This window comes from Carlito syrichta, unplaced genomic scaffold (assembly GCF_000164805.1).
Source record: "Carlito syrichta isolate Samal-C Ts95f unplaced genomic scaffold, Tarsius_syrichta-2.0.1 Scaffold287640, whole genome shotgun sequence".
Classification (NCBI taxonomy): Eukaryota; Metazoa; Chordata; class Mammalia; order Primates; family Tarsiidae; genus Carlito; species Carlito syrichta.
The window spans coordinates 30,588-102,676 of record NW_007231736.1 but is presented as its reverse complement, the minus strand read 5'-3'; the positions used below and the strand labels follow the sequence as shown (position 1 = coordinate 102,676).

The following is a 72,089-nucleotide window of genomic DNA, read 5'->3' as shown; positions in this document are numbered from 1 at the left end:
AGAATGCTCAGATAATATGTATATAGTTCAAAAAATAAAAAGGGCAGGGAAGCAGGTATGGTGACTTATGCCAGCAATCCCAGCACCTTGGGACGTTAAGGAGGAGAATCACTTGGTTCAAGAGTTCGAGATCAGCCTAGGCAACAGAGCAAGACCTCATCTCTACAAAAATTTTAAAAATTAGCCAAGCGTGATGGTGCGCACATGTAGTCCCAGCTACTCAGGAGGCTGGGGAGGGAGGACTGCCTGAGACCACATGAGTTTGAGGCTGCAGTGAACCTGTGATATGCCACTGCACTCCATCCTGGGTGACAAAGCAAGACTGCATCTCTCAAATAAATGGATGAATAAATAAATAATGGGAGAACAAAGAGAAATGCATTGGCAAAAGCTGTTGAACTGTTTTGGCAATTATGCTGGTGGTTTGAATAACATCATTGTATTGAGACTTTTGTGTGTGAAAAGTAGAGTAAAGAAACGATTACGGAACATTCTATTCTATAATTTCCCATGTCCTTGAGGACCAGGTTTCTCTGTGTAAGAGAAAGGAGCCAAGATGTAATATGGGACAGGTTAAGCAAAGCAAAGCAAAACACTATATTGCTAAATTTGAAATGGAAGTATCAGTAAACCTTAAGACATTTTATCTTAAAAAAAAAAAAACACAAACAAACTGCATAACTACATGTATGTCCACTGTAGAGGCTGTCCACCGAAGAGGCTTAGAAACAATGACCAACTCAGTAGTAAGAATACTCAATTTTGGTCCTGAAATATCATTTCCCATTATAAGAAATCGGATGATTCCTGTTCTGAGTTAGAAATATATGCAATGCTCTGGGAATATTTTATTACGTCAGAGACTGAGACAGCTATCAAAGACTACAGTAAGGATCAAGTCCAAAGGAATCAGGAGCTAACTTGAGGAGGTCCCCACTGGCCAAAGGTGGGACAATTTGGGTTTCAAAAGAATAATTGCAATGACGTGAAAGCCATCAAATATGTTGAAATCCATGGCCATATAATATTTTTTAAAAATTTAATCTGTCACTTGAATGATGAGGATGAGAGCGACTCAATTCATTGCTTTGAAATGAATTTCATTCATTCCCTTGTAAATTAAGGGAATCAAGCATTTATCCAGCCTTTTCTGTATGAACTGTACCAATGGGCAACCATATATTAAGAAGTATCTCTTGTGAAAGTATTCAAATTAATAAATGGAAAAAAAAGACATTAGAGTAACACGTTTTGCAACCCCATTGGAATGAATGGATCTAGCCACTGAGAAACAAAAGCTGTTAACATCACAAAAACACAGAAAACTGCCTGCCTCCTGAAGAAAGAGCACATCATTCCCCCTGGTTTTGTCTAAGAGATGCACCCTAAACCTGATCAAACCTCTGAAATTCAACTGCCAATTTGTAGGAAGTATAGCGAACAGAGAAACATATCAACCTGTACCACAAGTATCCAAGTCCTCTAATAAGTGAAATTCTACAGGTTAAAGACATAAATTGTAGGAAAAGAAGGGGATTGAGGAGGGGCTTGTATAATAAAAGAAACTTAAAAGACATCAATTTTGAAATTTGTTTTTAAATTTTAGAGGGAGGGAAGACCAGGTCTTACTATGTTGTGCAGGCTGGACTTGTACTTAGGTAATCCTCCCGCTTGCAGTCTCTAGAATGGCTGGGACTACAGGCACGCACCCCGGCCCTAAGACAATTTTTTTTTTTTTTTTTTTAGTGGACAACACTAACTATAGCTTCTAGGCATGCCAACTTGGATCACGAAACTATCACGAAAGGAAAAAGTGATTAGAATGAAAAATGAAGACAGTGGTTACTTTTAAAAGGAGAGAGGAAGCCAGGCTCGGTGGCCCAGCCTGTAATCCCGCGCCTTTGGGAGGCTGAGGTGAGTGGATTGCCTGAGCCCGCGGGTTCGAGACCCGCCTGGGCAGCGAGACCTCATCTCTACAGTAAATCAAAAAATCAACCGGGCGTGGTAGCGCATGCATGTAATTCCAGCTATTCGGAAGGCTGAGGCGGAAGGATCGCCGGAGCCCAGCAGGTCGAGGCTGTGGTGGCCGGGAGCGGCCACTGCACTCCAGTCTGGGCGACAGAGTGAGACTCCAACTCAAAAAAAAAAAAAAAAAGGAGAGAGGGGTTGAGGATGGAACAGGGGCATGCAGAAGGGGTGGGACATACCAGTTGGGAGCAGACTCGCCATCCCAGAATAAGAAGGACCCGAGCATAGGGAAGTTTGACTGTTTGGCATATGGCTTGGTGCCTAGCACTCAGCACCCAGCACCCAGAATGATTGGCAAAGTTCTATTTCTTGCCCTGGCTTGCAGTTAGAAAGGTGTTTTACCTTATAGTAATGCACTAAGTGCACATTTGCTTTGTGTGGTTTTCTGTATGTGTATTTTATTTCAAAATAAAAAATTTTAATGTTAAAAAAAGAAAATTATAGGAACTTAGACAGGCAGGCACTGGGTGGTGGCATGCAAAGGGGCCGCATGTGCGAGGGGGCGGGGCATGCAGAAGCGGTAGGGCATACCCCCTGGGAGAAGACACGCCATCCCAGAATAAGAAGGACCCTGGCATAGGGAAGTTTGGCTGTTTGGCATGTGGCATGGTGCCTAGCACTCAGTACCCAGCACCCAGCACCCACAAGACTCCCAGGACTAACAGACCAAGTACTTCCAATTAAATCCCGATTTGACCGTTCAGCAGCTGTGTGACCTTAGCGAGGTAACCAACCTCTGCCACTGGTGCAGATCTTAAGCAGGAGTTGCCAGAGGGGATCCTGTGAAAAGGGGAGGTTTGGAGCCATTCCTGTGAGCAATGGGAGACAGTTGACCAGAGACCCATGAAAAAAACTGTACAAAGCATGGTAAAAGGGCACCAGAGTGGTGGGAAACTTAAAAAAATAATGCCACATTTAGGAGCTGGGAGTTTGGTACTTTTTCTTTTTGATTTATGTACATACCAGATAACCCCAAACCCAAGATGGGTCTGTGGTCAGTGAGAAGCAACAGTTGCCTGGGATGGTTCATTTTCCCCCCATTTTTACTTTAGATTTGAGGGTACACATGCGTGTTTGTTACATGGATGTGAAAGGACAGACCGAGAGCCAAAAGCCATTTTTTATCTTGTTCCTAAACCCGAGTACAATGATGAGAAAGTAGAAGCTATGTTTTGGAGAAATGCACACTTTAGGAAAAATTAACCTTGCCAACTATGTCTTTTCAGAGACACAGACTTCCAGGTATCAGAGGTATCTCATAGTGGCAATCAAGCTTGCCTAGAGTAAAGGGAATTTACAAGGCCTAAGACATCATGCATTGGTCAGGGATTGTAGAAGTCATGAAATGTGTAATTACAAAAGTTATGACCACTCAGAGGGGGAGCAGGTGGGGATTTGATCTTCTAGTAAAGGATCTGTCAAACTACCCACTGGGAATGCATAGGAGATAAGGGGAAGTACACCCTCCATTAGCTCTAGGGACTGTCGTTCCGGAAGATGCAGGAGCACTGGAATCCTTGTCACGCCTTTCTCAGGGGCTGTGGTAATGTGGGCGGACATTAGTGGGTCTCTGTGTCACAGGATCTCTAAGACATTCGCATGCGGTCAATTAGGAAGTCACGGCAGTCATGTCTACCTGATTGCAACATCTCCAGGGGAAAGGATTTAAGCCAGGACTCGGGGGGCTACAGGGCTACACTCATCCCTGTCTGTGGGGAGTGGACTTATCTTAAATAAATCTTTTCTTCTCTCACCTCTTTGTGTGTTGCAATTCTTTGCATTACTCGGATCTCTGGGTCGCCATTGGCACACACCTCCAGCACACGGCTCTGGCGGTGCTATGCCTCTCTCCCCTCTCTCGCCTCTCCATCCATCCACCCTCATCCTATCCATGCCCTAACAAGATGTATTTTATTTTATTTTTTATTTTTCATTTTTATTTTAAAGATGTGGGGTACAATTCAGTGTTAGGTATACAAATGTTCATTATGCAGGTTCCCTTGTTGATGAGGTGTGCCCCCACTTCCCCTGGCAATTTCCCACTACTGCCAATCCCCTCCTCTCCCCCCGCAGTTTCCCACTACTGCCAATCCCATTCTTATAGCATTATGATAATTGTTCAAGGTCCGCTAATGAGTGAGTACTCAGTTCTTTGTTTCTGTGATAGATCACTCAGTATTACAGACTCTTAAGTCCATGGGATGGTTCATTTTATGCAGCAACTTGGCAGGGGCACAGGGTGCCCTGATAGTTGGTCAAACACTATTTTGGGTGTTTCTGTGAGGGTGTTTTAATGTAAGATTAACATTTAAATCAGTAGCTTGGATAATCAGATTGCTTTCTGCAGTGTGGGTGGGCCTCATCCAATCAGTTGAAGACCTGAATAGAGCAAAAGACTGAGTCTAGTAAGAGAAAACTCTCCTGCCTGAGGTCTTCAAACTGGGACACGGGCTTTTCTGGGTCTACAGCAGCTTCCAGTCTTCAGACTCAAACAAAAACATCTGCTCTGCTGATTTTAGACTTGTGAGCCTCTGTCAATGTGAGTCATCAGTACCTTATAATATGAAGGGGAACCTCCAATAAAATCCAGAATGTATTTTAAAATATTATGTATTTATTCTTACATTTAAGCTTCAGTCACCTTCAAAGTACCCTCTGTTTGATGCAATACACCTGTCGAGACACTTTTGAACGTGTCCATTTGGATGCCTTTTAATGTTTCTGCTGTTTTTTGCTTCACCTCTTCCACTTTGGCAAAACGTTTCCCTTTGAGGACTATTTTCATGTGGGGAAACAAAAAAAGTTGCTCCTGATGAGATCGGGTGAATAGGGAGGGTGGGTCACAGGGAGCACCCCATTTCTGGTCAAAAACTGCTGAACACTCAGCGCAGTGTGGGCAGGTGCACTCGTAAATCACCCATCATGAAATAGGCAAACATGTTGAAAGAATCTCCGGAAAAAATTCACCGAAGCCAAACGCAGCCTCTCACAACAGCACTAACTGGCACATTGATACCGATGGATTCCTAGAACATTTACCTAGTGGGGGAAGCCTGTACCACAAGGGACCCACCCTCCAAAAGGTAATTCTTTATTTTGGGGGGATTGCCCCTTGTACATCCCCCTATATATTGGTTCTGTTTCTTTAGCGACACCAGACTAACACACTGCTTAAACTGCATAATTATTTTATTCTTTTTCAGACAGGGTGTCACTATATTGTCCAGGCTGGCCTCGAACTGCTGGGTTGAAACTCTTCGCCCTCCTCAGCCTTCCAAGTAGCTGGGACTAGAGGTCACACCAAGCCCAGCTCCTAACTGCATGATTTTATCATTTGTATCCCCCTCAGCCTCAGAAAGGATTTGAAATGGCTGCTTAGTGACATGAAGTTTCAGGCAAATTGGCTTTCTCTTAAGCGGCAATCCTTACAGGAAAAAAGCAGGTTCGCTAAAAAAGGAGTCTTGAAATGAAACAAGGAAAAAGGAGGAAAGAATAAACAGAAGAATTACCGTCGTGAAATGGTCAAAGGGGAACCAGGATGTTAAAAGAAGGATTCTGACTGAAAAAATGAGGAAGCAAAGAACAGGCGGATTACTAGGAAACAAAAAAGGCAAGAAAAATAAATGAATAAACAATGGTATCAAAAAAGAAAAAAAAAAGAATCCCTTTACAACTCTAATGTGGGGTTTAATGATTGTTCAGAGGCCGGTGGCACAGGGACAATGCCGTGTCCCACACCGTAGCTGAGAGTGAGTCCCTAGTCAGGAGGCACTGAAGCTACGTGTCTGGCTGGGAAGATAAGAGCCATCCAAAACAGTTATTTTAGAAAAGCAAGTCTGACACCAGGGCAAGCAGCCAATTAAAATCTGGAAAGCTGTGACTATGGAAAATTTTACATTTCCTTTCGACACAAGTACCTAATTACACAGGCGCCCATTCCAGAACGAACACTAACACTTCTCAAGCAATCAATTAATATATTCCAGTGTTCACGGCTCCCAGAGATGCATGTTTCCCCTGGAAGAACAGGAGGGGTCTGAGACAGCTACCCTAACAAATACCCAAAAGGACTTAGGAGACAGAGGTAGGAAAAAAGCTAGAGCAGCACCCATTTTATTCTTCTTCTTCTTATTTTGAGTCAGAGTCTCACTCTGTCACCCAAGGCTGGAGTGCAGTGGCACGAACACAGTCACCACTGCCTCAACCTGCTGGGCTCAACTGATCCTTCCACTGCAGCCTGGGGAGTAGCTGGGACTAACAGGCGTGTGCGCCATGCCTGGCTAATTTTTTCTTTTTTTAAATTGTAGAGAGTTGCCCGGGCTGATCTTGAACTCCTGGCCTCCCAAAGTGCTGGCATTACAGGCGTGAGCCACTGTATCCGGCCTAGGGTGGCAATAATTTACATAATAGACACACTTTTATTGAGTGGAGACCATGGCCTCTTGTCTCCCAGCAAAAGGTTACAACAGTTTGAAGCAAAAAGACAACCCTCCCCTTTGAGGGAAATGGAAGTGAGAAACACAGGCATATTGGAAAAATGAAAAGGAAACCACAGTGTCTCCCCTTACAACTCTAATGTGGGGTTTAATGATGTTCAGAGGCTGGTGACACGGGACAACTCTGTGTCTCACACTGTAGCCCCCCCAAAACATTGCCTCCCGTTGGCTATTATCCAAAGACTATTGTATGGCTGATTCAGAGCTGTGGAGTCAGCTAGTTACATGTCAAATCTCATTTAAAATGCCAACCAATTTTTTTTTTTTTTTTGAGTCAGGGTCTGTCACCCAGGCTGGAATGCAGTGGCATGATCACGGCTCACCACAGCCTTGACCTCCCGCTCAGGGATCCTTCCACCTCAGCCTCCCGAGTAGCTGGGACTACATGTGTACACCACCGTGCCTGGCTTATTTTTTAATTTTTTTGTAAAGATGAGGTTGTCCACTACAGATGAGGTTGTCTAGTCTGGTCTCAAATTCCTGGGCTCAAGTGATCCTCCTTGGCCTCCCAAAGTGCTGGGATTACAGATACGAGTCACCATGCCCTGCCACAGCCAATTGTGTAAACAGGCAATGATTATGTTTCTGAATAAATCCAGGCAGCTGTAAAATAATTTAGTAATAACACTTAAAAATAAATAAAGTTTAAAAATTACTAAATTCCACCTAAATTCTTCATGGACATGTGCAGGAGGGCATGACCTATGTTTGCAAAACACAAAGAGGGGGGGTGAGGGGGCAGTAACAACACAAAGGATGCCTGGTCCTAAACCAGGGGAGGTGAGGACCGTTTGGGGACTCAAACTTTACCGGCACCATAGGTGACTTATGTACCTAATCCTGTTTTGTACTCCACATCCTAGTAATACGTAGTTCCAGATTTAAAACTCTTAAACACACACACACACACACACACACACACACACACACAGACTGAGAAGGTGGGAGAACTTTGGGGTGCAGGGCCTGGCACACTTCCCAATATGGGATATACCTGCTGAATACACCTGCCGGACAGCCAGCGCCCACCATCTACCGCGCATGTGCCAAGCACAACGTCAGAGATTGGAGGTACAGACACAGGTGGAAGACCACTGCTGGGTAAACCTTGAAAAATGCAGATAAGCCCTAAAATGGGTTCCCATTAGGAAAAAAATCTAAGTTCGTCACCGTGGTCTGGAAGACCCTGCTGCACACCCACACCCCTCACTCAACTCGGCCACTGCCACCCTGACTTTGTCACTCAGCCTCTCCAAGCTGGTTCCTCCCTCTAGGTCTTTGCATGGCTGGCATCTTCTGGGGCACAACTAGCCACCCCCTCTCTAAAGCAGCTCCTCCTACCCCTTCCCAGACCAGGTCAGTGCTCATCGTCTCACGAGTTTGGGGAGGGGGGGAAGTCCCGTCTTATTTGCGATGTGTTTATTGCCTGGTCACCCACGAGCCGGTGAGCTGAGGACAGGATCTTTTCTCTTTCAACTGCTCCTACCCTAGCACCCAGGTATTCCGCAAGTACTAAATGTTTGCTAAGTGGATGGGGATTCTGCCCTCAGCAAATGGTTGTTGAGCAAATGAATGAGCACTTTTGCCTGGACAGGTTGTCAGTGACACATACTCTGAATGTACAGACAGAAATCATCAGATCAGCCAAGTCTCGGACAGTTTCTCCTCAGCCAGCTCTCTTCAGGGACTGCTGAGAAGACTTGACGACCATTAAAGTGATGAGGCAGCTGTCCTGCGACAGATTTGTAACTGAGCCCCGAAGTGGAGGCGGGCTTGCAAGCTGAGGTGGGTGCAAACGCTGAAAACACAAAACAAGGAAGACTGACCGAAAGAACAGCAAGAGCATTGGGTAGAGTGGGACCTTGAGTGCAAAATTTCTTCTCTCTCACAAAAGAGAACGCAAATTAATTGGTTAAAACTACATCGATGTACCCATATAAGTAAAGAATTAAAAGCATTTTTAAAAATGTGACATAATCCCTGGTGGGTTTTAAAAATTGAGACATAACGAACATACCATCAAATTCATCCCTTTAAGTACACAATTCAGCCAGGTGTGGTGGCTCACTCCTGTAATCCCAGCACTTTGGGAGGCCAAGGTGGGAGGATTACTCGAGCCCAGGGGTTTTGAGAACAGCCTGGGCAACAGAAAGAGACCCTGTCTCGACAAAAGAAAAAAATTCGGCCAGGTGTCGTGGTGTGTGCCGGTAGTCCCAGCTACTTGGGAGGCTGAGGCAGAAGGATTGCTTGAACCCAGGAGGTTGAGGCGGTAGTGAGCCATGCTGGTGTCACTGCTCTGCAGCCTGGGCAACACAGTGAGACCCTGACTCAAAAATAAAGAAATATACATATAACATTTTAAGAAGTACACAATTCAGTGGTGTTTAATATATTAACAATGTTGTGCGACCATCACCATTATCTAATTCCAGAACAAAGAAACCCTGTGTCCATTAGCAGTCACTACCAAATCCCTCTCCCACGCAATACTCATCTTTTTCCAATAGGGACTTGCCTATTCCTGACATTTCCTGCAAATGAAATCATCGGTGACCTTTTGTGTCTGGCTTCTTTCACTTAGCATCATGTCTTCAAGGTTCACCCTTGTTGTGACATGGATCGGGACTTCATTCCTTTTGATGGCTACATAATACTCCATTGTGTGGCTATCCCACAGTCGGTTTATTCCTTCATTCAGCAGTTGATGGGCACTTGGGTTGTCCCCATGCTTCGGCTATTACAAATAATGCTGCTAGGAACTTTCGTGTACCAGTCTTTGTGTGGGCAGGTCGTTTCAATTCTCTTGGGGACATACCTAGGAGTAAAATTGCTGGTCACGTGATCCTCGTGGGTTCGTAACAGGGAATTTGCCTTCTAAGCAGATGTAGTTAAAAGGGAACTGATTTCAGTTCACATATGACATGAGGCAAGACGCCCAAAAGCAACAAAAACCAAGCAGTATGAAAAAGGTTGACCCGATAAGAATAGCAGTTAGTATGTTGAACCCCCCGCCCCCACATCTTGCTAGGAAATCTGCACCCTAGCCGGGCTCGGTGGCTCAGCCTGTAATCCCAGCGCTTTGGGAGGCCTAGGTGAGCGGATTGCCTGAGCCCGTGGGTTCGAGACCTGCCTGGGCAATGTGGCGAGACCTCCTCTCTACAATAAATGAAAAAATTAGCCAGGTGTGGTAGCACGTGTCTGTAGTTCCTGCTACTTGGAAGGCTGAGGCGGAAGGATCGCGGAGCCCAGCAGGTCGAGGCTGCGGTGGCCATGAGTGTGCCACTGTACTCCAGCCTGGGCGACAGAGTGAGACTCCAACTCAAAAAAAAAAAAAAGAAAGGAAATCTGCACCCGAGGTTTCATCCTCATCTTCACAATAGTCTATAGTCAATATATATTATCATAATGATCCCTCTTCTTCAGAGGAAGACACGGTTCAGACCCCAGGACACTGGGCTGCCCAAGAGCCACTCTGAGAGAAGCCAGATGTGAAGTGGGCACCTGAGGCCAGCTCAGAGGGGGCAAGAGGGAAAGGTAGATCACTGGAGCATTCTCACAAACATCTCTGCTCTAAGATCCTCCTTCCAAGAGGCTCCCTCAAGTTAAAAAGCAAACCGTGAACAATATTCTGTTTTCAGGAAACACTGTGAGAAGCCAATTTAAGAGAGGGGGGGAAATCCAATTTGAACAAAGGGGCTTTATTCTGTGGGTGAGTGAGGAGCTCGTCGAGGGCTGAGGTGACCCGAAGGTGAGCAGAGACTGGGGGTAAGGTCTCTGGTTAGGGGCTGGCAGAATAGACGGGAGAAAGAAATATGGCCGGAGGACATGGCAAAGGAAGAGCCAGGAGTGGCGATGGGGGAGGGGAGACTCCCAGAATGCTCCACACTCCTGGATGCAGAATGCAGAGGTGAGCTCCATCTGCCCTGGCCAGCAGGCAGAGGGCCGCTGGGCTGGAGAGAGGTGAGGGCCATGTCACACGTCTGTTGGAAAACAAGCCACTGACAGAGGGCTCCCCCTTTTCTGTACAGTCTGCCTCTTTCTGAGGACTGGGAGCTGCTAGGGTTTGTTTCTTTTTTTTTGCTAGACTTCTTAGGTGAGGCCATCACTGCTCCAACATGTGATGAACCTCTTCGATTCCTCAGCATCAACAGAGGTAGATAAAGTCTTTCAACAGCGTGGGCTGAGCATCTCGCTGATGTCTTCTCCGAGAGCCTGGTGAATGCCCTGCACGCAGGGGATGCTCAGTGAGCACTGACTGACAAGAAATTATGTTCCCATTAGAACCACACAGCTGTGTTTTCAATTCTGCTGATTCAATATTTCCCACCAGAAGCAGCTTTCGGTCTCTCAATATTGCAACCGGTTTACCCTCATGCGCATAAAGGCACAAAGTGTGTGTAGTTGACTTTTGTGATCAAAGAGAGTGCTGTCTGCAGCAATCTGAGGTGCATCAACCAGGATTCAGAGAGAGAGCCTTTCCTCTCCTTGTTTCTCAGGTTCCTGGGGAAGTTAAATCGGGCCAAGTAAGCAGAAGCAAGGCTGGCTCTTCCAGTTACAGAAACAAAGAGAAAAGCCAAAGGATACGGGGCCATTGGAAACTCAAGAGTGAGAGGGCTCATCACTGCCCTGTGACCCACGAGACCTGCCTGCCCAGTGCAGTGGCTTCCAGTCACATGTAGCTCTTTAATTAAAATTAAGATGACAGATTCAGGTCCTCAGTCACACTAGCCACACTTTAAGCACCTACAGCCACATGTGGCTAGGAAATGCCACACTGGCTAGCACAGCTATAGAATATCCATCAGCCCAGAACATTCTTTTGGACAGCTCTAAACCAGACTGGCTATGGGGTCAAATTTGAGAAAATAGGAGTCTATTTGTTACCCACTTAGTGATACCATGGGTTGACTTTTCTGGACAGATAATCTTAAGTCAGTATGTTTTTAGACTCTGGAGTTCACAGGTCAGTAAAAATCCTTTTCCTGATTTGGGGTTGCCAAGTTTGTGTTTTGTCTACTCAATGACTAGGTGCACACCCCGTGAAGGCAGGCCCATGCATGCCCTTTCAGCTGCTCAGCATTAAATCTCCAGCACTGGACACAGTAACTGGCTCACATTACTTGCTCCATGACCATTTGCGGAATAACTGATATGTCTGTGCATGCACACGCACACACATGCATCCTTTGCCATTTTCCCTGTTATCTTTGGTGAAAACTGTCACCAGCTGGCGTCAGTCTGTTGAAAGGTCTCACTCACACACACAGGCTGGAGAGTACATGGGTCAACTCACATTTTCTGGAAACTTCATAGTACTACTAAAAGCTTGAATCAAAATATACCAAATCAGAACGCTGTCGAGTGTGAGCTTCTCTAAAAACTGTACATTTCAGAACCGACCACGGGGTGTGAAACTGTTTTCCAGTGGCGTTCGAGTGCCCTCTTGTGGTGAAATACAGTACCTGTGTAGTTACACTTCATATGTTTAAAAAAAAAGTGACTTTATGCCTCTAACAATGCATGAAACTTGTACTGACCTATAAAGTACTCTGAGAATCAGGTCATATATGTACCTAAATAGTCAAGTATAAAATATGGCAAGCAGCGTCGATGAAAAAGGTAATTAAGGATGATTGCCATGGGACTACATGGTGTGAGTCGGCCACATACCAGTAAACAGCAAAATATGAAAGTTGCTCTTGGGATCTGATATTCTGAATGATTTCTGTTCATTTTCTGGTTAAAAAAAAACCTACTTTCAAGTTCAAGGTAGTATTGTACATACGGTTTATTCCTTTCTTTGACATCAATAATAACCTTCGTTGTCTCCAACTTTTTTCATATTAATCTTGATATCTTTTGTTTCCTCATACAAACCATCCTTTGAAGATCAGAGTTTGGGTTGTTTCTTTACACTTTACAAGCAGTGATAAATCATGCCCAGAGTTGGTTCTCGATTAAAAAAACAAAAATGTGACCTTGAACATTTGGGACAGGTTTGCAATTTTCTGCTTGATATTCTATGGCCTTGCAAAGGTAAAGGACATCTTCATTGATCAGTTTCTGCTGAGACAGAACTCTCTGGTTCTACTGATTAATGATATAAAATGTTTCTTCAGATGACAGTAAGAAAAGCTGATTCTAATGATTCTAGTGTGGTCTCTGTGAAATAGTGAATGAGCCCTCAAGATGGAACATTCTGAGTCAATGTCCCATCTGGGGGGTCAGAAGAATTCTTAAAAAGAATTCTTAAAAGGCATTCTAAAATGCCCCAGATTGGAATGGACTCACCCCTTAGCCTCTGATTCTCCGGGGTGTTTGTTTAAAATGTAGATTATTCCTTAGATCTGTTCAAGACCATGAGCCACATCTCTGTGGAGTTTGGTAGTGAGTTTGCATTTTCATTAAGCTCAAGTGAGAAGCAGCCCTGCATATAATAAAGTTTCGGTATTGAGCAACTGCCAGGCAATGAATGCCCTTTCTGTTTGTCGTCTTACTTTCTGATTTGTTTTAATGCTGTTTTCTTCTGGCATTATCTTGATCATTCCTGGTGTGAGGAATACACTGTTTCTCCTCACTTTTATCTTCTTCTGCAGACAGTTTCAGGAGATAATCTCTTACTGTTCATGACTCCCATGGTTTTACCCTGTTCCTTTTTTCGCTCACAAGTCATGGGGCTCAGTCTAAAAATAACCTAAGGGTAAATCCACTGGGGAATAAAACGGTTTGGATGTACCATATTGCCATATTCCTTTTTTTAGAAAGCAAGAATTACATTCATATATTAACTAGAGAACCGAAAGCTAGCTATGCCATAAGAACAAAGACCATGAATAAGTTCACATTACTGAAGTGGGTCAGCTTCGATTTAGTGACAAGTACTAAATTAGGCAAGTTTTCACTGTGTTTCCTGTAGAACATAATGCTGTAGCAGACCTTCTAGGACACACCATCTTTTACTGACATTAAGTGAAAATGATAATCACATTTTTTTTTTCTAAAGGCAGGCAAGCTTTTCATTAAAAGCTGTTCTGTAATATTTGCATATGTAGTTTTTAACCTTGCGTATACATTAATTTCTTCTTAAAATGAAAAGACAGCTAGAATGAAGGAGAGAAACCTCATCTCTAGATCAATGTATTTTATTTCCAACATTTGGGACTATTTAATTTTGAAGTGAGAGCAAATAAAAGTTCACATTCGCTGAGTATTTGTTGTGTACAAAGTATTGAAAGGACTATGTGATATGCACTCATTCAAAAAGCTTGTGGAATATGTTTCGCAAAGAGCTTCTCCTTAAGAGCAACTTCGGCAGGGTGGCATCAGAGGTGGAAAAATCTCCCAGGACGAATAACGTAAGCTTCTGAAGTGAGCATGCAAACAACTAGGTGCATCACCATGGGTTTCTGCCAAACACCTAACACCTTTCTCTATCACTGTCTCTCTGAACCAAGGCTAAGGAATGTGTGGGGCTCACTCATGGGTCCCCAGTGGAGGGCGGAGGCAGGGTACTCAGCCATCAGAAATCTTGGGTTCAAATTCTGACTGACTCAAAATTTGTGACGTAACAAAGAAAACACTCTTTGAGCCTAAGTTTTCACATGAAAATGGGGACCGCTAGCCCTCCTGTCACGCACACCATAGGAAAGGCTGACGTAACAAAAAGGTCCTAACAGATGCTCAACGAATGTCTAATGAATCTCCAAGTCACCTGAGCTCCGTCTTGGAGAAGCAGCATGTGCCTCAGAAAGGCAGGTGCACGGGAGCAGCCCATTCCTGGGAATGGTGGCTGCCATCGACATTCAAGCCCAGCACAGGCGGAAGCTTAATGACACCCCAGTTACTTTAATGTCACGTTACAGACACAATTATTCAGCCTCCTACACACAATTACTTCCTTCTGACCTCCAGACTTCGCTGTGACATGGACCTCGAACTTCCCAAATTAAACACCATGAAAAGGCACCCCATGCATTCCTCCAGGACTCAGGCCATGTGCCAGCATCTCACCAGGCACTGCTTTCTGCATGTCTTGTGCATACCAGGCCTCATCGACTCCTCCCAAATCCTAATGAGAGGGGCACTCAAATTATGCCCATTTTATAGGGGAGCGACTGGAACATGGATCACAGAGCTCATGGTAGCAGAGCTGGGGTCTGACGCCAGATCACTCTCAGACTCTGCTAAAGTGCGTCCCCGGAGGAAATTCGAAAAAGTTCCACAGTTTCAAACTCGTGCTGGAATTGCAAACTTGACATGGCCCCTGTCTCCCCTTATAAGAACAGTATTAAAGTCTAGATAAAACCTTAAAGTCATTAGGGACTGGTGAGTCAGTGGCAAGTTAAAAAGTCACTGTGTGGACCTGTCAATCATTAATTGTCAAAACACATTCCCCTATGACAGATTATCCCCATTTTACAGATACCAAGACCCAAAGGACTATTGCAAAACAAGATAGAATCTTCACAGACAAAAAAGCCCAGAATTTTCACAGACATTTCACAGCTTCCTCGTGCCCAAAGAAAAACTGAAATCTACATTCAAAACATTGAATTTAGAACTCTGACAAATAACTTGGCAGTGAGTGTCAACGTTTTAAATATACATACCCTGTAGCCCTTCACATTTCACTGCTAGGATCTCTCTTACAGATATGCTAGAAGTACATAAGAGGTCTGTGCAAGGATGCTTACTGCAGCATTTGTTAAGAGCAAAACCCAAAAACACGCGGTTGGCCACATACGTTATGGCACAGACACATGGTGGAACACAAGGCAGCTGGTTAAAGACTGAGGGAGCTCTGTCTACACTGACATGTACAGATACCTTGATATACCATTAAGCAAAAAAAAAAGCAAGTGACAATGTGTGTAGTGGGATCCCATTTTTATTAAAAATAAACTGTGTGTATGTGATACGTATGTTGTAGAAACATAGAAAAGAGCTTGGAAGAATACATTAACTTTCCTTGGGAGTTAGAAATGGGGGCAGGGAGCTTCCCATGTTCTACTTTGTGAACGTCTGTATTTGTTTCACGTTAATAATTATTTATGAAGTAATAATATAAAATATTGAGATAAAAAGAATGTTGAAGGCTAATTTTGCCAAGGGAATACAGTAGCTTGGACATACCCCTAAAATCAAACGCCAACCTCCCTCTCCCTCTGCACGCACAGAAGGGCAGCACTGCCACAAGGTCGTTTCTCACGATGCTCAACTGAGTCACTCGTTTCAGATTTTACAGGTTAACAATGTCTCTACTTTCAGACTAGGCATAAGTGACATAAATGTCAAAAGGAAGGCTTCTATAATTATAGATCTTAAAATAAAACATGAAAATAAAGATTTAGACAAAACAAACGACTACGGCTGCAGTTTTGCTAAACTTTATTCACAACTAGCCCTACTTCTTCATTATCCGAGAGAACTATAAGTCTAGTGTTCAAATGTAAGCAGCCATCACATGTTGAAAAATAATCTTCAAATTTGTGCTCTGACCCAAATTTGGCACAATTAAATCATACAAGAGTCAAATGACACAAATGGTCACACCTCAGCATATAAAAAAATCCTGAAAGTCACATAGCAAGTTGGCTATGACATAATTTATCAAACCCTCGAATTGAACCATGATCTTCTGAAGTTACACACACCACAATACACCTTTGCACAGGTTATTTTATTCTCTCCTGTGGGTGTCGACAGTGCTCATAGATTGTAATTTGAAACATTCAGAAAGCCCATACCTGAATATTGTCACATTTCTTTACATCACAATGCAGTAACTATTAAACAGTTATGTCTACTAAATACAGTGAACAAAATGGTATAAATGTCTACACCATTCCCTTGTAAACAAGGCTTTTGTGCACAATAGTAACAAATGAAATTAATGCATACCACGATATCAATAAGGAAAGACCTTCTCTTTAAATAAACTATTCTGTTTATAAATAAACTCTGATTCTTTAGTACACATATACAGACCTGATCAATAAAAAGAAACAATATATATATTTTCCTTTAAAAAGAAACAGTTGAACTATGGACCACTATGGGGGAATTCACCTAGGAGAGGGGCAAGAAGCAGGCAGGGCTAGTGCAGAGGCGAAAGGACTACCGGGCTGCTGCCCGCGCAGTGGCAGACACCAACACAAGGACACGACTGTCTGGGGAGCAGCTCAGCTTTACTTGAATTCCAGCAGGTTGCAGTCAATCTTGTAATACACATAGGGGTAGTATTCCTGTTGGCTCAGGTTTAAACCTGGGATATCCATAGGGGCCTATGGAAAAACAGACAAGTATTCAACTGTGGACAGAATTCAAAAAAAGAAGAAGAAAAATAATTACCATTTACCTTTCTATCGAACACCTACCTCTGGACTAAATGTAGACACTTATGCTAATGAAATCAGAGTCAGACATTATCTCCATTTTGCAAATGAGGAGATAGCCACTGAAAGGCTGACTTGCCCCAGGAAACACAGGCAGGGAGTAGTAAAGCCAGGTTCAAGGTTCAAACACTCTGACTCCAAAGCCTGTATCTGTTTGGACCATGATCTACCATCCTTTATTAGGTATACTGCAAAACATTACTTTTTAATCTTGGCATTGGAATATTAAGTTTATGTGATACAAGGCTTATAAAAAATTTAATAAAAGTAAACCAAGTATGATTTTATTTTATTTTACCTTTTTTGAATAGGGGCCTCACTCTGGCGCCCAGGCTGTAGTACAGTGGCATGATCACGATGATCACTGCTCAAAGCAGGAAATGACTTGATACATTTTCATGGATTTGTGCCTCAAATAAGAGGTCTATTTGATATATAATTTCTTGCCAGTAAATTCTTATGACATGCATATATAATAAGTTATCTTTAAAATCATACTTGGGGCTGGATGTGGTGACTCACACCTGTAATCCCAGCACTATGGGAGGCCAAGGCAGGTGAAATGCTTGAGCCCAGGAGTTTAAGATCAGTCTGGGCAACATAGCAAAACCTCGTCTCTACAAAAAAAAATTAATTAAAAATTTAGCCAGGTGTGGTGGCACACACCTGTAGTCCCAGTTACTTGGGAGGTGGAAGGATCACCTGAGCCCAGGAGGTTGAGGCTGCAGTTAGCCATGAGAGTGAACTCTAGCCTGGATGACAGAGTAAGAAGAGTGAGACTCCAGCTCAAAAAAACAAAAAAGAACATATAAACACACACCATTTAATACATTTGTCTTTTTTTTAATTTTACTGAGATGGGGGGTCTCACTATGTTACCAAGGCTGGTCTTGAACTCCTGGTCTCATATGATTTTCCTGCTTTGCCTTCTGAGTAGCTGGAACTACAGGCATATGCCATCATCCCAGCTATACCAATTTAGAAAAATGACAGTTCTTTTTATATGCTCATTGATTTTCTATGTTACTTCTACGAGATAAAATAATTATTTATTTTCTTCCTCTGCAATTTACAGTTTTTGTAAACAAGTAGTGTCACCAGTTTCGGTATTTCTGCAGCTATAAACATCTGACAAACAGCAAGATAATGACTAGCTTTTACAAATACCAAGAAGCAAAACGCAGCTATACTTAGTGGGAAACAGGGTAAATTACTTGCCACATTTATCTAACAAATTGAGAATCTCAAAGTAAAAAAGGATTATTATAATTTTTACTATCCCTTTTCTGTCTTTTTTCAATCTTTTTTTCCCCAGAAATTCACTCCAGTTCCTACCCTACCAGGCTATCTAATGAGTACTTACATCAATAATAGCGGCTGCACTGCTGTCTAGATGTTTATACAATTCATGTAATACTTCTCTCAGTTTCTTCATTGTTTTCTTATTGGGCTGAAGTAGCATTGCTTGGAAATTCACTGGCAAACCATACCTTATAGAGAAGCAGAAATACAGTAGGCAACACAAGCAAGTACATGAAGACATTTCCTTTTTTGTAAAAGCAAATACTTTCATACTCTTTCACATAGCTTATGGGGAGATGGTATCTCATTTCAATGGTTACCTTTACAAGTTCAACTAATATACATGGAAACTTAAACTAATATACATAGAAACATAAACCTTCTTTGGTCCTCACTGTCCACTAGAAATCTCTCTTTAAAATGAGCCAGTTACTAACAATTACTTTAATTACTATTCATTTTTAAAGGTAATCTACGAATATCCTCAGGAAGTAATGACAATGTGCAAGGTTAGCAGATGCTTTTAGGTTAATAAACAACATGAGATTACCCACAACTACTTTGAAAATTTGAAGAAATTAAAAAATAGTGAGCATGGCTGCATATAAGTTGGTCTTGTTTTAACTATTTCTAGTATGGCCATGTACCCAGAAGACCACAGATGGCTGAGATTTTAAGTATCTCCAAGTATTAAAATATTTTAGGTTAGTATGAAATGATTTCAATGAGTCATTAGTACATGTGTACCAAACTACATGTAAAATATATGAAAGATCTTCCTTTTAAACAAACAGTGGTTAATATTTCATAATCTACTTTTTTTTTTTGAGCTGGAGTCTCACTCTGTCACCCAGACTGGAGTGCAGTGGTATGCTCCCGGCCACCGCAGCCCTGCTGGGCTCCGGCGATCCTTCCGCCTCAGACTTCCAAGTAGCCGGAACTACAGGCGCACACTACCATGCCTGGCTAACTTTTGATTTATTGTTGAGATGAGGTCCTCGCCAAGTTGCCCAGGTGGGTCTCAAACCCACGGCTCAGGCAATCCACTCGCCTCGGCCTCCCAAAGTGCTGGGATTACAGGCTGAGGCACCAGACCCAGCCATAATCTACTTTTCACTTAAGAACCTGAGAGTACAGCAGATGGGCCTCTTTTTTCTAAACCTGTTGTTTAAGAACAAGGCTAACACGCACTTTTTAAGCTGTGTGATACTGACAATCTCTGCCTCATGGTTGGCCCTTTGGTTTCTCCAAATCAATTTCATATTGCTGGACTATTATAATAAAGAGGTCCAATGAAAGGAATCTATGAATTATTCAGTTTCGAGTTTTTAAATTAACTTTCTTTACCTTAAAACAGACTCAACAAAAACCCTTAATGCTTTCACGTGAATCCATGCAATAAATGCCTCACTGAAATTCACTTTCAGCCACCGCACAAGTGGTCCCTATAAAGAAAAAAAAATTACCACAAATATGGTCTTAGAAATAGCAATTAGACAGACCAAATATTTTTAAAGAAGTGTCTGTAGAATCTATAGAAGAATTAAGTCACAAAATTCACTTTGAAAATGCTTCAAGTATTATTCTCATTATCTTGGCTACCTGATCTTAAATTAGGCTAAAAAGTACAATTAGGTAACCTCAACAGAAGCTAACATGCATTGAACCAATTCACTAATATAGAAAAAAGGCACACATTTTAATGAAAGTTTAAACTTATAAAAAAAATATAGGGGTTCTCTAGGCTTGAAAGTCAAAATCTAAAAATATGAGTTTACTATACAACACTCTGAAGCATTTAATACATTTAAAATAAAATTCAACATATAACTCCTCAGGAACAAAGATAAACAGTTATGCAGGTAAGTCACTTAACAGTCATAGCTCTTAGTTTTCTCATCTGTAAAATAAGGGAGTTGATCTAGGCCTCTTCACGTTCTAAATTAAGTAGTATAAGTTCTTTCTGAACTTAAAGTATTTAGTTCAAAGAGGATCAAATTCCTCTAAAAGAAACAGATTTCAAATAATACTTCCTCTCCATCCTTAAGAGACATACGGAATCAATTCAGCTAACATTTACTTGGATAACATTAGTGGGCTTGTGGTTCTGACCAATTAATTTAAGCAAAAAGGATAAACAGTGACAATTCCTGGTCAAAATATCTGTTCTTTCCAAGGGTTTTGGGTATTCCCAAGCAACTAATTTTTATTGGAATTCGCATTTATTTCCCATCACATTATGAGAACTCATTTCACACATCACATTCCCCATTCCATACAAGCTTTCAGTCTCCACAATGATCCTACCCTCGAGGATGGCAGAAAAGTTGACTACCTCACTTTCACAACTCCATCCCTGCTCCCCTTTAGGCCTAGAACATACCAACTCCTCCACAGTTTAAATACAAAGTGCTTCAATAAACGATTGAAGCACTGAAAAAAAATCTGCCAAAGAAAATGAAAATTCTTACTGAAAAGAGAACTTTATTACTCAACTAAAATTACCTTTCACTATGAGGACATTAACAAAAATACTGTATTTAAAATTAATTTCTGATATGAATTTTTAGGTGTGTTTTAAGATAACTTCATAAATTCAATACAAAGCCTTACAGGAAACTCATTCTGATTATTTAACAGAAAAAAGTCACTAAAATAAAGTGTCTTAAAAGCAAAATCAGAGAAGTTTTGCTTTCTTTTAAATCAAAGAAAAAGCGAAACTACTTTTCTTCTACCGAACATTGTTAATAATAAATATCAGAAACACATACAAACTGTTTCTTTTTGTCAGTGGAAAGCCTGTTCATTTCTTCTTTGTCTGCTTTCATTTCTTCTTCATTATACTGGAAGTCACGAACAATGAATCTAAATTTGGGGAAAAAACAAAAACTGTTCACACTGTATACAGCTCATTTAACAAGTTAAATAAACAAAAAATAATAATCTTACTTGTTTTCCCTTGCTTTGTGTCTGAAGTCATCAACTGCCTTCCTGAACAAGGTGACATTACAAAGGTAACTGTCTTGGTCCTCTGAAAGAACACTAAGGAAAAAAGAAAAGGTCTATCAAAGAGTTACACTTATTACTTTCTTTCCTACTAAAGGCAGAATTCAGAAGCAGGAGGAAGAGAAGAAACAGGAGGGTATAATGCTCCTTCCCAAATCACTTCCCTCACCTTTGTTACCTCAAACACTCCATGGTTATGATGCCTTTTGTTTACGATGCCTTAACACCCTATATTACACTTATTTCATACTAACCAACAAAACCAGATAGTAACTCACGTGAAACATCTGAACCACACTTTAATTTCTTTCTTTCTTTTTTTTTTGAGTCAGAGTCTCACTCTGTTGCCCAGGCTGGAATGCAGTGGCACAATCACAGTTCACTGCAGACTTGACCTTCCGGGCTCAGCCTCCCAAATAGCTGGGACTAGAGGTGTGCACCATACCTAATTTTTTAATTTTCTGTAGAGATGAAATCTCACTATGTTGCCTAGGCTGGTCTCGAACTACTGAGCTCAAGCAATCCTCCCACCTTGGTCTCCCAAAGTGCTGGGATTACAAATGTGAGCCACTGTGCCCGGCTGAATTATACTTTTCAATCTGTATCAGTGCCAGGCCATTTAGTTTCCGGTGTTTCTTTACTATGCATGCTCTTCTTTTTTGGAAGCCTAATTCTCTTTTCCTCTCTCCAGACCAGGCCAGCCCAGTACCACTGAGGCCCAGCCCCAGTCTCTCTGCATCACCAGCACCTTTCTTTTTCTCCCATCACGCCCAACACAACTGTCTAAGTAACCTCTGAACAAATGCACCTGTACACATCTCATAGCTCCATTTTAGGCTTTAGAAGAGTCCAGTGAGGTCAGAACTTCCATTCAGATACAGCTCCATGGACATCATGGAAAGACCTTTCCAGATACAACTGCCAGGAAATGTTAACAGTTAAATGTGAATGTGTAATGCCTTAGGGAGAAGCCCACTGTTTGGAAAGGTCAATTGTCTAGCTCCTGTATAGAATGGGCCTAACTTGCTTTCAAGATTTACCTGTAGCTCGCCATGTACAGAATCCCTTAGATCAGGGCACGAGGCTGCACACCTGACTGCCTCATAGTGATGATGTCGGGGCGGGGGATATTACTAAGGGGTGGGGGTCTCTTCTCCTTTCTGTCATATATCGGGAGTCTTCTAATGTTTCATTTGTGTTTTTAAACAGCTTTATTGAGGTATAAATGATATACAATGAACTGTACATATTTAATATATACAATCCGAAGACTGGACATATGTACACATCCACGAAACCATCACCACAATCAAGGCGATAAACAAACCCATCACTACCAGAAGTTTCCTTGTGCTGCTTTGCTAGTGTTTTGTATGTCTGTTTTGTTTTTTGAGTTGGGTCTAACTCTGTCACCCAGGCTGGAGTGCAGTAGTATGACCACAGCTTACCACAGCCACAAATTCCTGGGCTCAGACAATTCTTCTGCCTTAGCCTCCCAAGTAGCTGGGATTTCAGGCACGCACCACTACAGTCAGCTAATTTTTAAAGTTTTTTTTGTAGAGACAAGGTCTTGCTTTGTTGCCTAGGCTGGTCTTGAACTCCTGGGCTCAAGTAATCCTCCTGTCTTGGCCTCTCAAAGTGCTAGGATTACAGGTGTAAGTCTCCATGACTGACTTTTTTTTTTTAATGTTTAGTTTTTATTTACAATGTGGTACTGCTGAAACCAGAAAAAAAATGGTAAGTTTTGCAAAACTGAGGGGTACTTATAGAGTTTGAAGATACTGTATTACATAGTTTTTAAAAAGCAAGTGGAGTTTTCCTGAAGCCTAAGAAACACCTGATTAACCAAGTAAATTCAGGAGGCAACTAAGATGCTTAATTGAAGAACAGCTTTAAGCACCGAATCTACCCTGGCTCCTGGTCCCCAATACATGATCAGCAGACATCTTTTGGAGTACTGACCACTGTTATCGCTGACTGCAGAGAAAACGGAATCCAGAGAAAATGCTCTGGATTTAGAGTATTTAAACTTCCTTTTAAATTGTGTCATCTCAAAACCACTCTCCTTAGTTCTTGCTCCTAGTGCCTATCAAATCCACAGCAGGGCTGCTACCAAGTGAGCAGAACTTGATAAAAAAATTTTTTTTTTCTTGAGTTGGAGTCTCACTCTGTCACTCAGACTGGAGTGCAGTGGCCACTTCCAGCCACTGCAGCCTTGACCTGCTGGGCTCCAGCAATCCTTCCGCCTCAGCCTTCCAAGTAGCTGGAACTATAGGCGCACGCTACCTCACCCGGCTAATTTTTTATTTTATTTTATCGTAGAGATGAGGTGTCACCAAGTTGCCCAGGTGGGTCTTGAACCTGTGGGCTCAGGCAATCCACTCACCTCAGCCTTCCAAAGTGCTGGGATTACAGGCTGAGCCACTGAGCCCGGCTGATAAAAAACTTTTAATGAATGATCTTTTGGTTTATCAAGACCGACTCAGTGATGTGGAAACTGCTTGAGATCAAAACACACTCAAATACTCAAATCTAACTTGACGGGTTCTTTCAGAGCCACAGACAATATTCCACTATTACCATATTAGTCTTTTAAACATATACAGTACTTTGCTGCTTTGAGGGTCCTTTCAAAAGTATCAGACGTTTGACATGGCCCTGTGTCCACAAGCAGGTTGTCTATTAGGCAGGTTCCTACCTACCATGGAGTGACCTTGGGCATGGTAAAGTTGCACAGCTTACTCAAATCCTGATGGTGAAAGAAGCCACAATAAAAACTCAGTCTTGTTTTATAGCTAAATCCTACCATGCCACCTTATTAAGAAAACATAAAAGCCACTTGCTTTCATTTCCTCCCCCAGGAAATGTATTTCTTAAAATCTTATAAAAAATAAACCATGTGTCCTGATAACAATGGACTTTTAGTTATTTATCATGTACTGAGACTATAATGTGCCAAGCACCTGCTAGATATTAGGAATAAACTGAAGACATCATTTCCTGAGCTCGGGTGCGGGTCTAGGAGAGAAAACAGATATAAACAGGTAGTATGACAGAGCTGCAAGTGCTGAAACACAAGAAGCACACGATATACTGGGGAATGAGGAACTATCTGAGGGATTCAAAAGAGTTTCACAAAAGAGGTCAGGCTGAGTGGAAGTCTGAAAATTTGGCAAAAGAGCAAAGAACATTCCAGGCAGAACCCCATATGCAAAGGACCGCAGGGTGGATGAGCACGTGCATCGAGGAACTGCCAGAGGTAAGTGTAGCAGGGACACAGGGTACAGGGAGGGGTGCACGTATAGTGAAACTGGCGAGGAATAAGCAGGTTTAAACAGGGCAGCAACACACAGGTGTGCATGTCACAAAGACGAAAATGGCAGTGATGAAAGGACTGACGAAGGGGGAAACACAGGAGAAAAGACCAGCTGAGGGCAACTGCAACAGTCCAGGCAGAGCCAACGGGGTCTAGGCTGGAGCAGCAGCAGCAGCGGGTACTGAGGGCAGGGGGCAAGTTTTAGGTAGGCTTAACCACATAGAATTGTGGATATTTGGCCATTTTTAACCTAATTTTTGACTTCCAAAAGAGCAATTTCATATGGTTCAACCAAATACCACAAAAGGTAGAAACAACACAACTAATTAGATGAGGTAGGGGTGGGAATGAGGGAGAATTTAAGAGTCCAACATGACTGACGAGCACACTTCTGGTGTGGGTCGTGAGGCAGACACTGCTGCCACATGCTACAAAGAAACCAGAGAGCCTGAGTCTGAGATTGGGGCGATAATGGCGGTTTCCTAGGGAACATCACATGGAGTGGCCCCGTGGGAATGTGAGTCTGTAACCAGGCAGGCTACAGATGGAGACTTAGGAGTCTGAAAACGAAGTGAGGTTAGCGCCATGGTGCAGCGCTGACAGGAAAACAGATTGTCCCGAGACAGAACAGCCTCAGTCTGGAGTGGCCGACATTCAGGCTACCGGAGTCTCCAGCTCACTCAAGCAGCTCAGGTGCAGAAGCCAGGAGACAGCATTACAGACAACTTTGGGGTGTGGGTTTGCAGGTCCCAGGGGCAGAGCTGGTGGCATGGCAAGAGAATGGCTGAAGAGATGACAGAGGGTCTATGCTCAGCGGGAGAGGAAGCAAGACTGGAGGAAACCAACAAAGTCAATGCACACCAAGAGCTGGGGATGGGAGATGTGAACAGGGCAGACAGCAAGCCAGTGGGAGGGACAAAGACGGAGATGAATTTAATGTTCCAGAGGCCGAGCCTTTCCAGAGGTGAAAGGTGAGGGTAAGGGAGTTGCCTGCAGGAATCAAGAGGCCACAACATTTGACCATGAGGTCACCAGGTAAACTCAGTTTAGTTCAACCCTACTCAGTTCAAATAAATGAGCCACACTCATTGTCTCCAACTAGTTCTACTGGTGTGTGGAAGTAGTAACACCATCTTCTGACAGGTATAACCAGGCCTCGCGGAAACTAAACATCAATTGCTAGTCCGTGTTTTTCAGATGTTTTGTGACATTCTTAGGGACCCATGAGCTCTACTATACTTTTGCTTTCTTACCTCTCTCCCGAGATGTGGCCATGCCATCCCCCCTGCTCCCTAATCAATCCACCTGCTTCTTCCCTGCCTTTCTTTACAAACCCCTGCTCCAAAACACAAGAGGAATGCTCCTGTCCAGTGGCTAGTATCTTTTTTCCTGCACCTCTGGCCAGGCTCCTCGGTTTCACTGGAACTCTAGTTACACACATCCCTGCATGGAGCCACACGTGACAGCAGCATTCCAAACTGTCCAACCTTTCAAGACTTATGTAGAATATTTAGCAAATACCTAGATTTTGTGCACTTTAAAAGTTATTTCTTTCAGAACTGAGAACGGTGTTTTTCAATCTGTTCTTCAACTTCAAAATTCCACTTTCATCTTCTCTGCTCCCAAGAGTGATCAATCACCCAAGTACCACAAAAAAAATAATATGTGAAAGTGCTACTACCCATAATTGACTTAACTTGCATAAAGCTCTGACAGCGATGATGAGCACACAGTAATTACTCAAAAATGTTGGTTATTATAAGCAAAAAACTTCAGCATCAAGTCCTAGAGATCTTTCCTAAATGGAAGGCAAAATTCCAGACTAACCCATGAAAGCTTGTTTGCCCCACATGAACCATACATGGTCTTCATGGTGCTATTTGAGCTAGTGCTGTGTTCCTAGGGCCAAATTTAAAAAGGTAAGTTTTTGGTCAGAGATCTAAATGCAACTGAACTCAGAAATGGAGAGAACAGATGTCTTCCCTGAGTGACGAAGGGCTGGGGACTCTCAAGAGGTCAGTGTGCATGCAGGGTCAATGAGAAGACAAGTACTGCTTTCATTAAACTTCCTGCCAGACATTTTCCCTTGAAACTACTAATGTGATTGCCAAATGATCTAAATCCCGGAAGTAACAGTTTTAAAGTCCTTCTTTTTGGAATAAATCTGGGCCTACTTAACTGGCCTACCCTCCAGCCCCCTGTAAATCTGGCCTTGGGTACGTCCACGTTTGGAGGACATTCTATGTTGACCAGGTCCTCACCCTCTTCCTCCACCTGCCTCCTCGACAAAAAGTCACCTTCCACAGCTTTAATGCCCTGCAGATAAGAAGGTGTATCTGTCAGGACAAGGAGCCTAAGTGAAAAAGTCTATCAAGATACAACTGTAGTCTTCAGTTTACCATGTGAAAGGCTGGTTTACATGGAAGGTATTCCCCCAAACAAGCAGAAAACAAACAAAAAACCTATGATAAGCACAGGTTTGTGGCTTAGTTCTCTGAAGATCAACATCTGTGAAACTACAATACTACCTGTGTTTTGTATGCTCTATCAAGCCTTAAAATAGTTTCACTGGGCAACCCCTTTGGGTCCCCTCCCACTGTGGGAGCTTTTCTGTCCTCTTAATAAATCCTGCTTTTAAAAAAAAGTTTCATAACATATACAGAGAAGGTGCTATGCTCATTTTAAAGACAAAGAAAATGAGGCCCAGAGAAGTTAAAAGACTTACCCCAGGTCACACAGCAAGTTGATGGCAGAACCAGCAACAGAACTCTGATCCCTGGGTCCAGAATTCTTTCCATTATACTAAGCTACCTCCCATATGACACAATGAAACTGAAAAAGAAAATAGTTCATGGGCCTGACCTTCCTATTTTCACTTCTCTACTATCTCCCCTGCCTTGCTTTGCCAGGGCTCCTCCTCTTGAGGCATATACAGACAAAAGAGTCCTTTTGGGGTGTAGTCATGCTGTACTCATGTTTTCTCAAAGGACATCTAGTGTGGCAATGGCAGAACACAGAAAATAAGAGACATGAAATAGCGCTAAAAGGGGACAGGACCTGGAGTTGAGACTGGAACTCTAGCCCTAACTGTCATATGCCTTAGGCGACTGACTTAGGCATTCTGACTTCCTCTTCTATGGGAATAAGAATGAAAATTATAATGCTTTACAGAACTGCTGTATTCATAAAATTAAACAATGTATGTTAAATGTATACATTTAAGAAGTGCTTATTTTTTTAAAAGGCATGTATAGATTAAATCTAATTTATGCTCAAAGTGATGGTGAACATTTGGAGACCAATAAGCAGTCTAGCATTTTGATACACTTCCTTTGCCAGGTAAAATGAGGAATTATAGACACAAGGTAGACATGCAATAAACAGTGAACTAAAAATTTTCAGAAGGCAGCACAGTGCAGCAGAAAAAGGATCACACCAGAGACCTGGGTTCTCGTTCTAGCCCTGCCACGAAGGCATGTGTGACTCTGGGCAAACTCCTCCACCTTGCTGGTCTCAAACTTCTATGTCTATAAAAAAGGCTGTGCCAAACCCTTTCTAGGCCTAAAACTGCAATAACTAGAGTTTAGTAGAAGTCACAAGGTGAAAGTGGTAGTTTTGTGATTGTGTAAACATATCACAAAGGTAAGACAGCAACATCCAAACTATACAAGGAATTCTAGGAAAAAAAGTTTTACAAAGACTACTACTTACTTGCTAGACCTTGGAACAACCATTTCAGCTAGTGTTTCATACTGCTTAATCCAGTCATTGTGGTTTAACCTGAAGAAGAGGTACAATAAGAAATACAAATCCTACTTCTTGGAAAAGAAATACAAGTTCTACTTCTTGCCATACCCAGGAAGAGAAAAAATTATGAGACAAATAGGTACCCTGGATACAGTTAAGTATATCTCAAATCTATTGTTTTTTAAAAATGTCAGGGTTCCTACTGAGAATGAATTTCAGATATATTGAGTAATGCAGGAAATACAGATCACCACCCTCTGTCCAGTCACTTTGCAGAAGCTACTCATGGGAAGGAAGAAAAGCACCACATAGACTCCAAATCATTTCCAAACTGGACGGCTGGGGTGTGTTATGCCTCATCAAAGAAAAGAAAAAGGCCATGCTGAAATCACTATCATTTCTATTCAATGGTCATTATGAAGGGCTGAATAAAATCATATTTACAGAACACACAGAGTACCAGGAAGTAATGAGTCAATTAAGTGACAGTAAACTATGTTGCCACAAAACATTGTGCAACAACCCTCTCCAGAGGCCACTGGCTTCTGGGGGCTGGGGAATGACAACCATGTTTTAGATTTAAAATAAAGAGTTATAGTGTTTGTAGGCCCGGACAGAGAATAATTCGTTATGTAAGACACTCTGGGTCCTATGTTTGAATTACAGGGTACAGAATACAACGAAAATTTCTGGTTTTGAACACAAGTTTTAAATAAAGGGTGAATGAAACACATCTTTTATCTAGGCAAAGGTTACTTTCCTATGCAGTATAAAAGCATAGATACACAAAAATTTATTATATATAATCAGTGTTCCAGTACAATGGGGAGTATAATGTAACTAAAACATGACATAAAAGTTTTGGAGCCAAACCCTCAGTTCTAAGTCCATGTGTAAAGATAGATTTAAGAGCCTGCAGATTGCAGCAAAGGGGAAAATTGCACAAGTCAGATAGCATTCCATGGAGGTGCTTTTCCTCCCTTGTCCAGGGGCCTCACTTTCCAGTGTTCCCAGGATCCCACCAGATAAAAATGCAGAGCACAGTAAGGAAGCCTTCATGCAATGATGCTCTGAAAAGGACCCAAATCTTCCGCCTCAGTTTGGGTTCCCAAAGATTTCCTGGTGGCAAAACTTCAGTGTAAGTCAGAAATGAAACCATTAATTGTGTGTGTGTGTGTGTGTGTGTGTGTGTGTGTGTAACACACACACACAATTCTAAACTTCAAAGTGTCCAAAGGTTTCATTTTATCAAGATTAACTATGATCAAATATTAAATAACACAGAAGGTCTAATCTAAAGAAAAGTTCAAAGGGTTATCTAATCCAGGCATCAGCAAACTATGCCCAAAGCCGAACCTAATTTTGTAAATAAAGTTTTACTGAAACACAGTCACATCTATTATTTACATATTGTTCATGGCAGCTTCACTTAAACCTACAAAGCTGACACTTGTTGAGTAGCTGTGTCAGACATCACACACCACCCCAGAGCATACAACCTTACTATCTGGCCCTTTACGGGGAAAAAAAAACATGCTAACTCTGACCTAATTCATTCTTTGCTTCTTAAAGAACTTTAGCAACTCTACCAAACTGTTAAGTTTGATTTGAAATCTCAATTTTTTACTGATGTCTCCATGGCTATGATATAAATTCTACTTTATGTGCCACATGAGTAAATGGTGGTTGACAGAATGAATGGCAAGGCTATATTCCTTTTACACTTGGATTTAATGGAAAACTTCAAATTACAACACTAGATACTAACATTTTTCTTCTATTTTTACTAGTAAAAGCTGTAATAGAAAGACGTACTTGGGAACTACCACCAGTAATGTGACAAGATACTCTGAATCAAGAACAAAGTCATCCTTCTTCACAATTTCTGCTAGACTTCTGGTTAGCAAACTTCCTCTGAAATAAGAAAAAATAATTAGGCTGATAATTATGTGCTTCTGTAACACAAGAAGCCGCAGGCTAGTCATATCCACATATACTACAAATATTATCTCAAGAGAGGCATTAGCTTTAGTTAACATTTTTACTTTGTAAGAAGCTGAATATATCCCACCCCTGCAACCAAAGTGTCAACATATATCAGAATTACCTTCTAGTGTCTATCTTTGTGCTTGCTTTAATTATAACAACTCAGTTCTTCTCTTAATTACGCATATAATATCTTGACCAAAAATGCCATTTATTAGTAATTGATTAAAGTCTATTTCATGGCCAGGCTCAGTAGCTCAGTCTGTAATTCCAGCACTTTGGGAGGCTGAGGCAAGTAGATTGCCTGAGCCCGTGGGTTCGAGATCCACCCGAGCAACTTGGTGAGACCTTGTCTCCACAATAAATCAAAAATTAGCCAGGTGTGGTAGCGCGTGCCTGTAGTTCTGGCTACTTGGAAGGCTGTGGTGGAAGGATCGCCAGAGCCCAGCAGGTCAAGGTTGCAGTGGCCAGGAGCATGTCACTGCACTCCAGTCTGGGTGACAGAGTGAGACTCCAACTCAAAATCAATAAATAAATAAAGTCTATTTCATCACAATCATAAAATTATACCAACTAACCACAACTCTTCTGGTATTCCTCCCTCTCCTTAGGTATCATCTGATCCCAGGCAGTTTCAGTTAGTTAACCCATCAACTTTCTCGTATCAGTCTTCTTTTGGTCTTCCAGTAATGATCTTCCTATACTAAAGATGTCTATCACTGATAGTATCCAACCAATGTTCTCTCTGGGATATGAATGCACAACTTGAACAGCTGCATGCTTACAGTTGTACTTGTTGTAGTCATAGTACAAGAAGATCAACCAAAACAATTGTGCTCTAGATTTAAAAAATCTAATGTGTGAAAAACCTAAACTCAGGAAACAGATAAACAAGAGAATAATTACTATATCACAAAAAGATTATTCTATATAGTTATTTTAAGCAGCAGGTAATTGCTGTGCAATTAAACTATGATTTGATCTAAAGCTATTTATTTTAGATAATTTTTCAGTAAAATAGCAAATGAATAAAAGGATCAACCATGACCCAGTTCACAAGTATTTATAAAACAAATATAATAAATTTGCCTCATATCTATTTTGGCAACTTGAATTCTATAAATTTACCTTAATGAACGTTTTTTTCATGAAGAAAAAAAATACCCATTTCGATTACAGAAACAGCATAAACTGGAACTTACTAAACCCCAACCCTGTCTCATTCAGTGCATGCCAGTGTGCTTCCCCAATTCTTAATATCCATATATGCTTAATATACTTACGCATTCTTCCGCTCCAAATTCTGAAGGTTCCCTTTCAGGTTATTGTATGCAGATGCTCGAGATTTCAAGTCATTATCAATCTGAGTTACTCCCTTCAAAAAGGAAAAAGAAGAAAAACAGGCAAAGCCTTAACTAATACTATTAAATAAAGTAGCTAAACTTTAACTTTTACCAGAAAGCACTACCAGTTTCTGATGTAAGAATATTCTATGATTATTACTGTCATTATTTTTTGAGACAGAGTCTCTCTCTGTCACCCAGGCTAGAGTACAATGGTGTGATCATAGCTTCTCATAGCCTCAAACTCTTGGGTTCAAGCGATCCTCCCTACCTTAGCGTCCCAAGCAGTTGAGACTACAGGCATGCACCACCACACCTGGCTAACTTTTCTTACTTTTTGTAGAGACAGAGTCTCACTATGTTGCCCAGGTTGGATAATATTCTATAATTTAAAAGCACAAACTTAGGTCATTTAAAAAATAGCATACTTCATTTTTAATATAATTTCTATATGAATCATCTCTACTGAAGATAATGTTTTAGTTCACATGCACTTTAATTATTATTACTATATTACTTCTGAAACCATGGAAATGGAATCTAGGCCCATGGGTTTGGAAAATATTAATTAAATGGCTTCAGTTAACAAGGCTGCAGAATTTATTTCCAAAAGGAATTAAATTACATAGAGAGCTTCATTGTTAAAAACATCACTGTTATACAAATTATTTTTTCAATGAAACTGAAATTGTAGTTGAATTTATTTATAAATGTTACAAAAGCTGATTTTTCAAAAGAGGACTCAGACTACTAACCACTTAGGGAGAAAATGCAAAGTAAACTTATATGAAGAATCCATTTCAATTTAGCTTGACCATTATCAACTGTGTAGTACTGTGGTAAGTCCTTTCACCTCCCTAAGCCTGTTTCCACATCTACAACAGAATTGGGAAGCAGATTATTAAATCCCTGATAGGGATCAAGAAAATAAAAACCCAGTCATACTAAGAACACTACTTTATGTGACCAAGCTGCTGGTTTTAGGTTCTATGACAACCTTAGTTAAAATCTTTGATAGTCTATGAATTTACATTTAACTAAACAGCACACTGTACAACTAAAGTCACTGGGAGCCAAGAAAAGTCTGTCCAATCATTTAAACCATATTTTTACACCAGCTAGGTCATTAAGAACACTGGCAAACAATTAACAGGTCCCTTCATCTGCCTCATTATAGTTCCTGTTAAGATTTGTACATTTCTCTCAAGTTCAAAGATCCCTCAATATAAAAGGAGCTGTTAATTTGGCAGGTTCATGAATGGGCTTCAGGGTCCATGTACTCCCTGAAACTGTACATAAAACCAGGTAGGACACACATATGGGCATTTTTCTGGGCAACGGATCAATACTAAGTAGTCAGGAGTCAGAGAACCCATGAAGTTTAATGTTTGAACAAGTACTGTATATAAACAAATTTAAGTGATTATTATCACCTACCTGAATGGTTCAGAAGTCCTTAAGAGATTTCAATTTTCTATACTACATGATCTCAGTTACTCTTAAAATTTGTATAAATGATAATTACAGAATTTTAAACTTTCTAATTTAAAAACTGTTGATGCAATATTCAAGTTAGCCATGTAAGTACACAACTTAGACAATCTACACATGAAAGTGTTCAACTTTTTAACATCTTTAACATCTAAACATCTTGTAACACCTGAAGTTGTAAAGACACTTTATGTTTGCAGCTGTAACATATAATTAAGTTGCTTTATCAAAAACCTAAAAAACATTTCATAGCTCAATTATAAAATAAACAAAGCCACTGTAAATCCACGTGTTCTACCTTCCTCAATTCTTATCTTACCTTGGCAATTATTTCAGAAATATTTTTCAGGGACTGCTTGATAGGATACTTGGCCATATCCCATTGGAACCTTGTTATATAAGTAACCAAGTCAACTGAAATAAAGTAATAAATTAATCACTGAAGAGAAGCAATAGAATGTTTCAATTTTTTACACAATAATATATTTTAATGCTGAAATCAGCATTGATAAAATCAGCGAAGACATCAAGTCTTAAGTAAATAAATGTGGAACGATATACAGTAACATGGAAGAATCAAAATTTCTACATTGTAATCACCTTGCGCAAAATTTAATATATATTTTAAGTTTATCTTCCCAACTTGATGATGTAACAAATGAAATATGTACATATCCATACTATGGTTCACATGTAGGAAAAAGAGACACAAAGATCAAGAAACTACTGTCAACTATCTCTTCAATAAGTAGAATTTGGCAAAAGTACATTCTTTCTTTGGTAACTTACCCAAACAAATGAAAAATAAACATATCTGTTAAAACTCATGTAATGACTGTTTCTAGGTGTCTATATTTCAGCAATTTTCCAAAAATGAACACTGTCACTTTCAAATGGAAAGAATAAAAAATGGAAAGCCAAAGAGACTCTCAAAAACTAATTCCCTGGAAGTTTAGTAATCAAAATGGCTTTACCCTCAACTCTAATGGGATCAAGGTCAGCGAAGCCAAATACGGTGAAGCTGACTGACAAAGCAATTCTTATCAAAATACCTTCCTCTCTTCAATTTCTCTTTACCTAATATCAACAACATGGATGGCATTTCCAAAAGCAACTCTGGATGCATTGTTCCCAGACTGTCACCTGCTGTTCCATCTACTAGACTAATTGCCCTAGAACACAATACCTAGAAGATCAGTAAAGACACCACAAATTAACATATCTACCTCTTATTCTCTCCCCAAACACAAAGTAACAGAAATGGTAAACCATCAGATCAGAATAACTATTACTACAAAGAGCAAGAACAAATTACTACACTTTTAATTGATTCAGTAAGTATTTGCTGCTCTAGAATAACCTCAAAGCTGATCCTCCCAAGTAGCTAGGATTACAGGCACAAGCCCATGCCCGACTCATTATTTCCTATAAAATGACATACCACTAAAGATGAACCCAATTTAAAATGAAGCAAATGCTAAAGTGACATTTCATAAGAAAACAACATATGAAAGTAAAAAGAATAATGAGGTCAAAGCCATCTTTATAAAACCATTATTACCCAGAACAAACCCCATGTAAATATTGGCTTCTAGCTACAGAGAAGTCAGCAGACTACTCTACAGGTATTAAGTAAAGAAATGCCAAATTGAAACTGGAGGGAGGAGACACTCGTCTGCAATAAAATAATGTCTCTTCTAAGGCTTCAGCAGTTATGCACTATTAAGCAAAAAAAAAAAAAAAACTAGAGAAAACAGCAGGTATTACACTGGAACAATGCTGAGATAGGCAACTTGGAAACTTACTTGCAAATAAGTTAAATCCAGAGAAGAACTAGGGTAAGTCTCTGTAATACTGCTTTTGTGGAAGATTTGACATCATATCATCAGCTCTATTACATGTTATATAAAACTGTCTTACATGAACTTGCATTTCAGGGGATAGAATGTAACCTGCAGCATCAACAAATTCGGTAATAATAATAATAGTATTTTAATGGCTTTCTGTTGTATCTAATGTCCTTATCTATAGATTTTCTTACATTCTCTTTTGTTTTTGTAGCCAAGTCATTTGCTTTACATGAGTTAATAATGATTAGTCATGAAACATTGGCTTACCTCCATTGGCCAGCAGATTCTCCTGAACTTTATCTTTACTATCCTCCAACACATCAGCCATGTATTGAGCCACTTTCTTAACCACTCTGGGGAGGAAAAAAAAAAAATCAACAACCCTTTTCAGGAAAAAGACCCCAATTCTGCACTACACAATGAACATATTGTATAAACACTATACTTGTTCCCATTGGACCTATCTATGTAATATGAAACAAATGGGTCTTATAAAAAATGTTTTAAGGATAATATGGACCAAGGTTTTGTTATATGTAAAAATTAACTGAGTAACTGTAGGGTTTTAAGGAGACTACATGCAATGTGCTCATTAGTCTAGACAGAAAGCAGTAGGAAACCAATGAGAAACAGTGTGTTACATAGCCACATATTTATATGCCAATAAGTTGGACAACAGATCTGCTTCCAAGAACCAAGAACAATTTCTTTTTCATTTTTGTAAAGACAGAGGTCTCGCTTTGTTGTCCAGGCTGGACTTGAACTCCTGGCCTCAAGCAATCTTCCCACCTCAATCTCTAAATAGCTGAGACTACAGGTGAAAGCCACCATGCTCTCATGGTTACATGCCTGTAACAAGAACCAATAAGGACCAAAAAAGGGTGACAGAAAAGCTGAATTTAAATAACAATCCTATGCTAGGTGATCTCAAACCTAGAAAAAAAGCAGAGAAATTTCAGAAACAATGATATACGCTGTAGGTCTTTAACATGTTTAATTTGGGGTTTGCAGATAGTAGATGCTTGGTAAGCAGTTAAGGTATAAACAATGTAGGACTTTATTCTATATCATGGCTGTCACTTGTGTTCTGCTGTCTGCCGGACCCCTTTTGTTTTACACACTGTCTGGCATTTCACAAGTACGTGGTGAACACCAGTTCCCTGATTCCTCCTTTATTTTTTTTTAATTTTTATTAAAAACCTATATTCAAGAAACCAAGAGTCTATTCTTTTCATCAGTTAGTACTATGAGTATACCATCAATAATTGTTTTCATTATATTAATAAGAATTCATATTAATCATTTGCTCTATATGGATGTGGATTATTACCCTAAAAATTGCTTTTGCTCTCATCCTCTCTTTTCCATTCCAATGGCCAAGTGCCTGCTCATTTGAGGTTTTTTTTTTTTTTTACAATAAAACAAACAACAAGCACTTTATTCTTAAGATATGGAAAATGTACGATGAATTTTCTTGAATATATAATAAACCCTTCCTGGGCATAAGTAAGGTACCATGTCATAAGGATAAGAGCCAAAAAGGAAGATGGCACACTGAAGAGTCAGGAGAAACCATTACTCAAGAAAATGGGAAAATCTCTTTACAGATTTCAGTAAAAAGCTAGCCTCTATTCAAGCCTATTCATTTAAAGCTTCAATTAAACATACATTTCTAAGATTCTCCACAGTATGCATTTTACAAATTCTGCCTATTTACCTAAACCCTAAGCATTTAAAAGTTCTGTATTCCAAGAGCTAGAGTCAATAGACTGATTCTGCCAATTTATCAAAATGCAGAAAAGTTATTAAGGATCCTATAATCATTTTCAGCAAAAAGACACATTGTAACTGCATTTCAAGTGACAAAACTAGAGTTTTTAAAAAACCTCTTTTAACATAATTTTAAAGCCAAAAGGATCATCATCTTCAAATAAATGAATAACATCCCATGTTCATGGATCAAAGCCAATAATGTTAGAATGGCAACACTTCCCAAATTGATCTACAGATTCAACACTATCCTCACTGAAATTCCAGCTGACTTCTTTGCACTTCTTTGACACTATGATCCAACTTCATACAAAAATACAAGGAATCAAGAATAGCCAATCTTGATAAAGAAAAACCAAGTTGGAGAATTCACACTTTCCACTCTTAAAATTTAATACAAAGTTACAATAATAAAGACAATGAGGTATTAGCATAAGAATAGAGATACATTATCAATGAAACGGAACTGAGAGTCCTGAAATAATCCCTCATATTTACATTCAACTGATTTTTAGCAAGGGTGCCAAGAAAATTCAATGGGGAAAGAACAGTCTTTTCAACAGATGATGCTGGGACAATCAGATATTCGCATGCAAAAGAATAAAGTTACATTCTTGCCTCACAACACAAAGTAAAATTAACTCAAAATGAATCAAAGAACTCAACGTGAAAGTGAAAACTACAAAAGTCGTAGAAGAAAACATACACATAAAACTGTGACCCTGGATTAGGCAATGGTGTCCTAAATGTAATACAAAGACACAAGCAACTCAAGGGAAAAAAAAAAAAACATAAACTGGACTTCTTCCAAAAAACTCGCCAGGCGCAGTAGCTCACACTTGTAATCCCAGCAACACTGGGAGGCAGAGGCAGGAGGATCACTTGACTCCAATAGTTTGAGACAAGCCTGGGCAACATAGTGAGATTCCATCGCTACAAAAAATAAAAAAGCTAGCCAAATGTGGTGCACACCCGTAGTCACGAGTTTGAGGTTACTGTGAACTATGATCACATCACTGTACTCCTGGGTGACAGAGACACCCCCATCTCTAAAAAAATAAATAAATAAAAATAAAAACTTGTGTGCTTCATATTAATTATATCTTAATAAAACTTTTCAAAAATGGAAACAAACAAACAAAAAAACCTGTGTGCTTCATAGGAAACAATCATGAAAGTGAAGACAATCCAAAGAGGAGAAAATATTTGCAAATCATATCTGATAAGGGACTTATATCGTGAACATATTGCATAAAGAGCTCTTACAACTCAATAATAAGCAAACAAGTCAGTTAGAAACAGGCACATGAAAAGATACTAAACACATCATTAGTCATCAGGAAAATGTAAATTTTAAAAAGTGAGATACTACTCCATATCCACTAGGATGGCTATAACAAAAAAGATGGATAGTAAAAAATGCTGACAAGGATGTGGAGAAATTAGAATCCACATACACTACTGATGGGAATATTAAATGGTGTAGCTACTCTGGAAAACTGTTTGTCAGTTCCTCAAAAATTTACCATATGACCCAGCAATTCCACTCCTATGTACATACCCAAGAGAAATGAAAACATATGAGCACACAAAAACTTGTATACAAATACTCATAGTAGCATTGTTCATATAAGCCAAAAAGTTGGGAAACCAACTTTTTAATAATGCCCATCAACTAAAGAGTGGATTAATAAAATGAGATATCTGTATAAATAATGAAATAGTATTTGGCAATAAAAAAATGAAATACTATAGCACGGATGAACTTGGAAAATATTATACTGAGCCAAGAAGGCAGACACAAAAGACCATACATTGTATTCCAGTTATATGAAATCTCCAGACAAGGCAAATCTAGAGTGGCAGAGAGAAGTGAGGAAGGGTCAGTCAGGAAGTGACTGCTAGTGGGAACAGGAACGGGGGTAAGGACAAAGTTTTAAAATTGATTGTGGTAATGGCAGCACAACTCCATTACCACAACCACCAAATTGTACACTTTAAACAGGTGAACTTCATGGCATGTAAATTATGTCTCAATGAAGATATTAACAAGAGAAATTTTCACATTCAAACAGGTACAGTTTATTTTATGTAAATTGTACCTTCATAAAGTTGATTTTTTTAAAAAGTCATCATTTTCTAAAACAATTTTGACAAGCACAGTATCCATGTGCTAACAAGCCCCACATCCAGGCACCCTGATAACAAGATCTCTCACTTTGCTCTACTCCAGGCATGTGATTACATTACCCTTCTACAAATGCATCCAGTTTAGCCAGCTCATCCGACAGGCCAACCAAGACGTCCAGTGTGCCAACCTAGAAAGGAAAGAGAGCATTCTGATTTAGATTTTATCCTTTAGAAAAAAAAGAAAAAAGATGATGCATCTTGACTTGAAGGTCCCACAAAGCTTAACTTCTCCATGCTTTAAGTCATAATGTGCAAGTATAGTTAAAAGACGTTTTCCAGACATTCCAAAGCTATTTATATGCACAAGATAATCCTCTAATTCATGGGTACAAGCACCAATTAAGACATGAAGACTCCTTCAATCAGGCCTGTGCTTGTACTGTTTGGAGACAATGGGTCAACTGAAGTCCTGGTTTATAGCATGGTCTTGTAGGAGGACCATGGATGTGAATTAGAGCAGGGATTCCCACCCGGTCCATGGACTGTTAGGAACCGAGCCACACAGCAGGCAGTGAGTGGCAGGCAAGAGAGGAAAGGTTCATCTGTATTTACAGCTGCTCCCCATAGTTCGCATTACTGCCTGAGCTCTACCTCCTGGCAGATCAGTGGTGGCATTAGATTCTCACAGGAGTGCAAATCCTACTGTGAACTGTGCACGCAAAGGATCTAGGTTGTGCACTCATGGGAATCTAATGCCCGATGATTTGAGGTGTGACCGTCTCCCAACACCCCCAGGTGGGACCATCTAATTACAGGAAAACAAGCACAGGGCTCTCACTGATTCTGCATTATGGTGAGTTGTGCAATTATATATCATAATGCAATAATAATAGAAATAAAGTGCACAATAAATGTAACATGTCTGAATCATCCTGAAACCATCCCCATCTACCTCCATCCAGGGAAAAACTGTCTTCATGAAACCAATTCCTGATGCCAAAAAGGTTGGGTTACGCTGTATTAGAGGGTCTACAATTAAATCTGTAGGTAAAACTGTGCATAAGTAAGCATGTGTTGGAGGAAACATTCTATCTCAAAGGCATTCATAATCCAAAAAAACCAGTAATTTTAGTTATTTTTTAAATGAATGCTGCCTGTGACCGCCTCAGTTAACCAGCAAAATGTAAACACCATGATCTTTTCCATTCTTTACAAAAGGTCAGTCTACTGATACTGGCAGCCTGCTTCGGTCTGAGGCTGCTAGACTACTGATCTTTAATATATTAAATCTTAGACTAACTCGTTGTAGGTGTTATGTTTACAATGACAGTATAATATGATTTTAATCACAGAAAAAGTCATTCACTGTAATATTTAAGAATATATATATGACTAAGATTTTTTACTTCTGAAAATCACATTTGTGAATATATCAAGTATTTTTATAAGATTTATCACTGCAATTTAGAAAAGCACAAAAAAGTGTAAGCAAAAAAAGATGCTATTTCATTTTGATAGTTTACTTCTAAAATTTCAAAGAACAAGACACATTCCAAATTATGCCACTAGCTAGAGAGGAGAAAGTTTTTCACTGAAAAAAACCTGGGTCTCTCCTGTCTACTACAATAGGTCCCCAACCTTTTTGGCATCAGGGACCAGTTTTACAGAGGAGAAGAAGGGAAGGGTGGGATCATCAGGCATTAGATTCTCATAAGAAGCATGCAACCTAAATCCTGTGCATGCACAATTCACAATAGAGTTCAGGCTCCTATGAGAATCTAATGCTGCCAATGATCTGACAGAAGGCAAAGTTCCACTCAACTGGCACTAGCCTCCTGCTGTGTAGCCCAGTTCCTAACTGGCCACAGACCAGGATGGAGACCCCTCCGTGCCCCTGGGGTTGGGGACCCCTGTTCTAAAAGGGAGAACTGGCCCTCCCCTTGACAAACTCATACACATGTTTACACAGTGAAGCTTCACCTTTAAGTCAGGAATGTTGAACTTGCAAGTGACAGCAAGATTATTGTTCTTTGTAGTTGCCGCATGTAGTTTCTCCCATGTTTGTTGACAGGTTTTCTCTCCAGGAGCAGATATAAGCCAGAATTCAGTCATGTTTGTTACTAGGTATTTCTTCAGAAATCAAAAGAGACTCTGAAATATAAAAACCAAAAATACAGTTAGTATCATTTGTTTCTAAAGTGTATCAGAGTCATGGAAGAAGTAATAAAGTATAACTTGTTTCAAACTGTTATATGGTCCCAAGCAAAGTCAAATTCATTACCTGAAAGTAAATCCATGCAACCGGTAAAAGGTGATTTATTTTTGATATTAGGGAAAAGGTGATAAAAACATAATACGCAAAGTACCTAATTTTTTCAATATTATGAAATACCCTTAATGAAAATCAGTCAAGAAATGAGACTATCCCAAATGCCAGCCACCTATAATTTCATTCAACCAAGGAAACAGGAGAGTTACAAATTTATAGATTTATTTTAAACTTTTAAAACATACAACTGAAATAGGAAATTTTTAAAATGCATAACTTTTACCTATGGGAAATAATTTAATTGAATCAATGCATTTGAACAGTAGTCACCAAATAAATTTGTCATATTGGCTTAGCAAACCCTACACAAAGTTAGTCCAAATAGTGCTTAATTCTAATCCATACTCAACCTAGGAAAATCTCCTCAAATTAATAATGCATACTTACTTGTCATCAAACATTTACAAATCTGCAAAACAAGTCTTGCCAATCTGCCTAGCTATTTTAAAATAAGGAAGAAGCATGGTGTTAATACAACATTATTGGATCTGAGTGAGAGGGGCTATGGAGCTCCCTTCCCAAAGAGTCCTATTAAGACACAGTTGCCAGGCTCTGTGGCTCAGCCTGTAATCCCGCGCCTTTGGGAGGCTGAGGTGAGTGGATTGGCTGAGCCCGCGGGTTCGAGACCCGCCTGGGCAACTTGGCGAGACCTTATCTCTACAATAAATCAAAAATTAGCCGGGCGTGGTAGCGTGCTCCTGTAATTCCAGCTACTCGGAAGGATCGCTGGAGCCCAGCAGGTTGAGGCTGCAGTGGCTGGGAGCAGCCGCTACACTCCAGTCTGGGCGACAGAGTGAGACTCCGACTCAAAAAAAAAAAAAAGACACAGTCAACAAGGCTAGGTGTGGTGGCTCACACCTGCAATTCAAGCACTTTGGCAGGCTGAGGTGAGAGGACTGCTTGAGCCCATGGGTTCAAGACCAGCCTTAGGCAACATAGTATGACTTCGTTTCTACAAAATAAATAAATAAATAAATAATTAGCCAGGGGTGGTGGCATGTGGCTATAGTCCCAGCTACTCAGGAAGTTGAGCCCAGGAGGAGGTCAAAACTGCAGCGAACAGTGATTGGTGATCATGCCACTGCACTCCAGCCTAGGCAACAGAGTGCAACTCTTGACTAAAAAAAAAAAAAAAAAAAAGTCAATTCAGTTATTAGCTGGGCGCAGTGGCTCATGCCTGTAACCCCAGCACCTTGGGAGGCTGAGGTGAGAGCACTGTCTGAGCCCAGAGGTTCAAAACCAGCCTGGGAAACTTGGTAAGACCTTGTCTCTACAATAAATTAAAAAATTAGCCAGGCATGGTGGTATGCACCTGTAGCTCCAGCTACTTGGGAGGCTGAGGTGGAAGGATCACCTGAGCCCAGCAGGTTGAGGCTGCAGTAGCTGTAAGCATGCCACTGCACTCCAACCTGGGCCATACAGTGAGATTCTGACTCAAAAAAAAAAAAGAAAAGATACATTGAATCTTCTTCTACAGTCTTTTTTCCTCCTCCTCACCCTTCCTACACACAGAAGGGGAAAAAATACAGAGACAAATCTATTCAGAATTAAAGTAGGTAAAGCACAGACACATAAAATAACTTATAAACATGAAAATATTACAGTGTCATTATTTCCACTTTAATGAGCCTTCAGGAGAACCATCATAAGCTTTCTGCTACCACTGCTCATTTATCTCTCCTGAAATGGGGGCTCCATGTCTGTAAATTGAAGATAACTATCTTTTTTTTTTTTTTTTTTTGAGTTGGAGTCTCACTCTGTTGCCCAGACTGGAGTGCAGTGGCTGCTCCCGGCCACCGCAACCTCGACCTGCTGGGCTCCGGCGATCCTTCTGCCTCAGCCTTCCGAGTAGCCGGAATTACAGGCATGCGCTACCACGCCCAGCTGATTTTTTGGTTTATTGTAGAGATGAGGTCTCACTGCCCAGGCGGGTCTCGAACCCGCAGGCTCAGGCAATCCACTCACTTCAGCCTCCCAAAGGCGCGGGATTACAGGCTGAGCCACCGAGCCCAGCTGAAGATAACTATCTTACAAAGTTGCCCTGACACAAAATCAGATAATGAATGGGAAAAAATTCTGTAAATTTAAATTTCCTTTAAAATGTAAAGTACTACAGTTAATCATAATAAACTTTTATAATTTCAGTAATTCATTTTAATTAAGGTAGCCCTATCTACTCATTATAAAACCATTGAAAGTGAACTTAACATAGACGCTGTCCTGTATACTTGTTATTGTTTCTAACTACTGTTTACTGAGCATCTACCATATACAAGGTATTGCTCTAAATGTTTATACATTATTATCCCAGTTACCCTCCCAAACACATCTATGAGATAAATATCATCCTCCCTATTGACAGATAAGAAATTGAAAACTCAGAGAGGTTAAGCTGGTATAAATAAAGATGGTATTATTAAACAAATATCTCAAGAAATTGTACTCTAAGATGACTTTTCCAACACTACTAATGAAGATGCTTTCAACAGCTCTTACTTATGATGAAAACCTACACCTTTGCAAATGAAAGAGCAACACTTTCCCAAACGACCAACAAGCTAAGCATAGGCTTGTGAGTGATGGCTAGCCCAGCCAGATGGGCTCAGTCTGGCCAGAGAACAGCATAGCTTAAATGGCCATCCAAGGATGGCAACCACTCATGAGTACCATGCTCTAATGGGCCATCCAAGATAAGCTTTGATTTTAAAAAAGCAAAAACAATCCTTATAAGCCTACCCGAGAAACTTCAAACAGTAAACTTAAGGCTAGCATGTATCATACCACCCATATTCTTTTCCAACCTGTTTTTTTCACCTTATTTTTAGAATTATCTGTGGTGATCTATGTATAGTTCATTTGTTTTACTTTTCATATGGTATCTTATTATACGAATAAACTAGAATTTATTATCCATTTTTTTTCCTGGAAGGATTGTTACTTTTCCTTTTTTGCTATCATAAACAATTTTGCTATGAACAACTTTGTACATGTCTGTGTTTTGTGAGCATTTCTAGAGGACAGGAGGCATAAAAAAGCTAAACTGCAGGTTATGATCATGTGGTAGAGTGTCTTCCAAGATGGAGGCAACATGTCTTTCCGAGCTCCCTTGCAATGTGACTTTTTGCTACTCCTTCCAAAAGGATGGACGATTTCCTCACTGCTAGTCACATTAATTTGACCAACAAAATGCAAGGAAACCACATTATGTGCGCTCAGGGCCCAGATCTCAAGAGGCCTTGCCACTTCTACTTCTGTTTCTTGGGCCACTGCCCTTAGGCCACCACAAAATAGCCAGTATAGCCTACTGAACCAACAAGCAGCATAAACTGCCAGACACAGGAATGAGACCTTCTTAACCCTCCCAGCCCAGTCAGTCTCCCAGCCGAATGCAGCCGTATCACAATCATCCCAGGCAAAACAAGCAGAGAACCACCCCAAAACAACCCACAGAATAAGGAGAAATAAGAAGTCACCGTTATGCATGGGTCTCCAACTTAAGTGTCCATCAACGGTGGACTGGATAAAGAAAATACGGTACATATACACCATGGAATACTATGCAGCCATAAAAAAAGAAAATCATGTCTTTGCAGCAACATGATTGCAGCTGGAGGCCATCATTCTAAGTGAATTATCACAGAAAGAGAAGACTGAAAACTGCATGTTCTCACTTATAAGTAGGAGTTAAACACTGATTACACTCAGGCATAAGGAACAACAGAAGCTGGAGTACTCCTAAAGAGAGGAGGAAGGGAGAGATGTAAGTGTTGAAAAACCATTCACTGGGTACCATGCCCACCACCTGGGTGACAGGCTCAAAAGAAGCCCAAACCACACCAACATGCATTATATTCATGTAACAAACTTACATATGTACCCCTTTAACCTAAACAAAAAACTTAAAAGAGAAATCACTGTCATAAGCCACTAAGTCCTGGGGTGGTTTTAGGCAGCATGAGCTAACTGACACAGATCATTGTCAACTCTGTTGGGTACTGCCAAATTGTTCTCCAAGCCATTACCAACTTACGTCCCCACTAGCAGAATATGAGTTTCCACTTCCATTATTTTAAAAATACACAATAATATATACTGTTCATAGTTATATCCTTACAGGAAATACAAAACCATACATAAGAGAAAGGGGCTTTAGTTTTGCATACAAATTTTTATTTTTTATACAATGACTTGGGAAGTGAGAGCCAGTTGGAGGCCCAAACTTCACCCACACATAGATTACTTATGTACCTGATCCTGACTTGTACTCCGGATCCCTATAATAAAATAAAGTTATAAAAAAAAGATCTAGGGCAAATATGGCAAAATGTTAATATTTATTAAATCTGAATAGTGAACACATGGATGTCTGTTCATCTGCAATATGTGATTTTTCCGCATATCTGAAACACTTCAAAATTAAATGTTTTTAAAGTTGTTAAAATAATGTAATTAATTTGTAAGCTAAAACATAACACTATATAGAAAGTTCATAAAAAATAAAATTTGGTGGCCAGGCATGGTGGCTCACATCTGTAATTCCAGCACTTTGGGAGTCCCAGGCAAGAAGATTGCATGAGCCCAGGAGTTTGAGACCCGCCTTCATCTCTACAAGTCCTCATCTCTACAAAAATAAAAAAAACAAGTCACATGCAGTGGTACACACCTGCAGTCCCGCTACTTGGGAGGCTGAGGTGTAAGGATAGCCTGAGCCCAGAAGGTCAAGGCCGCAGTGAGCTGTGATCCTGCCACTGCACTCCAGCATGCATGACAGAGTGATCCCGACTCAAAATAAATCGTTAAATAAATTCCTGATGAAATGCGATGGGTCTATCATCCGCTCCTGTTCTCCCTGCGCCTGGGTCACTTCACCCAGGATGCTCCAGTGCTTGTTACTCTTCGCACTTTCCTCTGGCCACTTGGCTACTACCCTGTCTCTGGTTTTCCTCCAACTAATACTCTTGTGCGGTCTAGCTTTTCAACACAAACACCAATCACAGGACCATTTTAAACTTTCGAATTCTCAGTTATTAGAAAATCTAACAGCATCTTTAAACCTCTTTTAGTAATCCAGATCTTCTAAGTGATGGTAGTTTTTTAGAAATTTGAGGTTTTATTGCAATAATTTTCTACAAGTGGTTCTATTAAAGTATATTTGGTGACACATTTTATACCTCCTCTCCCCCCCAGACAGCAGGAAATAAAAGCAATTGTTAAGTTCTTCCTGATGATAGCGTTATCTAAACTGCAGCTTCTTCAAAGACTTTAATAATATGAGCTATTACAGTAGATGTCACTATCATACCATAACATTTAATAGTTCCAGAAAATCTTTATTTTCTAACAGGTTTTCAAAGGATTTCAAGAATTGTAAAAGAGGACCCCATTTATCAACTGTAAATAATAACTGCTTTACCTACTTCTCTAAGTTTTTATCAGAATCAAAAGATAAATTCTAAACAAAATTACAGTCTAGAAATGTTTAAGAAAATTATAGAACGCTCTCTGACTCTGGTTTCTAACTGGAGCCTCTCTAGAGCCCAGTTATTGGGAGATGAGGAGGAAAGGAAAAGGTGCCTTCTATATCTGGTGCTGTGCTATGACCTCACAGTATCTTATTTAATTCTCATGACACCATTAGACAGGGAGTGATACGCAGAGACAATAGTAGTTCTCCTAAGGTTACACAGCTGGCAGATGAGGTTCAAACCTCACTGTGTTTGATTCTAGAAACCACATTTTCTCTACTGTGGCATGCTGGGAGAAAAGACTGTTCTGCACTCATGTGCCTAAGCTCCCTTGTTTGGAGAGATGCACTTGGAAGCCTGAACACCTGCACCCTGTGTTTAGTTCCTGGCTCAGAGCATCCTGCAGGCCCAGCGAATGAGAGCTGAGCTGCCTTTCCCTTTTCTTTTCATCCAGGACCATCACAATTTCTAAAACAGCATCACCCAGCACCTGAAACTATTCTACTTCCTAGAAGGAACAATGAGTCCTCTAGATAAAAAGACCCCCAAAAAAAAAAAGGCGATTCAAAGGACCTGGCAGTTCACAAAGGAAAGAACACAGACTATGAAGACTCATAACAGTTAAACCAAAACAAACCTGACTCTACCCTCTTACTAGTTTCCTCATCTGTAAAGTGGAAACACTACAAATCTCTTCACACAGCTGTTGGAAGGAATGAATAAAATCTTCCTTTTCCATTCGGCCGCCCTTCCTGGAGTGACTGTATCAGATGCTGTCCCACCTCATCGTACTTTCCAAGGCTCACCCAGTGCCCTGGTGGGAAATATCCTTTCTGTCTGTTTATACCTTATAAATGCCACTATTATGCATTTATCATTATCACACTATCCTTTCTTGTTTTTATAAAGTATTTTCCTCTCCATCTTACTGGGAAATCCTGAAGGGCAAGAATTGTTTGTTCCTAAGACCCAGCATACACAATTCCTGCCAATAGCAGGGACTTAATAAATACTTGTTGAATGAGTAAATGAAATGTTATAACAATGGCCCTGAACCAATCAAAAAGTCTGATTAGAGAAAAAATAAAGGCCAAGATAATATTCAAGTCTTAAACTTTTAAAAAATGTTTTTATTTTTTATTTAGGGTCTTTCAGAAAACAAACCTTTATTTTAGGATAGTTTATAAATTAAAAACTGGTAAAGTTGAAGATTCCTAGGTAACCCTTCGCCTTTCATTTCAAGGGTGAGTATAGCTTGAGTAAGAACCTATGTGTACTTCAGGCAAAGCTCATGGCCTCAGTTCCTATACCCTAGTCAACACTAACTCTAAGAAGAGCCCAACTGGAAAGACAAGCTACTCCAGTACCTAAGGAAGAATGTAAGAACTGTCCATGACAACAGAATTAATAATTATTTTGCAAATGTTATTTTTTTTTACATGTTTAAACAATATCCACTGTCCAAACCATGTTAAAAAAAATTCTCCTTGAAATTAAAGAACAACTTAAGCTTAATTCCAAACAAAATTTATCTCTGCAGATGAATATGTAGGCTTTCTTTGGTCAGAAAACAAAATCCATGTTGCTAAACACATTTCCTGTTTTCTCTCAGCTGCAAGTTAACTGTCAAAATTGGTGGCCACTGGTTATCAACTCACTAAGAACCTGGACACCTGCTCTGCCCTCACCACCTCAAATGACTTCTGTTTTTAATCTCAATTATTTTCTTTTGTTTAATCTTGTATACTGGAAGTCAGGCGTAAATGCAGACAAATGATATGCTAAGCAGAGAAGAAAATTAGTTAAAAGGCACACTGATTAAATACTGGAGTTCAAGACTCACATCTAGCTCTCTGTCCCTTTCTTTGCAGGTGTGTGTGTGTGTGTGTGTGTGTGTGTGTGTGTGTGTGTGTGTATACAGTGTCTCTCTTGGTGATCTTCTTTACATTTGAGGCAATTTTAGTCTAGATGCTGGACACTCTCCCAAATTTACAGCTCAGGCCCCTCTGCAGCATCAAGAGTTGTTCCCTCTGCATCACAGAAAATAAAAAGAAAAAATTTTTAATTAACTAATTAAAAGAGCTAAACCCAACCAGTATCCACATCTGACTATAAGACATTTCCACGTGGATGACTCAAAAGCAGCAGAAACTCTTCTAATGAAACTCATCATCTCTTCCGGATGACGTGGTCCCACTCCAGTGTTCCCCGAGTTGGTACAGGCATACTGCAACATTAGACATGGAGGATTGTCAGATGTTCTCAAGACAGCAGCCAACACTCACTGGGCACTTCCTATCTACCAGCACCAGTCAAAGCACTTCATATATCAAGTCATTTAACTATTAAAACAGCCCTATTAGAGGAGTAGTAGTCACAAAGAAACCAAGACACACTATATCTATTATGTAATATGGGTCATGTCATACTTTATATGCATGCTTATAACATATGAATATATGATGAAAGTATTATATGCTCTCACAGCACTTTCTTTGCAGTATTTCCCTGGAGGCCATTAGTTTTTTACTAATAACAGTTTTTATCAAATTTGAAATTTTTCAGTCATTATTTTTCTTCAAAAAATGTTTTTGCTCCCTCCCTCCCCCCCTTTGAAACAAAATCACATGTATGTTAAACCACTTGGCACTGCCCCACAGGTCACTGAGTTTTCATTCATTTTTTTCAGTTGTCTTTTCCTATGTATTTTAGTTTGAATAGTCTCTTGCTATGTCTTTTAGTTTTCTGTCTAATTTGCTATTTTTCTCATTCAGTGAATATTTCATTTCAGATGTACTTTTCTGCAGTAAAGTTCCATTTTTAAAGCATTCCATTTCTCTCATTATGTTCATGCTTTCTGTTAAATCACTGAGCATATTTATAATTTACACTATTACATTGCTGATCACTGGATTTTGTTGTCTTTCTTTTAAGAGGTTTTTGTTCTGGCAGGCAAAGTTACATGAGGATCAGCTTGGTCCACTCAACTTTGTTTTTAAACTTTGGCAGGATGGGTCTCTAGGACTAATTTAGCTCTATTACTAAGGTCAGGCATTTTGGGGACTCCACTGAATGTCTCAGGTATTCAGTAAGGTCTCTCCTCTGCATCTGGACAGAATTCAAATGCCTCCCAACCCAGTGAGCTCTGGTCAATGTCCAGTTGAAAGCTCTCCAGCCATCCTCCGTTAGACCTCCTACAGAGAGCCCTACTTAGGTTTCTGGTGATCACTTCTCTGTCTGGCTCCGTCTCTCTGCCAATCTGATCTGCAAATTCCAGCCAGATAAGCCTTCCACAAGTCCAATCTCCTCAACCCAGCAAGACCAACATGCTCTGCTTGGGCTTCCCTTTCCTAAAACATGGTGCAGAGTGTCTACAGGGAGAAAGGTAGAGGAATTATAGAGCTCACATCATTTGTTTCCTTTCTCTCCATTTCAATAGTGCCTGTTGTCCAATGTCTGGAAGCAGTTTTTTCATATATCTTGTCCAGGTTTGTAGTTGTTTATAGTGGGAAACCAAGTCTCGTACCACTGTAGCCAGAAAGTGAAGTCTCATGTAGTTTTTGCTGTACATATGTTTCATGAGTGTTTGGTTTTGCTAAGCTAATTGCTCAGTTTGCTTCCATGTAAAAATTCCCAGCCTTCTTAGCCCCATGTTTTAACACTTAACTAGAATACAGAATTAATGACAATGAACACCAAAGATTTAACAAGAGTAGGCTGAAAGATTGAAGTAATACTGTATTTGTGAGAAATGGAGAGGAGCAATGAACATGTATCGCTTTGGTACTAAGGGGGAAAATGTTCATTTTGTTTTAAGAAAAAAAGAGAACACTGAACAGAATGCGTAACATTAAAAAGAAAGAAAGAACAGATGCAACTTGAATAAATGTCTCCAACATTCATATGTACCTTTAATTTGCAGTTGTGTGTTGTGCTACTTTGATAGTCAAAATATAAGTGTATTTAAATGCATTAATGAAGCAATAATAACTCTCCATCATTAATAAAATGTCTCAGATATATTACATCGTATATACCTAAAATAAAGATGTATCACATGAGAGCCCAAGAAAATTCTGTGCATTTTTTTTTTTAAAGAACAATTTCTGGAATGAAATTTGGCAATATTTATCAAAAACCTTAAAAATGTGCATATCCTTTGACCTAGCTATACCAACTTTCAGAAAGGAAATAAACATTAAGTTATAAGATAGCAGCCGGGCTCAGTGGCTCAGCCTGTAATCCTGCACCTTGGGAGGCTGAGGTGAGTGGATTGCCTGAGCCTGCGGGTTTGAGACCCGCCTGGGCAACTTGGTGAGTCCTCATCTCTACAATAAAATCAAAAAATTAGCCGGGTGTGGTAGCGCATGCCTGTAGTTCCAGTTACTTGGAAGGCTGAGGCGGAAGGATCGCCGGAGCCCAGCAGGTCGAGGCTGCGGTGGCCAGGAGCGGCCACTGCACTCCAGTCTGGGCGACAGAGTGAGACTCCAACTCAAAAAAAAAACAAGTTATAAGACAGCTGTTAATAATTACCTCTTGGGAGTAGATTATGAATGTTTGTTTTCATTTTTTGTTTACCTTCCTGTTTCCTAAATTTTAAACAATGAATTACTACATGTAAACACCAAAAACAATACAAGAAAGCCCTTTATTAGGGTAGCCTCATATTTAAAAAGTTTAGAGATGATTACATGACACTGTAACAGACAGCCTTGAAGATAATTAAGAGAAGGGCAAAGCTGGATAATAACACCTATGTCTGAAGCATGAGCCCAAGGTTGGTAATCAGCTTTTTAACTCACCAGGAATTTTAGCCAGAGAAAACCCCAAACGCTCACTTTGGGAAACACAATGTAAGGGCCAAGCACTGCACTGAGAATATGAAGACCTGGAATCCAACCCCAGTCCCTCATATCACTGTCTGTATGCATGTCTTCACGTGTAAAATGAGAGGGCTGGACTAGATGTCACGGATCTTGTTCTGCTCCTAGCCTCATGTTCTCAGTCTCTACTAGGTGAGGCCCAGGATTAATATTTTCTATTTTATTAAGTTCCTCAGGTGATTCAGTCACATTTCAGAAACCCTGTACTAAAGCAGAAATTTCTAAGACTATACAGTGAATTTCATAATACGAAAAAATGACAATACTCCTTAATAAGATGATTAAATGATGTATCATTTTCAAGAACCACACAGTATTGTTAGTTCTATAATACAGAAACGATTTTTGCTCTATGGAGTTTAGAAACCTTAAATACATCAATCTACTTTCTCATGCTTTTGATGGCAACTTACAAACTTAAAAAATAAGTCAACAGCCTATATAAGAAATCAAATATAGAACAAAATAAAATCTGGGTAGAACCTTACTTTGCTTTGCTTAAAAAAATGTACAATTTTATTTACTCTATGAAGAACAGACTACAAAGGACTTTAAGGCCCTATGTACAAGTAACAAGTGACTATGTGGTCACAGCATAGAGTCCTGATTCATTCCCAAGATCTTTCCTTAAAAATCCTGTCCTCTCTAGTTGACAGACACCTGAACAGCTCACAATACCATATGGGTTCTAGTCCTGCCGCTGTGTTAGAAGTAATCTGCCAACCTTCACTGGCATCACTAGTGTCCTTGGCTGAGTTTTTCCTATAATCCTCCTGAATTCTATTTCTCCATCTTGACCTCAGGCTTGCCCTTAATTCTCTTTCCTACTCTGCCTCCGTTCAATCTATTTGCACAAAACAACTTCTCCCTTCCAGTTTAACCAAGTCAAGCTTCCCTTAACAAAACGATCTTTCCAACTAAGTCCATCCATGCTCTAAACCCATTAATAGAAGCCAACTCCTTCCTCAGCCCACTTGTCCATTTATACCCATGTAACTGGCTCTCTCATGGCAGACACCTATTTTGTTTTGTCACACATCTCTCACATGACTGTAATTGTTTCAACGTTAAGGTCATATCATTCACCACACAACATGTTCTGAGTGCTTCAGTCCCAGAACTGGGGTAGGCTCTGAGAAGCAAAACAAATAAAAAGTAGTCCCTGTCCTCTAGGAGCTGCCATCTGGGGGTGGGTGGCAGGTCTGTGTGAGTGCAGGGAGGGGTGGGAGAGGCTTCATTCAGATACCCAGACAGAAAAAAATCTGCAGAGTACAGTGGAGGCACCAGGGAGGACTTGTCACATTTTTAAACACTTCTATCTTGTCTGACTGCAATAACCATGCTGCTTAAAAACAAAAAACAGTACCAACTGTTTATCAACACAGAAGGAAGGAAAAGTAGGAAGAAAGGAAAAAAGAGATGGAAACCTGGGTTCAAAGCTCTGGGACTGTTTGTTTTATTTACTGTATCTCCCATTTCTGGGAATTTGAAGACTAGATTATTTTCCTATCACAACTAATTTGAAAATAAAATAAAAACAATGAAGCAATAACTATCACAACAACACAAAAGATGGGGGATGGCAAGCCTGAACAGGAGATATGCTAGCGCTACTGTGAGTGGCAAGTGTGAGCCTGACCCCAGAAAACAGCACAGCACTCCAATAAGGGCACCAATGTGTAACTGACTTGAGAGCTTTCAAGAAACCAACACTACAGTCTCTAAAATGCCATCATCTATCCAGAAAACTAAATTTCACAATAAATTAAGCTTGGAAGGTGGTCTACAGGCAAAACAACTTTCTTTTCAACCCTTTAAAATACGAAGTTTACTAAATCAATTTATTTCCACAAGCACAAGAAGAAGGCAGAGCTCAGTTTTCAGTGAAGCATCACATAGTCTCCCAAATGTGCACAGCAACTTTTAACAGAGTTTATCAGTACAAAACATTTACCACAATCCATTCATTTTAAAAAGTTGCCACATTCTACTCCAGGAATCATTAACATCACACAAAGAAGAAGAATAACTGTTTCCTCTCGGCATGTAAAAACTATCTTAATTGGGGCTTTGGGTGGGGCTTGCTCATGATACAACAACTTATTTAAATAGTTCCCATAACTAAAAGGGGGAATTTACCTTTCAAGAAATACTTCCACTGTCCATATGGAATGACACTTTTTAACTGTCAGAACATACACCTTCATTAAATAAATCTTAACTTTTGCGAGTTTTGTTTTCAACAGAAACCATACCTATAAATGCTCTATAATCCTATTAAAGGATACCTGAATTCCATGCCATAAATTTACTTACATATGAAAGACAATTTTATCTTTAATAGAGGAATTTTATAAACTACTACTAAATCTTTTTCTTCCACAGCTGGCTAGAGAAGTAAACCTGTAAAAGCAGATCTTTATTTTCACACAGATGACTGTCATAAAAACTGGAAACACATCTGGGGGCCTTGGAAATGTAACAACACATAATACAAGGTTGGAGCGTTTTGGTAATTTCTGGTAAGGATAGCTGAATTGGCAGACACCGCTAGGAGAGCACTGTTGTACACCTATTACTGAAAGTAATCATTAGAACCTTCTCAGTTTCTAGAAAGTCCTCCTCTGCACAGGCAACTCAGCAGTGACCCAACGGGCACGAAATTCCTTCCATGCCAGGGGATTCCCTGAATCTAAACTCACAGCTCCCAAAACGTTACTTCCCTTTTCTTTGGGGCTGGTAATTTATAATAGTGACTGGACCACAATACCACAATTCTGCTAGAAGGTGCTGTTATCTCTAAAACAATGAATTCTAGCCTAAAATTCAAGTTAAGAGACTTTAAAACAAGTTATTTTCCCAATTCACAACTCTAGTAAGTTTGAGATTTTGTTAAAGGGTAACAACAACCATTTATTGAACATGTACCATGTACTGTGCCCAGAGATAAGCACTTCAATATGCTAAGCAATGTGTACTTAATTTCTTCAAGATGGAGGTTATCCCCACTTGCAAATGAGGGAACAGTTAATCAAATTAATTGCCCAAAGTCACACAGCTAGTGACCACATTTTACTGGGACTGAGGGAACCTATTTGAGCTATTCATGCAGTTTTTGCTAAAGAAATTCCTCAAAGAAATATCAGCATATAGTTTCAGCAGTTTTATACTAAAGGAGTTACATTAAAACATCGAAAATTGGATTTTAAATTACTTGAATTCAACTGTATGCTAGTTTATTAAAATATTACTCTTAATCCTCTGTATCTTCAACATTTAATATTTGTCCAAGTAAACGATGATATCACATGCATGTTTTGCAACCAAATGGTACCCCTCTCCTTCAGGAGGAGCCTGGAAATGTATACGATCATTTGGGGTTGTCCCAATGTGGGGGTCACTCATCAGGATTTAGTGGAGAGGAGCTAAACAAGAGGTAGGCCTATCCAAAATGTTAACAGCACCCATGCAGAAGTACTAAACTTCTGGTTCAAAAATAAAACCTTCCATGGCAAAGTTAATCCACCTGTTAACACACATATATTTACAATTAACTTCCTATTCATGAACTGTCTGTTTAAAATACTTTAGAAGATACATTAACCTCTTTCTATAAAATATCATTTTTGCATTTACCTGGCATTTTCTTTTCAAAAGCCCTCTCCCCATTTTAGAAGTACATTATGCCTTTATCACCCTGATGTAACCAAGAACCTCTTCCCCATTCCTACTTGGTTCATTTCTGAATTCAATGAAGTTACAGCACATTTGCATAGTGGTATAAAGTTGGAAGCAGATTTCCACTGGGAAAAGAATATTGTTTCACTATCAAGAATATGGTTTGAACTTTCTAGTTCCAAGGATCACTCATGTCAATAGGAAATTTTAGACTGTCCTGGTTCATTTCCTGAGCTCTTTCCAAGGGTACTGTGCTAATGGCTTCTACCATATCTTAAAAATACTGATGAAATGGAAATCTAACACGAATTTTTAAATAAAATGATAATTTTACATCCAAAAAGTGAAAAAAAAATGTATCCTGCAGATAAATCAGAATATGTACAAGCGCAGAATTTAAGTAGGAGGCACTTAGTCAAAATTGTAGTAATTCCTAAACAAAATAAAATTCAAAAGGGAGACTTACTGCCTAGGGACTGGTGGATTACAAGGAGACACTTTTGCAAGGATTTATCTTAGTATTCCAGTTTTGCTCTTTGGTCAATGGAATTATTCCATAAGTTGTGAAAATAATCATAGAATCAGATTCATAAAGCCCCAAAGTTTCTTCTTAGGTTGTAAAAACTAATATACATGAGGGTCTAAGACTAATATATCAAAAAATAAAAACACGTATTTCCTGCCCAGTTTTAAAAGCTGAGTTACACTACCTACCTAGCTCTCTGCATTTAGTTAGATCCTGAGCACTGTTTCTTTAGATTTTATCTAGTCCCTGCAAGGTACACCAAAAGAGAAAAAGATCCGGGAGTTCTGAGACACAACCCTGAGGCTCAGTCTTCAGCACAATTTGAGACTCCCCTGTTGCCAAAGAACCGTGATTGACAACCTGAGCACTTCAGTTCACCTTGCTGCTCATTACCTTCTCCATCCGCACTGTAAATGGAATATCTTTACCAAAGATTATAGAGAAGGAATTGCTAAAGCACAGACCACCACTGCCAAATCCCTTGAAGTTGTCCTACTAGAAAAAGTTGACCAAAAGTGCTGAATCAAAGATTACAATGCACTTCAAAAAATTCACCCTTTTCTCTACATGTGATTGTAATAAATACAGTGTAGGTAAAAGTAGGAATAATACAGCAGTCAGAAAACTGTGAAGTTACTCCAGACCTGGACAAATCACTTTAACTCTGTTGTAGTTCTAAGGGTCTAGATAGGATCCTATCTATACAAAGAGTAGCATTGTCATCTATTGCCTTTCAACAATCTGCAAGAACAAAATAAACATGAAAGAGAAGGGATCCATCTCTGTAACTAATGACATTTCAATAAAAGATATTCTAAAATAGATGACATCACCAAAGGAAAAATTTGAAAGGCCAAAACAAATTTCTGCAAAGCAGTCTCCCCTATGGATTTCAGACTGCTTCAGGGGTAGTTATAATTACCCTCAGTGAAGGGTGTAAATAGAATCTAATCATTCTGTCCCTTCCTCAACTTCTCAAGCCCCTGAAAGTGAGTGCAGCTAAACATTCTCAAGCCCTCAGTACAGAAAGAGGGTATCCTGCTTTCAAATCCTTTAGCGGATTACAACAATGTCTCCCTGAGCTGGTCACCCCTCATTCACTTTTGCCACCCTCCACATTCTCCACAAAATTATCATTTCTAAAGCCGCAGTCTGACTAACTCCACTGTCTATAATTTTCACTGGCTTCTCTCTGTTTTTAGGATACCCTGCTGGGCCTAACCCCAGCTTTCACCCTCTGCCTCTCCCGTATCACTGGGCTAGCATGGCTCCCAGTGTCAGCCATGCTAGCCCTCCTACAGCTTCTCAAAAGCTTTATTACTCCTAACATCTCAAGGCGGTGGCACATGCACTTTGGAAGGCCGAGACGAGTGGATTGCCTGCTCCCTGGGGTTCGAGACCAGTCGGGCAACTTGGCGATACCTCGTCTCTACAATAAATTTTTTTTTTTAAATTAGCCGGGCATGGTAACGCACGCCTGTAGTTCCCAGCTACTTGGAAGGCTGAGGCAGAAGGATCACCTGAGCACAACAGGTCAGTGCTGGGGTGGCTTTGAGCGTGTCACCGCATTTCAGTCTGGACGACGGAGTGACTTCAACTCAAAAGAGAAAAAAAACGATTATCATTCGAAAGTCCTCCTTACCTGACCCCAACTTTATTTTCCACTTTTCCACAATGCAATCCACTATGAATCTAGACTCCTGACTCCTCCAGAAGCACTTTCTCCCTTATCTTCAGGCTTTCAAATCTCGCGGCTTTCCCTGTCTATAAAATTATTTCTTAAATTTATCTTAACCTGTTCAAATCCCAGGGTTTGCCAAGACTAAAAGTTTTCTTTCCTTTAGGTTGTTTTCCCATAGTGCCAGTTTATGCATCTGTCCTTGCACCACACTTTCAAAGCACTTCACATTCTCTTTTCGATAATTATACACAACGCCATAGTACTCTGTGTCTTGTGTAACTTTTCTCCCCAACATTGGTGCGAATTCCTAAGGCTGTACTGCTTACATCCCCACTTCCAGAATGCTAAGCACTGAGCTCTCACCGAAACATTTGATTTTTCCCTAACATACTAGATTTTTCCTCTGAAAAGAATATTATCCCCCCCCCCCTTATTCCTCTGTTTCTCAGGTGATTTTATTTTGCCTTATGTGACTCTCACCCCAAGTTCCCTTTCGGGTTTTTTTTTTCTTGTTGTTTCTTGCCCACCCTTCCCCCATTCTAATAAAAAATATTGAGTTCTCTGGAGTCCTGTGCCTTCCCACTCTCAAAAGGACCCCGCGTCCTTTGCGAGGGTACCCTGTCTGCAGTGAGGGGCTCCCAGGTCCTTTAAACTGCCATTCCCTTAGACAAACACAAACGCGTACACCCAGTGAAGGCTCTTGCGCTAGCTGTGACCTCACACACACCACTCCAGAGCCTCACCTGGGCCACTCTGCCACCTTTCATCCCTCTCAATCAGGCGGCGTGGATTCGCTGTGACCCTCACCCAAGAAAAAGGTCCCAGACCGCTGCGTCTCTCCTTCCTGCCTCTGTCATTGAGTATCCCCTGGGTCTCTTTCTCTTTTCCCTCCTTCCTCATCTTTAGAGACGGAACCCAGGCCCGAGGCTGCGATGAACCGGCGCCGAGAGAGCAACAGGCACAGTCAACCAGCCAGCTCCAGCCCCAACGCCACGGCCTGGGCCCCCGCGCCCGCCCCCATCCATCCCAGGCGCAGACCACGGCGCAAGCTTCGGCCTGGCCAAGAGTCCCCATCCGGGACACCCATCGCACACTGACCCAGGAAGGTGTCAACGACGATGTGGAGCAGTAACACATACGGAGGCGGGCAGCCTGGCAGACGTTAACGGCTCAGCGCTCCATCCCTCCCCGACTCAAGCTCCGGCGGCACAAGGCTTCCTCGACCCCAGCGCCCACAGAGCGCGTCACGTGTCAGCCGGAGCAGTCAGCTGACCGCAGCGCGCCCCGCCCACGCGCGCCACTGCGCAGGCGCGCTCGCTGCCGGGCTTCCGACGGGGGCGGGGCCGGGAGGCTCTGGGCGTCCTGGAGACCCGGGCGTCCGGGTTGTTCCGGGCTGGGTGGGGTTTCCCGTTTCTCCCAGCATCGCGGTGGCGGCTTGTCCACTCCATGTAAATGTCACCGCCACCATGCCTGTCGATATTCCACTCCAGGCGTCTGCGGATCGGAGTTTGTCTCCAGCCCCCTGCACGGGCTTCTCCGCTCTGGTGTTCTGCGTCAACCCCGGGTTCTGGGTAGTATCAGTAGATCACTTCTGCTGATTCACATTCTCCTCGCAGCCCACCTCGGCTGAATTCCATAAATGTCCATGGAACATATGCTGGGCACCAGGCGCCGTGCTCGCTCTCCCTAGAACTTCCTGATGGAGCGAATCGCTACTGGCCAAAGGAACTAGTCGTGAATCGTTGAAGCCACATTATATAATGGGAAACCGGAGGTTTCAGAGCACAGGCTGGGACGTGGGAAAGCATATCCTTTGGGAAAAACAGATCGCAAGCTGCTCCTCCCAACCCTGCATGTTTCATTACCTGGGAAGACAGGTGGTACGATTCTAACTTTGAGCACAGAGTTTTGGAAACGGTCGAGAATTTGGAAATTTTCTAATGTAATCCTTTTAGGTTTAAGATGAGGAAAGTGAGGAAGCAGAGGGCGGAGTTGTTTAGTGCAAGGGAATTGACACGCCTGGTGTTAAATCCAGGCTCCTGCTTACTAGTGGCGTGAACTTACACGTCCAAACTTCAACTTCTTCACCTGCAAAATGGTGGTAATAATATATACCCTATAGAGCTATTGTGAGGATTAAATGAATTTGTTTGGCACAGTGTGCCTGGCACATAGGAAACACCTAGTAAGTGGTCGTCGTTATTACTACGTATCACAGGGCCCAGGTTTTCTGACCTATCCTCTGTGTGTCCCTGCAGAAATTCACCAAAGAATGTCTTAGAACACAAAAACAACCAACCAAACTATCCCCAACCTGATGTTTTTCACCAGTTTTGGATGAAGTTCAGGAAATTCTAGTAACCAGTTCTATAACACAGCTTTAGAAACTTGTCAGGAATTTCGGAGCCTTTATCTGTCATCACAAAATGAGCCTAAAGGCATTTGTTGTTGTTGTTGTTGTTAGACCCATGTTATCCAATAGATCCGTGCTGTGCATACAGTATGCATTAGCAATCTGAGGCTATCGAGCACTTGAAATGGCTGGTGTGACTTGGGAACTGAGTTTTAAAATTTATTTCAGTTTAATTAAAATGTAAATAGCCTAGTGATGACAACCTCAATTTTAAGCCTGCAATTTTAAGATCTGCATTTGAAATCTCTCCGTTCCTTCGAGATTGTGTGTGGTCCTGAAGCAGACTTTTCATCTCAGGTTCATTTTTTTTTTTAATTGTTACGTTGTGCTTTATTTAACTGAGGCAAAAAATGTGGTTGGTACCCGGTATATACCAAAAAATGTGGTTGGTACCCTGTATATACCAAAACTCTTCTGACAATGGCAAGATGTCTTTAAAAAGATGGAAGCCCTTGCTTTTTGGTGTTTCTGTTTTGTTGTGTTTTTTCAGAGACCTTGCTGCTAGTGTGTTGTAGAGCTTGAGAGCAAACCGAGGTCTGCTGATTCCAAAGTCATGCTTTTGAACAATGGTGGCCACCTATTGAATTAACTGACAATCTATCAACTAGTACATGTCCATTCGCCAATGGGTTGCTAACCTCTATTTCTTTTTTTATTATTATTTAAATATTTAAATCTTAGATTCAGGGGTACATGTGCATGTTTGTTACTGGGCACATCATGTACTGGTGGGGATTGGGCTTCTAGGGTCCCTATTCTCCAAACAGTGAACATTGTACCCCACAGGTAGTTTTGAACCCTTGTCGCCCTCACCACCTCCCCACTTTTGGTGTTCCCAGGGTCGGTTGTTTCCATCTTTATGTCCATGAGTACCCACTGTTTAGCTTTCACATATAAATGAGAACATGCAGTATTTGATTTTATGTTTCTGAGTTAGTTCACTTGGGATGATAGCCTCCAGCTCCCTCCATGTTGCAGCAAAGGATATGATTTCATTCTTTTTATGGCTGTGTAGTATTCCATGCTGTATATATATTTTCTTTATCCAGTCAACCGTGGATAGGCATTTAGGTTGATTCTGTGACTTTGCTATTATAAATAGTGCCACGCATCTTGGATGCTTAATTTCTAAACTTAACTGCATCTACTTCTGGCCTCACACCACTTTCCAGTGCTTTAATGACCAAGTTATATTCGGGAGGCAGTTTAATAGAGTGCTCAAATCAGTATTTGCTCCAATTATCATGAGGTCTAGAATACCTCATTTAAAAATCTTACAAATATTAGCTGGGCGTGGTAGCACACGCCTGTAGTTCCAGCTACTTGGAAGGCTGAGGCGGAAGGATCGCTGGAGCCCAGCAGTTCGAGGCTGCGGTGGCCAGGAGCATGCCACTGCACTCCAGTCTGGGTGACAGAGTGAGACTCCAACTCAAAAAAAAAAAAATCTTACAAACATGTTTAATATAAGCAGGACAGGATTACTTTCTAGTGGCGTGTAATAGTAAAAGAATGTGTATTTACAAAGAGAAAGGAAGCTCACTTTTCTTCACTGTACTGTGTGTAGGAGCACACTAGTTATTGAAGTATGCAATGGGCAGACCACACCTTTTTGTTCATTTTCAGATATCTAAATACTATCCATGTGGAAGCCCCTTCTAAGTTTAAAGCACTCATATGATGCACAGACATTTCTTTTTTTCTTTTTTGCCTTACAACTTTTTCAAAGGAAAAAATTAAAATGTTTATTTTATTTACTTATTTTTTTTCTTTATTCAAGTTCTGAATTTATTTCACTTGTGTATTTTTGGCTCCTCACCATTTCCATTTGTCTGGCCAACATACTACTATATCCTGTCATAACATGCCATGCATACTTATAACCAAGCAAAGAATGGAAGGCGTTAAAAGCTGAAGTGGCATTTTGGACTGCACATTCTTGGCAACACGGTAGGGAAGTTCTCACTTCACATTATAGAAAGGACAGTCTGATATCAACTGTTACAGAAATGGAACAAAACAGGAAACTTTAGCATACTGTTTAAACTATTTTCCTGAGAGACTTATCCCACTTCCAGAGATCTTGAATAGTCTCCTAGCTAATCACTCAGAAGCAATTCTTCACATAATTGATACTCTTCGCTTTCACTTTGGGAAGAGAACCAACTTTTTCTATACTTGTTTGCATTTTTGCTTTAATGTCTTCTACAGAAGTAGGTCCTTTATGTCCATGAGTACCTATTGTTTAGCTTTCACATATAAATGAGAACATGCAGTATTTGGTTTTCTGTTTCTGAGTTAGTTCACTTGGGATAATGGCCTCCAGCTCCATCCATGTTGCAGCAAAGGACATGATTTCATTCTGTTTTAGATGGGGTTTTTTTTCCTGTTTTTTGAAGAAATCTAGACCTTTTGATCTTAACATTACTAGTTTTAAGGGTTTTTAAAGATTTGGCTTGATTTTTGTGCATTTTTGACTGGAGTATCTCATATAGATTTCTTCACTGGAGCTTTTTCTTCCATTTCCTCCTTATCAAAATCATCTTCAGCAGCAGCAGCATCAACATCTTCATGAGCAATGTTTCTTTTTTTTTTTTTTTTCTGTAAACTGCTGCCACTTCCAGGGGCAGATCACTTTTCAGATATATTTCAGATTTTCACATATCCCTCCCCTCATTTTCTGACTTTGCATCTTCCTCCACCATCCCTAAGTACCTCCCACTCTTATGCACAGGCCTTGTACCACACTCAGATGTAAGGCCCCAGGCAAGGTTAACCCAAAGCTCCAAGGGAAACTGTTTGCCTTACAGACATTTTCCAAGTTGCTAACTTTAAAGTAACAAGTTACTTAATCAACCACCTCTGCTTCAATGACATGCAATTCATCCTTTGTACCAGCCCCTAAGCGGACCATTCTTAAAGATAAGTTGTGCTCATTTCCATCATTATCCACCTTAAAGTGATTATCTTTGTTGGCCTTTGGTTCACAATTAAAAAGATAGTTTTGGGGCCTCAAGAGGCTCATGTCTATGTCCACTGAATCTTCCATGAGGTAGTGGCATTCACTTAGGTGGGAGAGAAGGCAGATAGAGATAAATGACCCTGTCTCAAAGGACAACTGCATTGGATAAAATCACACCAGCAATAATATTTTTTCAATTATTATTATTTTTAGAGGGAGGGTCTCACTCTGTCGCCCAGTGGCATGATTGCAGTTCACCACAGTCTCAACCTCCTGGGCTCAGGTGATCCTTCTGCCTCAGCCTCCTATGTTTACAGGCACACACCACTATACCGGGCTAATTTTTTTTTTATTTTTTGTAGAGACAAGTTCTTGCCTAGACTGGTCTCAAATTCCTAGGCTCAAGCTATCCTCTCGTCTCGGCCTCCATAAGTACTAGGATTACAGGTGTGGGCCACTGAGCCTGGCCAAATTTTTTAATTAAACAAAATGGAGAAAGCATTTAAAACAAGTAGAACAATAGGAGTCATAACTCTTTTTCACTCTTATGCAATATTAAAGCTATCTTGAGAGTTGTTAACTTAAAGGGAAATAAGAGTCCTTTTTTTTTTTTTTGAGTCGGAGTCTCACTCTTGTCACCCAGGCTGGAGTGCAGTGGCATGCAACCTCGATCTGCTGGGCTCAGGTAATCCTTCCACTTCAGCCTGCCAAGTAGCTGAAACCACAGGCGTGCTCCACCACACCCGACTGTAAGAGTCCTTTTTTACGAAAATATCCTGATAAAGCCAGGCGCAGTGGCTCATGTCTCTAATCACAGCACATTGGGAGGCCAAGGCAAGAGGATTGCCTGAGCCTACAGGCTCCAGACTAGCCTGGGCAACATGGCACGACTTTGTCTCTAGAATAAATCAAAAAATTAGCTGGGCGTGGTGGCGGATACCTGTAGTTCCAGTAACTTGGAAGGTTGAAGTGGAAGGATCACTTAAACCCAACAGGACGACGTTGGGGTGGCTGTGAGCATGCTACTACACTCCAGCCTGGGTGAAAGCATGAGACTCCTATGGAAAGAAAGAAAGGAAAAGAGGGAAAGGCAGGAAGGCAGGAAGGAAGGAAGGAAATACTCTGGTTAACTAGTGTGAAAGACAAACTGAGAGCTTGGGTAAATGGAGCAAAAACACCAAAGAGTTAACAAAACTGGTCTCCATTGGAAGGGATTAGAAATTGGAGGGGTGGGGAGGTGGTAGGAAGGCAAAGGAAAGAGAAGGAAAGACAGGAGAGAAAGACAGATAACAGAGGACTTGGAGAAAGAGGGGTGTTTAGAACTCCACTTGAGATTGCTTCAATTGCTGTGATGTAAATCTTTTGCCATCTGTCTAAACCTTTATAAAAAGGCTAAGCTCAAATGTTTTATGTGAACTATTTTTTTTTTTGGTAGAAATATATGGCATGCAATGTCCATCAAATTACCAGCAACATTCTTCTCAGACCTAGAAAAAACAACACAGGAATTCATATGGAAACACAAACGACTAAAGAATAGCCAGAACAATCCTCAGCAAAAAAAAAAAACAAAGCAGGTGGTATCACATTACCAGACTTCAAACTTTACTATAAAGCTACAATCATCAAAACAGCTTGGTATTGATACAGGAACAGGCATACAGACCAATGGAATAGAAATGAGATTCCAGAAGCAAAACCTCAATTTCTCAACCAACTCATCTTCGACAAAGCCTCCACCACCTACCACTGGGGAGAGGAGAACCTATTCAGTAAATGGTGCTGGGAAAACTGGCTGACCACATGCAGAAGATTGAAACAGGACCCCTATCTATCCCCATACACAAAAATTAACTCTAAATAGATCAGAGACCTAAATGTAAAACTTCAAACCATAAGAACCTTAGAAAATGAAGACCATACCCCCATGGAAATTGGAACTGGCATCCAATTCCTGAACAAAACCCGAAACCCACAGGCCATAAGAGAGAAGATAGACAAGTGGGACCTCAATAAACTGACAAGCTTCTGCAAAGCCAAAGAAACCATCAAGAGAGCAGGGAGACCGCCTACAGACTGGGAAAAAGTATTTGCCAACTCCAGGTCTGACAAAGGCTTAACATCTTGGATCTACAAGGAACTCGAACATGCTGAAAAGAAAAAAAACAAACAACTCCATTATAAAATGGGCAAAAGATATGAACAGACACTTCTCAAAGGAAGACATCTGAGCAGCCAACAGACACATGAAGAAATGTTCAACCTGACTAATCATCAGGGAGATGCAATTCAAAACCACACTGAGATACCACCCAACTCCCATCAGAATGGCAATTATCAATAACTCAAAAAGTAACAGCTGCTGGAGAGGGTGTGGCGAAAAGGGAACTCTTCTACACTGTTGGTGGGAGTGCAAACTAATGCAACCTCTGTGGAAAACAGTATGGCGATTCCTAAAAGCTCTAAATATTGACCTCCCATATGATCCCGCAATTCCCCTTACTGGGAATATACCCTGAAGAATTCAAATTACTCTATAGAAAAGATACCTGCACATGTATAATTATTGCAGCATTGTTCACAATAGCAAGAACTTGGAAACAACCATGCTGTCCATCAAAAGAGGACTGTATTTTAAAAATGTGGTACATATACACGATGGAATACTACGCAGTCATAAAAAAAGAACAAAATCATGAATTTTGCAGCAACCTGGATGGAACTAGAGTCTATAAGACTGAGTGATCTCTCACAGAAACAAAGCTCTGAGTATCACATGTTCTCACTCATATAGTGGACCTTGAACATCCAACATAATACTATAAGAAAATGACTGACGGTGGAGGGAAACTATGGGGGGAGAAGGGAGATGGGATTAGCGGTAGTAAATATCTGTCTGGGAGATACCTCTTATCAACAAGGATACCTGAACGAAGCATATTTGCATACCTAACCTTAAACTGTACCCCACAATATCATAATAAAAAATATTTATAAAAAAAAAAAGAAACCAGGCTCGGTGGCTCAGCCTGTAATCCCGCAACTTTGGGAGGCTGAGGTGAGTGGATTGCCTGAGTCCACGGGTTCAAGACCCGCCTGGGCAGCGAGACCTCATCTCTACAATAAATCAAAAAAATCAGCCAGGCGTGGTAGCGCACGCCTCTAATTCCGGCTACTCAGAAGGCTGAGGCGGAAGGATTGCCAGAGCCCAGCAGGTCGAGGCTGCAGTGGCCGGGAGCAGCCACTGCACTCCAGTCTGGGCGACAGAGTGAGACTCCAACTCAAAAAAAAAAAAAAAGAAAGAAATATCTGGCATCCAGGTGACTTTATAAAAAGAGCTTGGATATATTGATAAGAACAACATTAAGACCCCAACCAACAAATGAGTTAAAAGTACCAACAATGAGAAAAGAAGATATGCCACTGGCTAAAACATTTGGGGAAATGTCCACTCTTATCAGTACTCAAAAATATAAATAAGAACAATATAAAAATTTATATACATAATTAAATAATATAGTAACTAGAAATAGTAACTCATTAGCAAAGATAGAATTATATATGTAAGAACTGATGCTGGTGAGGGTGCCATAAGAGAGACTCCAACATTGCTAGTGGAAATGTAAATTGGTACAACTTTTTGGTCAGCAATTGACAGTATGGAGGAGAAGCCTTAAAAATGTTCATTCAGGCCGGGCTCGGTGGCTCAGCCTATAATCCCAGCACTTTGGGAGGCCGAGGTAAGTGGATTGCCTAAGCCCACGGGTTCAAGACCCACCCGGACAACTTGGTGAGACCTCGTCTCTACAATAAATCAAAAATTAGCCAGGCATGGTGGCACGCGCCTGTAGTTCTGGTTATTTGGATGGCTGAGGCGGAAGGATTGCCAGAGCCCAGCAGATTGAGACTGTGGTGGCCGGGAGTGTGCCACTGCACTACAGTCTGGGCAATAGAGTGAAACTCTGACTCAAAAAAAAAAAAAAAAGTTCATTCAATTTGATCCTTATTAGGTGGAAATTATAGTGCAAAAGAAAAATGTATATACAAAACATATTCATTAGCCTTGATCATAGTGACTCATCCCAGAACTTTGGGAAGCCAAAGGATAGGATAGATCAAGGCCAGGAGTTCGAGACCAACCTGGGCAACTTAGCAAGACCTCATCTCTTAAAAAAAAAATTAGGGCCGGGCTCAGTGGCTCAGCCTGTAATCCCGCGCCTTTGGGAGGCTGAAGTGAGTGGATTGCCTGAGCCCGCGGGTTCGAGACCCACCTGGGCAGCGAGACCTCATCTCTGCAATAAATCAAAAAATCAACTGGGCGTGATAGTGCATGCCTGTAATTCCGGCTACTTGGAAGGCTGAGGCGGAAGATCGCCGGAGCCCAGCAGGTCGAGGCTGCGGTGACCGGGAGCGACCACTGCACTCCAGTCTGGGCGACCGAGTGAGACTCCAACTCAAAAAATAAAAATAAAAATTAGCTGGATGTAGTGATGTGCATCTGTAGTCCCAACTACTCAGGAGGCTGACACAGGAGGATCATTTGAACCCTAGAATTCAAGATCACTGTGAGCTATGATGGTGCCACTGCAGTCCAACTTGGGCAACAGAATGAGACTCTGTCTCTAAAATACATATATGTATATAAATATTCATTACATCATTATTTATATTTTCATCATCAACATTTATTAAAAATTTAGTTTAAGAACTAAGGGCCTGTGAATGTGAAGTGTTGAAAATGGTGTGAGGTTTGTAGCTTGAATATTTAGAGTTTTGTGTTCAGGGTTAATAACTAGAATTTACTAAACCCATGATCCTCAACCAGAGGACATTTGGCAATGTCTGAAGACATTTTGGGTTGTCACAACCTGGTGATAGAGATGCTACTGGTATCTGTGTGGGGGGGGTGGTAGTAGTCAGGGTTGCTAAACCTCCCACAATGCACAGGGCAACCTTCCAACAGAATTATCTGATCCAAAATGCCAAGAGTACTGATGCTGAGAAACCTGGTCCTAAACTCATGATATTCGCAGATTCCCAAATTCTTGATTAGAACATAGTATATAAAACCCTCAGTTTTTTAATCTGAAGAAATTGAAGCCGGGCTTGGTGGCTCAGCCTGTAATCCCGCGCCTTTGGGAGGCTGAGGTGAGTGGATTGCCTGAGCCCGTGGGTTTGAGACCTGCCTGGGCAGTGAGACCTCATCTCTACAATAAATAAAAAAATCAGCCGGGTGGTAGCGCATGCCTATAATTCCGGCTACTTGGAAGGCTGAGGCGGAAGGATGGCCGGAGCCCAGCAGGCGAGGCTGTGGTGGACGGGAGCGGCCACTGCACTCCAGTCTGGGCGACAGTGGGACTCCAACTCAAAAAAAAAAAAAAAATTGAGACAATAATATCTACCTCTATTGTTATGAGAATAAAATGGAATCCCATAATAAATTATAATCAGGCCAGATGGGGCAGCTCACACCTGTAATCCCACCACTTTGGGAGGCTGAGATGAGAGGATTGCTTGAGCCCAGGAGTTTGAGACCAGCCTAGGCAATATAGTGAGATCTTGTCTCCACAAATAAAAATAAAAAATTAGCCAGGCGTAGTGGCATGTGCCTGTAGTTCCAGCTGCTTGAGAGGCTGAGGTGGAAGGATCGCCTGTGTCCAAGAGTTTGAGACTGTGGTGAGCCATAATTGTGCCACTGCACTCCAGCCTGGGCGACAGAGTGAGACCCCAACTCAAATAAATAAATAATAGACATATTGCCACTTTGAGATGTTAGCTAGGCTCACTCGCTAGCTACCATCCAGTTCACCCTCATAATAAATTTCTAACAACATAATAACAAATTTCTATAGATGATGGCCCTTGCTTTAGAAGACTAGAAACATAAATTTTTATATCAATAAATGCTAAATATTTTAGGAGTAATAGCTTTAGAAACACATTTTTCATATATTTCTGTTATAATGGTACTTACTAATTGTTTTTGTTTTTGTTTTAAGGGACGTCTTGCTCTGTGGCCCAGGCTGAGGTGCAGTGTTGTCATCATAGCTCACTGCAGCCTCAACTTCCTGGCCGCAAACTATCATCCCACCTCAGCCTCCTAAAACTCTGGAATTACAGGCATGAGCCACTGTACCTGGCCCTTACTAATTGTCTAATAATTGGAAAGTATAGGCAAACCAAAATTAGAAAATAAACATCACCTGTTATTCCACCACTCAGGGAAAGTCACTTGGGTATACATCCTTTGCAGATATTTCTATTCATATGCATGCACATATATAACCTGTGGTGGGCTCAGTAAATAAGTGGCAGATATGAATTCTGAACCCAAGATGCCTGGTCCTGGATCTGTGTTTTAACATGACCCATGTCCTCTGCAGAATAAAGCCTCCTGCAGTATTGTCACTGAGACATATTTCTTTTATACTCTGATTTCTCATAGCACTTTGATGGCATTTAGCTGACTACACTTGAGTTACATTTTATCAGCCATGCCAGGACCACCTTTTACTCAGAGAGTTTTGAATATGCATTGTACCTGGTAAGCGTTCATGGCAAGGCTGGAGTTGAATAGATTTCACAACCAAATGAAAGGCTGGATTTCAAACATTTTGTGACAGAAGGTAGAGAAGGGAAGGGGTACTATGTCATCTGAGAAATTAAACCTGTCAGTTCCTCCCTTCTGTTCTCTGTATTCTTGGTCCCTGGATTAATAGAAATTGTCATCTTTGTCATTATCTCCTTAGAAATGTTATGAAATCTTCTTAGGAACAGCAAATGTTCATAGACATAGATAATTTTTAAAAATTAGTTCTGCATTCCCACCATTTCAGGATTTTGTTCCCTTTATTATTGCTTTCTAATTTTCTCAATCCAGGTTTTATGTAACACAGTGGGAAAGATTTTGAACTATTGTGCTGTACTAAGAAGCGGTTACCTATAGACTAAATCTATTTCATTTTTCATCTTATTTACCCTAGTCTAAAAGACATTGGTGTTCAATAGTTATCATGTACCAATTCGATTTTTAAAAAGCTGATATACTGTATTTAATAATTAGAAATGGTCTCTCTAGGAGTGCGCAGTGGCTCATGCCTGTAATGCAGGTACCCTTGGGAGGCCAAGTCAGGAGAATTGCTTGAGTCCAGGAATTTGAGACCAACCCGGGCGGCATAGCGAGACCTTGTCTCTACAAAAAAAAAATTAGTCAGTCGTAGTGGCGCACGTTTGCATTTCCAACTACTCAGGAGTCTGAGGTGGGAGGATCACTTGAGCCCAGAAGTTGGAGGCTGTGGTGAGCCATGATTGTGCAACTGCACTCCAGCCTGGGCAACAGAGTCAGACACCCAGCTTAAAAAAAAAATGAAAAAAGAAAAGAAAAAGTCCTTTGAGTTTTTTCATCTCAGTCCTTGCTGTGTGTTTTGTGAGTAGAAACACTGAAGACTTTTGTTCCAGACTGTCTTTTCTTTTCTTTTTTTTATTATAAAGATGTGGGGTACAATTCAGGGTTAGGTATACAAACATTGATTATGCAGGTACCCTTGTTGATGAGGTATGTCCCTCCCCTAGCAGTTTCCCTCAATAGCAGACCGTCTTTTCAAGGACATTTGTATTGCAAACAGCATTGGAAGATAGAGACACTGCCTCCCTCTGGAGCAATGGACAGCCACACTTACATACTCATACAGTATAAGAGACTTGGATTCTGTAAGGTCAGGGTTGCTCTTCTGTGATAATTCTGTGTCCAGGCAACTATCTGGCCCTATCCCTGACCCCACTATGGGAATTGGGGGCAGGGGAAACTGAGGCAAATCTGCTAGTGCTCATGCTGCTTGCCGTGATATGATTAAAAGTCCTTTGTCTCTGACCCAGGTGTCTTTGTGTCTGCTGAGCTAATTTGTAGAGTAAAATCTTAGACCCTTCCCAGTTCTCGATAGTGTTAATCACATGGGTGAGATATGTCAGAGACACAGATTTTGGAAGAGAAAAGATGAGGACCTCAAGGACCTATTAATGGAATTTGAGGACAGTCCATGGGAATTGACAGTAAGCCAAATGGTATAGTCCCTGGGAATCACTCGTAGGCTACATTGCATGGTCCACTGAGCAGTAAATGGCCCACTGCTTGGCTGCCTGTTAATGAGGAGGAATTGGGGAGGTTGCAAGTCATGTCATCTCAAAGGTTCCCAGTGGAGTCATGCTTGTTACTAACTCTCCTCCAGGCAGAAGCACTTCCTCTTCTGCCAACCAGCCTCAGGCCCACACTTTATAGTGGCTAGTATGAAAATTAGTCCTGGGTAGGCAGAAAGGCCCACCCCCATCAAACAACCAGCTACAGATATAAGGATAGCAGCCACTTGGTTAAGTACACTACTCACCAATTCTCCCCGACAGTGACCCTTGTGCAGCCATAATAAATTGCTGTAAGTTTATGAAAACACCCTTGACTGTTCCAGATATAACGTCTGGGTGCCAATAAGGAATGATTAGACAAAAAGAGGAAGTGACAGCTACTGGAATGAGGCACACTGATCTTGTCATGGCAGAGACAGAAAAACAACCTAGCACCGGGAAGTAATGCCTTAGATCTCAGCAGGTGTAGGGGGTGGGAAGGAGCTTCATGATCCTTGTCTTTTACAATCATCCCTGGCTCATGCCTGTAACCCCAGCACTTTGAGAGGCTAAGGTGGGAGGATCACCTGAGCCCAGGAGTTCAAGATCAGCCTGGACAACAGAGCAAGACTGTCTCAAAAATAATCATCGTCATCATCATAATATCATCTTTGGAGTCTTCTTCAGGAAGGAAAACATTTTAGTGTGATTCTCCTAAACGGGTTGCAAGTACCTTACATTTAATGCACTGCTGGGTCTAGCCCCTACTGGATGGCTGTGATCATGACTTGCTTATCATTCCCCTTGACCTTCCTAAGAAGTCTATCTGAAGCAGCAAGGGAGAGCTCCAGCCCCGAACCTCCCCACAAAACACCTGTCAATACCTCCAGATGTCTATTCCTATAGCTGTTATTCAACCATTCTGTGGGTTGGATAAATGTCACCTGGCTAGTGACATGGACAAACAGAAGAGTTTGGAATGACTGCTCTTAGGTAGTTCCTCCATCAACAAGGACTAGATCCAATTATTCAAAGTGACCTGAGAACTCTAAGTTTTAACAGCTGGCCGGGAGGCCATGTAGGTGGCACCGTCAAACTTTGCCCACTGAATGGTGTGAGTCCCATTTAAGGGGGAGTCCCAACAATTGTAAACAACATGTTCTTTCCACAGTTGCGCTATG

The 72,089-nt window shown here is 40.7% G+C and overlaps 1 protein-coding gene across 4 annotated transcripts; it reads right to left on the bottom strand.

Annotated features, from left to right (window-relative positions):
* Positions 1–15,894: 15,894 nt before the first annotated feature.
* On the bottom strand, positions 15,895–58,722 carry ATP6V1C1 (ATPase H+ transporting V1 subunit C1). 4 transcript variants are annotated; one of them, XM_008052884.1, is made up of 13 exons: positions 58,520–58,722; positions 40,840–41,010; positions 38,980–39,047; positions 35,227–35,312; positions 33,429–33,523; positions 31,559–31,650; positions 30,105–30,203; positions 28,254–28,322; positions 21,170–21,262; positions 20,992–21,085; positions 19,568–19,665; positions 18,282–18,408; positions 15,895–16,807 (listed from the first exon to the last, which is right to left on the bottom strand). In XM_008052884.1, the coding sequence occupies exons 2-13, from the start codon at positions 40,969–40,971 to the stop codon at positions 16,712–16,714; spliced, it is 1,149 nt and encodes a 382-aa protein (XP_008051075.1). In that variant the 5' UTR covers positions 40,972–41,010; positions 58,520–58,722; the 3' UTR covers positions 15,895–16,711. The 4 variants fall into 4 exon arrangements, with proteins under 4 accessions (XP_008051075.1, XP_008051076.1, XP_021565577.1 ...); XM_008052885.1 differs by having other exon boundaries at positions 58,561–58,691; XM_021709902.1 differs by lacking the exon at positions 40,840–41,010 and having other exon boundaries at positions 58,520–58,652.
* Between the last annotated feature and the right edge of the window lie 13,367 nt (positions 58,723–72,089).

What these genes read in the sequence shown, in the direction of transcription:
- ATP6V1C1 (XM_008052884.1), bottom strand. Translation starts at nt 40,971, where the DNA reads ATGACTGAATTCTGGCTTATATCTGCTCCTGGAGAGAAAACCTGTCAA. An exon ending in GTTGTTCCAAGGTCTAGCAA is followed by an intron (nt 21,263 to 28,253) that starts GTAAGTAGTAGT and finishes TTTTTTCCTTAG; the next exon opens with TGTTCTTTCAGAGGACCAAG. An exon ending in CACAAAGCAAGGGAAAACAA is followed by an intron (nt 21,086 to 21,169) that starts GTAAGATTATTA and finishes CCCCAAATTTAG; the next exon opens with ATTCATTGTTCGTGACTTCC.